This window comes from Prinia subflava, chromosome 3 (assembly GCF_021018805.1).
Source record: "Prinia subflava isolate CZ2003 ecotype Zambia chromosome 3, Cam_Psub_1.2, whole genome shotgun sequence".
In the NCBI taxonomy this organism is placed as follows: domain Eukaryota; kingdom Metazoa; phylum Chordata; class Aves; order Passeriformes; family Cisticolidae; genus Prinia; species Prinia subflava.
The window spans coordinates 34334412-34406326 of record NC_086249.1 but is presented as its reverse complement, the minus strand read 5'-3'; the positions used below and the strand labels follow the sequence as shown (position 1 = coordinate 34406326).

General features: G+C 39.5%; 2 protein-coding genes across 3 annotated transcripts in view; one reads left to right on the top strand and one right to left on the bottom strand.

The window, feature by feature from the left end:
• The window catches only part of FDX1 (ferredoxin 1), a 16076-nt gene extending 5167 nt beyond the window's left edge, over window positions 1-10909 (bottom strand). Inside the window, exons 1-3 of the mRNA XM_063394613.1 lie at window positions 10613-10909; window positions 5347-5471; window positions 2566-2695 (exon numbers count right to left, since the gene is read on the bottom strand). Of these exons, the coding sequence (XP_063250683.1) occupies window positions 2566-2695; window positions 5347-5471; window positions 10613-10785 (428 nt within the window). The 5' untranslated portion in view covers window positions 10786-10909. The remainder of the gene's footprint in view (window positions 1-2565; window positions 2696-5346; window positions 5472-10612) is intronic.
• Window positions 10910-30204: 19295 nt separating this feature from the next.
• RDX (radixin) lies at window positions 30205-67219 on the top strand. Of its 2 annotated transcripts, XM_063394611.1 has the most exons (14): window positions 30205-30469; window positions 38472-38543; window positions 47183-47266; window positions 52110-52205; window positions 54341-54615; window positions 55786-55869; window positions 56313-56459; window positions 57903-57999; window positions 58617-58780; window positions 59385-59515; window positions 61581-61741; window positions 62669-62761; window positions 63592-63834; window positions 64809-67219. In XM_063394611.1, the coding sequence occupies exons 2-14, from the start codon at window positions 38532-38534 to the stop codon at window positions 64971-64973; spliced, it is 1752 nt and encodes a 583-aa protein (XP_063250681.1). In that variant the 5' UTR covers window positions 30205-30469; window positions 38472-38531; the 3' UTR covers window positions 64974-67219. The 2 variants fall into 2 exon arrangements, with proteins under 2 accessions (XP_063250681.1, XP_063250682.1); XM_063394612.1 differs by lacking the exons at window positions 30205-30469; window positions 38472-38543; window positions 52110-52205; window positions 54341-54615 and having other exon boundaries at window positions 47208-47266.
• The last annotated feature ends 4696 nt before the right edge of the window (window positions 67220-71915 follow it).

The window sequence follows — 71915 nt, the reverse complement described above, 5'->3', positions numbered from 1 at the left end:
ACGAATTTACATTGGCACAGGAGTCCAGGTGACCTGCAGCAAATACCAGACACTTAATGCTACCTCTTTCAGAACAGTCATCCTCTCACTTAAATGGAAGGTCCCTGGCCATAGGAAGAACATATGATGCTAGGAAAACCTAACAGAAGAACCAAACACCCTCAGAGGGTATAAAGCTTAATTTGGTATGAAGAACTTATAGGGAAAACAGAAACATTTAAACAGAGAGATCTGGCTTGCTACTGTTTTCCAGTTCTTCAGTAAAATCTCCTTGCTTTAAACCTTTACATAAAAGGTAGCCAAAACAAAAAAAAAGGTTTTTATTAGATCATATGACTCCACAGCTATTCAGGAATTATTTTCACAGAATCACAGAATAATGAGGTTGGAAGAGACCTCTAAGATCATCAAGTCCAACCTATGCCTTAACACCTCAACTAGACTATAGCACTAAGTGCCATGTCTAGTCTTTTTTTAAACACATCCAGAGATGGTGACTCCACCACCTCCCTGGGAAGACAATTCCAGTGCTTTATTACTCTTTCAGTGAAAAATTTTTTCCTAATATCTAACCTGTACCTTCCCTTACATAGCTTGAGACTGTGTCCCCTTGTTCTGTCAGTTGCTGCCCGGTGGAAGAGACCAACCCCCACCTGTCTACAACCTCCCTTCAGGAAGTTGTAGAGAGCAATAAGGTCACCTCTAAGCCTCCTCTTCTCCAGGCTAAACAACCCCAGCTCCTTCAAGCATTCCTCATAGGGCTTGTGTTCCAAGCCCCTCACCAACCTTGTTGCCCTCCTCTGGACACGCTCAAGCATCTCAATATCCTTCCTAAACTGAGGGGGCCAGAACTGGACACAGTACTCAAGGTGTGGTCTCACCAGCGCCGAGTACAGGGGAAGAATGACCTCCCTGCTCCTGCTGGTCACACAATTCCTAATGCAGGCCAGGATGCCATTTGCCTTCTTGGTCACCAAGGCACGTTGCTGGCTCATATCCAACCGGTTGTCAACCAGCACCCCCAGGTCCCTTTCTGCCTGAACACTGTCCAGCCACACTGTCCCCAGCCTGTAATGCTGGGCCTGTAATTTTGGCCCTGACCCTAAAAGATACTCTTTATTATGGTAGGTGACATGCTTAATAGGCTAATGGGGTGGGGTATTTTTGTGTTGTTTGGGGTTTTCATTGTTGTTGTTGTTTTGGGGTTTTTTTTTTGGTTTTTGTTTGTTTGTTTGTTTTTGTGGGTTTTTTTTTTTTTTTTTCAAAACAGAAAATGGGTTTTTGTGAGACAGGAAAAATGATAAAACAATAGAAACTACAAATATCTTGTAGCTTGACTTCTCTGCCTTTCCAACCTCTCATAAATGTTAAGATTTGGCTGAAGTGAAAGTGTATTGTCATGTAGAAATTATGAGTACAGGACTCCTTTTGCTGATATAAGGAGACTGACAAGTTAATTCAGAGTACTTTGCAGAGACAAACTCTGTACTATACATTTATACACCAGGTATAAAGCCCCTGACAGAACTGGAAATATTATCAAAAAACTTCAAGTGGTTCCATTGAAACACGAGGGAAAGGGCTTATGCAACCTCATAAGGCACAGCTGCCTGCTGTTTGTGTGGGCATGTTGTGTGCCAAAGGCTGCTTGTGCACCAGCAGGTACAACAGCCCACCAGGAATGGGTCTGTGATGAGGGTTAACACCCTAACTGCAAGACGTGTGATGGGCGAGGGTGGGGGTGACGCAGAACAGAGGTTTACTTTAGACTACCACTAGTCTAATCCTAATGCCTATCAGCAATCAGAGCACACTTCAGGATCAGTTTCTCCCAGAGGGAATCTGGTTTATGTGCCCAAGGAGCACTGTGATCTAAGTCAAAGAACAACGAGTATGTACACTGACACATCTGTACACTGTTTGTCCTACAGAAGGCTTGGAGGAAGGATCTTAGCAATGCACATAAATACCAGGGAGGCTGGAGAAGGTGGAGTCTCAATCCTTGGGAATATTCAAAAGCTGTCTGGACATGGTGCTGGGCATTGGATCTAGGTGGTCCCGCTTGAGCAGGGAGTTGTACCAGTTGACCTCAAGAGGTCCCCTCCAACCACAACCCTTCTGTGACTCTGTGAAAAGAAGATCTGACCAAAACCTAAAATACTGACATAAACACATTCATAAAATACATGAACTAGCTACAGACTAACAAGGGAGTGAAAACAGAAGGGAAGAGAAACAAGAATAAGAAAATCCATACACAGGACAGCAGTGGCAGAGCTTTTGTGGAAGAAACTGGGTTTCCAGTCATACTTTAGTGTTAACATTTCTGCACCAGACCCCTCCGAAGACAAATCACCGGCAACTGACACTTTCCAGTCACAAAAACAATACCAACATCTTTTTAATACTAATTCACACATTCAAACTTGGCAGTCCTGTTTGTGTAACAGAATGCAGCTATTCATTAAAAGCTGATCAAGGTGCTCCATATTGGACTGCCCCATCTGCAAAACTTTCTTCCCATTCTTTGGGGAAGTAACACAGGGAAGTGTTAAGTTGCCTTACGTTTCTGTGAGGCCATATGCCAGGTCCAGCATGTCCATCTCTTCATCAGTAATTGCATCTAGTTTCTCAAATATGTGGTTTTCAAATATTAAATGACAAGTTGAACAGGCTAGCGTTCCTTCACATGCACCTAAAGAAAAATAAATGAAGATCATAGAAAATCCAAGTTTCAAATTGCATCTGAATTTCAGAAAAAATCCTACATGTGTTTGTTTCATACAAGAAGTCTTGGTTGATTAGCAAAATTAATGTTCTGTATATTCCCACCTTCAAATACCTACTCTGCATTCAACTGTCAATAGTATTTCTACAGTTACTATATCACTAAGATTTACTTAAATGCTAAGTAATCAGTTAAAAATGCTAAATAATCAGTTAAAACACTTAACTAATTCTCTTTCCACCATTTAAAGAAAGAACAGCTTTCTACTGTAAGAATACAAAAGCAGATAATGCTGTCGATCAACACTACTTTATTTATTTCCAATGCTGATCCTTCTTATCTCTCTCTTTGCCACGTTTTTGAGGTTTTCTCTAGAAGTTCAACAGCAGACACCTGCTACACAAAAACAATCCTTAGAAGTACAGGGAGGAGGGATTTTATACTTATTTCTTCTCCCTCAACAGAACACTAATTCACAGCAACAAAGGTAGTCAGGCTAGAGAGATGGCCTACATGGATTATGAGGTGTTCCAGTGTGAGTCAAGGACCTAACAAGTTGCTGGGGCAGAGCAGCACAAGCACCAACTCCACCTACCTGCTACAGAAATTAGGTCACCACAGCACAGTAAAAGTTTGAACTCTGACAAATTTGTCTCTGTCATTGTATTGGGCTGTGTCTTGGGCTGGCACCAAGTTCTCCACAGTGTTCAAACAGAAATATGCAACTTTAGGAAGAGGGGGAAAGCTAAATACTGTAGAGATTACAAATCTCAGGCTCTGATTTAAATTGATAGAAGAGAAACAGATAACATATTAGCCAATCTTCACTTATTTAGTTATTTCTAGGGAGAGCAGAACCAAAAATCCTGTGACCACATCACCTTTGTAACCATATGGAAATAAGGGAAGCAAGATTTTATGTAAAACCACTGCTATGAAATTAAATAGTGGAACTCATCATTAAACCATAAGGACCATGCAGAAAGCATCATGCTGCTATGGTACCAAAAGCATACATTCAAAGTGAGCACAACACTGTAATACAACATTTGATTTTTAAATTATATGTCTTCAAATACACATGAAAAAGCAGAGTTTAATTAAAGTGCCAAACAAAGTTTGTCACATCAGCAGCTTAAGGATTGTTAATGTTGGGGAAGTGAGGGAAGGGGTGAAGGGGGGAGGAAAGAACATTGACGAATCTCTTTGAACAGTGGAAGGTCTTTCCACAACCACAGAACTGGCAATAACAAACAAATTGAGTGCAGCTAGCTGAATCATTCAATAGATCTGTAACTCCGGATATAAAAAGGTATTTCTATTATTGTTAATGCACATGGGATGCCCCCTAGTGATAGAAGCAAATAAGCAGGATCTACATTTTACTTTTCCCTTATTACTTCTTTCTTAAACACAGAACATTCATTTTTACTACATTATTTCTCTGCCCTAGTACAATGTTTCATAAGCAAGTGGTTATTGAAATAGGACTAGCACATATTATAATTAAAGACTGCAACAGTATTCCAAATTTTCAGTTTGGCTTCCTTTTATTGACAGCATTGCTTTTTCCCACTTTACCACAATGCTTTAAAACAACAAACATTTTCTGTTCCTAGAATACATTTCCTATTTATTAGAATACAAGCAGATGAGCCATAAGCCTAAATGAGTCATTTAATAATGATACATAAAACTAGTTGCATTACAAATTTTTGAGACAATTTTTCTTCCCCAGATATATGCAACTCTAGACATAAAAGATGTCTCAGATATTAAGTATGAGATTTTAAATCTTATCAAAGATTTAAAAAGATACCTTCCCAAGGTATTTAATTGCAATTACCTAATACCTTTGAGCAATATAGTCTTGTGTTTTGAGCAATAAGGGCTGGTGGAAGATGCCCATGGCAGGGGGGTTTGGAACTGAACCATCTTCAAGGTCCCTTCCAACCCAAACCCTCCTATGATTCTAACTATGGAAAATGCAAAAGTTTGAAGAAATAGAGAGAAGTTGCAACTTTCTCCTGTTTTGATTTTAAATGGAACTCGTACTAAGTTAGAATTTCACAAGGTCTCCTTTACCCCATTTCTTTAATAAGAACTAAACTCCTTGCTCTTCCCTGCTAACTGACACGGATTTGGTTGTTCCTTGCATTTTGCACTCCTCTGCTGTAGATATGGTGCTACAAAAAGCCTGGTAATAAATCGAGACGGCCTGGCAATACAGAAGCAACCAGACACTGCTAGAAACACACCAGTTCTGTGTTGCCTCCAGAACAGAACCTTTCAGCTAAGAAGAGGTCTGCAGGCAGAATGTCTCAGGCTCCACTTTGACAGCACTCTGTGTGTATTCCCCTCTTTAATACTCAACTTGATAAACACACCAAGTATTTTTTTTAAAACTTGCACCAAAATATTCTACACACCTGCAGGAGGAAAAAAGGGGAAAAAATCCAAGCAAAGTACAGCTAGGTTTTATATATAAAATATTCATTTACAGTTGGACTCAATGATCTTAAGGGTCTTTTCCAATCTAAATGATACTATAAATATTTATGCATACAGAGGAACATAAGTTCTAGACACTGAATAAAATATTCAGTGAATCTACTTACCAAAACCATCTATGTCTAGATTATTGTCAACAACAACATCCAGCAGTGAATCTCCAGGTTTTCCCTTGGCTGTTAGTTTGTCACCGTCGCGGTTTATGAAATGAACAGTTATTTTATCATCTGAGCTGAAAAAGAAAATTATATAATATAATTAAAGGATTCTAGAATTTTTTTAGCATTTTAGAGTGGATTGAATACTACTAAAATAATTGATACGACTACTGTCAACTCCAAGAAAAGAGAAACTTCAGTTATTGGCTTTTAAAAGCTGGAACAGGTACAAGCTTTTACTGCTGCACACTGAGAAAAGACCATGAAAAATAAGGAAAAAACACCCTGGTGTCTGTTTTGTCACTACAAGCTATATGGCATCCAGATGTTTTGCCTTTCACCAAAGACAGTCAGTTTATTTTAGGCACAACGTTTGTATTTTTAACAAATAAAGGAGCTTATTTTAAATGTTTCTCTCCCCACCTTTCTGTGAACTCTTGTTCTGGATTTAGGAATTTTTTGCTGTTCTCATAATTACTATTTAGGATAAATTCTAAATTTTCCCATTTCTGCTTAGAGGTTTAGGTATTACTTTATTAGTTCCGAAATTTAATTCTTCTCTTCTCCCACAAATGGAAATGCTCCAACAGCATTCTACTGTCTTTAGGCACAGATTCTCTGAGGAGATCATCTTGTAAATATTAATTCTAGTGAAGTACAAAGTTTTTACACTGGTTTCAAGGAAAGAGGGTGTTTTTTTTTTCCAGACAATTGTTTATTTAAGAAAAAACTCACTTGCAGTCTGCACAAAAATGTCTTAAGACTGAAGCTTTTAACATGAAAAATTTTTTGCATTCTATACTATTTTCACATGCAAATTAAAGGAAAACATTAAATATACTAATAAAATACAGCATGTTCAATTTTAAACAGACTATTTTCTTTCCTACAGTAAGAGAGCAAAACAAAAATTTGTTGGATGGACAGTGAAGAAATCTGCCAAGAGATGACAGATAAAAAAAGAACAACTAAAAAGCTAATTCAAAAAGTTATGTTTCCATACGAAATCCATGTTTGAAAACCACATGGTTCATATTATCCATACTCTTCTTAGTAACTGTGGGCCTTGAGTGATTTATGTCATATGAAAAACATGCACATTTGAAAATCAAGTCACCTCCTGGAACTCTTGTACAGCTGAATATTAAAGAAAAAACTTGGAAGTGGCCATGCTGAAAAATCATTGAACAAATCATTTTTGTAACTGGCTGTTAGCAATCTGAGTCCTGGCTTGTTATGAAACAACAACAAATGTTTTTTGCTCAAGACTTCATACACTGGCCACAAGTCAAGCTCCTCTGGCACCAGTATGCTCCATGATGATTCATTATGATGCCATGTTCAATTCTTTTCCTATCATCCCTCAGACCACTTTCCAGAAGGCAGCCACAAGCCACAATTAACTATAAATTCATTCCAAAACAATAATTGTTAAGGATGGGCTGACCTTGCTGACCTGCAGAATGCAACTGAAGCGCATTCCATTAAAAAAAAAAAAAAAAGCAAAACAGAAATCTTAAAGACGTATCTTTACAAAATCTGATTTATGTTGCACAGTCACCTGTGATATCCAAGGACTGCCAGCAAACCATTCTGTGGGGGTTTAAGAAACCACTCTGCTTTTCATTTTGCTCCTCGGCTATGTTAACACCTCCCACAGCAGAACCAAGGAAACAAGCACCCACTTAGATAAACTAGTACAGAATTCACCACCTCCTCTGGGAGTTTCAGACTGATGGTTTAGACTGCACCTGGAAAGGTACAGATTCCCATTCTGAGAGCCTAAGTTAATGTCTGACAGAGAAATTTTAAATGGCCTCAAAAAGCCCTTCTCGAGCTCAGTGTACACTCTCCTGTGCTGAAATATTTCTGTCAATGTGACAAAAACAACGCTGATAGGTTGTGCAATATGTACTTGCATTTCTGGGTATGCTCTGCCAAAGGTATAGACATGGCAAGTACTAAATACTTATTCCACTATCCTAAACATACTCTTTATTATAGGATTAGGCACTCAGAGTACCATGGAGCAAACAATAAGATGTCTGGGCATCCGTTAGATGCCTGGAACTTTTGTAAATGACAAGTCAACTCCCTCCAGGTTTTCAAAACACACTTGAAACTCTCTTCACCCGTGCTTACACTTGAATCTGATCGAACACCACAGCGCCACATAAGGAACGGTGCTGCCCCCGCCCCTTTGCTCCTCCTCTCTCCAGCGCTCCCGCTGTCCCGCAGTAACCCCGGTCTCGGCGTGCACCGGCTGAAAGCCAAGGTAAATCACCCCACAGATGTCAGAGCAGCAGAGTCAGATCTGACCCTCAGATGAAATTCACAGTTTAGAACGGCTGTGTTACTGCAACTTTATGCTGCAATGACACAATCTGGATTTCATGATCAGATTAGACCAATCTCTTTACGGTATAAAAATGTGGGTTCGGGTAAGCCCCACTCCAAATCACCCTGCCATCATCCTAACACCAGTATTACCACAAGTCAACCCCTTTTGCTAATGTGGATGAACATCAAGCACAAAAACAACCGGACCCAGAAAGCAAAACTGACAAAAGTGCCACTGCCCACAACAAAACCAAGGAAACAGCCGTGGGATGTCCTTGTCAGCAGGGGCAATCTGACATTTGCCTCAGCCAGTTAAGGACCTGCACTGTGGCTGCGTGTGCCTCATGCAGCAAGGGACAGATGGAGGTCCACCAGGTCACTGACTTTTGTTAAAAACTGACACAGTAATCAATCTTTTGATAGGACCTAATCCACCCTGACTTATAATTGAAACTAAAATTTATTTATGTGTGTAAAGTTAGATACAGCCTTCTTTAAGTATTTCAGTAGATCTGGTTTTTTGCTATTGCCACCTTTTATCTCTCTTCACTTAGCCAAAATATTTAAAAGAAGAAATCTCCGGTGCTCTACTCGGTGAAAATACTTCCAGAAGTGTGTTTGTAATAATCAGACTAGTCAGACATTCCAAACGCATTGAGCCAATCTTCTCAATGACTGGGAGATACCATCAAAAAAATCTCACCTACATGAAACAATATTTAGGCTTCATAAATTTCAAATAACACCGGTTTTGTCCACCCAGACATTGTTTGCATCGAGAAAAACAACTATCCAAATACCCACATGCTGTGAACCAGTCACAGAAACAGCAAATCCAACAGCCCTAACTGCCCGAGGAGTTCCAGGAATTAAACCATTACACAGGCCTCAATCAACAGAAGTTATAAATCTGAACTTATCTTTGAAGCATGGAGTTATTATGCTGCGCACCAAAAACATTGTACAGATAACCAGACTGGGATAAAGGAATTCTGAAATAACTAGTGTTCACCATGAAATCAAAAGAAAGTATAAGGGATAAAAAAGGAACAAGAGAAAGGAGGAAATGGAAATGAAAACAATGTCTGATGTGCCACTGAAACCCTTGGAAACCTCAGCTCACAGGAATCACCTCAGGTAATGTTTTGTATAGTGAGGTCTTCATTCCCCAGACACAAACACAGCTAATTTTACATACATAAATAATGATAAATCTTTTTATTGAAATAACACTGGCTGATTATATAAAGGTCAGGAACTGGGTCTCAAATATGATTCCCAGAGAAAGTAACTTATGCATAAATGGAGAGAACAGTATTATACAAGAGTTTTCCTTTCCTCCCAACTCCCTCAGCCAGGTTATGACATTGAGTATATAAACAATATTGGAAACACTTGTTTGCATAAGCTTTTTTGCTGGTGTGCTTCCAAAATGAATGTAAATAAATTCCATTCTGTGTTCACCCTGTTTGTGAAAGACACAAGGGGATTACAGGTCTTACATTACTATTAGGTAAGGAAATGCCTTCCCTTTATAGGATTCTTTTTTCAATTATTTTAATACCTTTTAAAAAACTTGTCAATACATCACACCTTTATTTTTTAAGTTAAAAACTGCAAATCAGGAACCTTAAAATCAACTGATGACCAGCAGGATGCTTCAGAGAAGAGATCTGAAGAAGAGATCTGACTAGCAACTTACTCATCTCATATGGGAGTCCTAGGCTAGAAAAGTTAAGTCTCTCTCTCCATATTAAAAGTATCTGCTGGAACAAAGTCAAAGATCACCTACAGGAGAGTTTAAAAGCAAACTATTTGAGACAGCTTTGATGCTGAAGGCACTGACCCAATCTTCTGGAAACAGGCCAGGGACTGGGCCCCGATGCTGGGCTGCTGATCTTGGGTCCTGTTCCAAGTCTAGGAAACTTCTCTGGCAACCAAGTACATCAGGTTTTAAAACTTCTGCGTTTTAAATACTGAAAGTTAGCTGTAGACTCTGACCTATCTTTTAATATACAAACTACCAGCCAGAGGGCTGTACATAAACAGTCGGTGACTACCTGTAGTGAGCATCAAAACTACAGCTGTTGACTGTGTGACATTAAATGCCCACAGATGTAATGCATTCTGAAATAACTACTCATACATACTGGTGGGGAGAGGAGGAGCTCTGCACATTTAGATCGGACCACAGAATCAATTAGGTCGGAAAAGATCTCTGAGATCATCAAGTCCAAGCTATTACCAAACATGACCATATCAACTAAATCATGGCACTAAGTGTCACGTCCAGTCTTTGCATGAAGAAAGATGGAAAAGTGCTCTTCAGTGCAGAAAAACTATACCAAAGGCAGAAAACACTTTCATTATTAGGATCTCTCTGATATGTGCTGTATTTCTACCACAAGCCCAGCTAGACTTTCACGGGAAGAACAAAACAACAGAAAAAAAACCCAAGCGCAACTTTAGCTAAGGTCATAACCTCTTAGAAAACCAGTCAGACACCAGGAAGGTTGCTTTGGCGTTCCACAACGTTACAGGCCATATCAACAGGGTTCCAGGTCACACCGCCCCTGAGCCTCACCCGCGCCGGGGGCCGGTGCGGGGCCTCGCCGGAGCCAACCCGCAGCGCCGGCACAGCCCTGCGGGGCACAGCTCGGCGGAGGTCCCCCCAGAGCGCCTCGGTGCCACCGCCAAGCGCCGGTGAGGGGCGGAGGGGGCCGGGCCCGTCAGAGCCACCGCGGGAAGGTCATCCCGTGCCACAGGCAGCCGCTGGCCCCGGCTGCCCGCAGCGCCGAGACCCGGCCCCGTCCGGCTCCTGCGGGCGGCCGCCCCGGGGAGCCCGCCCGGCGCCTCACGGCTGCGACCCCCTTACCTGAGCACCGCCCGGGCAGAGAGGCTGAACGGGCGCGCTGCCCTCCCGGCAGCGCTGCCGCAGCCCGGCCTCGGCCCGGCTGCCGGCAAGGTGGAGGAGAAGAGCCAGCGGCGGGAGGAAGCGGCGGCGGCCCGGAGGAGCCGCGCCGGCCCCGGGGCGGCCATGGCGGCCATGGCGGCGGGACGGGAGCGCTGAGGCTCGGCGGGGCGGGGGCAAAGTCCCGCCGCTTACGCCGGGAGCGCGCGCGGCGGCGATTCTCGCAGCCGTTTACGCAGCGCGCGGCCCGCCCCGCCGGCGTGACCGCGGGGTTACGCAAAGTGCGCGGAGCGCGCGGGGGGCGGGGCCGGCGCGAGGGCCGCCCCCGGGTGCCCTCAGGTGCCCTCATGTTCTCTCATGTTCCCTCATGGTCCCCCCGTGCCCCGCTCTGTCCCGCACCGCCCCCAGATCCAAGCGCTGCTTCTCCCTTCCAGGAGAGCGGAGTCAGGAGCCCAGCATGTGCTGACCCTCTGCTCGGCAGGGTCCACGAGGGATTTCTTGTCACAGCAAGGACTCGGCGCTGACCCGCGGTGGAGGAGTCCCCCAAAGGGTCGTCACTCCTTCCCAAATGGCCCTTTGGGATGCTTGGCCCGTGGGGGAGTGGGCTCCAGTTCCAGGCTGGGCAAGTGGCTGATGCTACTTGGAGCTCTATTGAAATAGCTTATATTAATGTGCAGCTCCAGGGGAAGTGGGGAGTCTGAGCCTTCCGCCTATGCTGTCCAGGCAGGACCATGAAGAAATTCCCAGTTCCTCATTACTGTTTCCAACGCCAGAGGATCCAACCTCTAAAATGCTGGCATCAGCAAATGGACTGCAGTGCTGCTGTCAGAGGGTCTAGCACGGAGCGAACATTTGTGATGCATGGCTCAAGTATCAGTATGTGCCACAGGAAATTTTGAAACTTCCTGAGCAATCACAGACTGCACATGCAGGCTTAACTTGTCTCTGGTAGTTTTGGTCACATGGTTATGTAGATACCCTTCATTCTACCACACCCTAACTGGGGAGTTCTGAGTAAATAAAGGAAAAAAAGTAACAATTACCTTGAAATAATTCTTTCGAATGGGAATGGAAACGAATGGGGGAAAAGAGGTGGGAATGATACCTCTGATACCCTTGGGGCTGCAAAGATTATTCTTGATGCCTTATAATTTTGTTGCAGCAGAATAAGATTGAAGAGGGAGGCAATACACTATATGACTTCTGTATTTTCTTTAAGAAGAGTAGGTTCTGGTGGAAATGTTCTGGTGGAATTGTCGAGAGCCTCCCAACTGTCTGTCCATAAACCAGGTGATCCATAAATCACACTGAGCTCACTTTGATTTGGTTTCACTCTTTTGCACCACAAGAGAATGTGGCCGTGAATAATGCAGTTTATTTCAATGCTGCCACTATAGCATGGGGTTTATATGCATAATCTTAAGGCAGTATACAGCTAAATACATGTGGTTCCAGCTGGATGTCTAATATTTAAAGCCAAAAGACCACATTACACAATCTTGTTTTACTTCAACCAGATGGCTGCTCATTGTAAATTAATGGTTAATGCAGGAAATAAGCCTGAAAGAAACCCTCTGTACCTTCTAATGTAAACCTTTGCTGTCACATTCAGCTCAAGCAACTAAATAAAGAAGTATTTATCCGTTTCTTAAAGTTTTCTTGCTCGTATTAATTGCACTGAAAAACAGTCCCAAAATTCCATTTCTTGGAAGTGGAAAAAGCCTAATTATATAGCAGTTTTCAAATAATTTCTTTTATTAGTTTAATTCTGAGTATAGAAATATTTATGTCAATTTTCTACAGCCAGGGCTGCTCACAAATTGAAATGGTTTCTGTTCTTTGTGACATTCACCCATCATTTGTTGTACCTCCTCCAGCCCTTTTATTTTAGCCACTGTTGTTACTAGTCTCCTTCCATAATACGGGAGACTCTCACTGTTCTCCTGGTTATCCCACTGAGCCATTTGTGCATATATTAGTTTGAATTCCCCAAATCATGTGAGACTAGTTAGTACATTCACTTCAGGTTTCATAGAATGTCCCTAATAGATGATGAGTCTGAGCTTCCCTAATAGTATGAGCCTGATACATCCTAGGATTGTGTTTGATCTTTTTTTAATGTACAAATTAAATCAGTAGCCTCAAACCAGTGAGCTTCAAGTCAGTGTGATTAGTTAATAATCCAGATGTCCTTTGCTGTTTCTCATTAATGAAGCCATCATTAACAGCAAGAGTCCTTGGCTTGCCCAAACTGAACAGGGTAAGGTCTTTGAACTTTGCTTTGGTCTGCTTTCATGTGGGGTTTTCACTCATGTGCCATTTTAACAAAAAAGGCCAATTCTATGAACCTGCTTGCCCTGTGCTGGATGTGTTCCACAGCTCTGTTCTAGCCCTCTGACTGCCGTGGCCCTGAGCACGTCACCCCTTTGCAGAAGTTTAGTTGGCAGAGTCCAAGGTCGATTTCTTCACTGATAAGAGCAGCTGTGAAAAAAGCCAGCAGCAAGGGCCTGACTGTCCCTCGAGAGCCACTTTAGCCTGTGGCTTTGTGCCAGCCCTCCCCTGTGCCACGGGGCAGCTGTGCAGCAGCCCTGTTCACACCATCTCCCACCTCCACGAGTCTGGCCCTCATCCAGCCTTCCTGACTTGGCATCCTAGCTTGGCCTCTGACCTGCCTTGCCACTGCAGCCCTGCTGGGTGACTGTATGGGCTGTGCCTGACCCTGACCACTGTCTCTCAGCCTAATCTTGGCTCTAGGCTGCTGCTCCAAATCCTGGCTCCTTATTGATGAAGTGACTGCTTTCACCCGCCTTGGTATTGTGCTTAGTTTCTGGCATACCTTCTGTTGCAAAGCAGCCAAATCTTGCTGCTCCCTGATATCCACCACCCCTAAACACAGAGACCCTCTTATTCCCTTGTAATTTCTATATAATTTACAGTTTTGGGTGGGCAAGCTTGAAGAAAATGGTGGAGTAATTTAGGTCAGGACTTCTCAATGAAATAAGAGTAGCAGAGTGAAATAAAAGAGAAAAATTACAAACCATGTGTACCTATTATCTCTCTGAATCTCACTTTGGTTCTGTGCAAGTTTCTGTTCCTTGTCTCTGTGGGATATTAATTCTAATGGTAAACACTTGGCAAGAGGCACTTCATCATTTCTTGTATATTTGGTGGGGTTTTTTTGTGTAGGTTCTTACACATTCAGGAGATTTTTTAATTTTTGTAATTATATCCTTCAAGTCTTCACTATTTTTAAGATTGTATTTATAGGAGGCCAACAAACCACTAGATGGCAAACAGTTTCAGCAAGAGAATTAACGCCATGGGTACTGATACAACCTTCTGTCCTTTTCTTGTCCATCTTCATGAGTTGGACCAGGGAAATCTGGGTTGAAGCTGACATGGTCCTTCTCCCTGCCTCTCTTTTGCTGTACTAGTCCCTCTCTTTTGCGAGTCAGGTGTGGGGTGGATTTATACAGGTGATTTTTGCAAAAACTAACAAGAAAAAACCTAACCAACCAAACAAACAAAAAACCAGAATGGGGAAAATAAGAAAATAAGCAGTTTCCAGCACTTCACTTCCATCAACCAGCCTGGAGACCTACTGTGCAGAACAAGATGTATCCTGGGAGAAGAGCACTCCCATCTTTGGTCATTTTCTGCTGCTAAGCAAAGGTACCCCATATTCTTTTTTTAACATAGAATTCCAAGATTTAGGATGATACAAACATTAAATATGTGTATCATTATCACCAGATAATTTGTATAAATTACTACAGAGGGTCTCTCTGAATCCTGTTTTTCTATCTAAAAGAAACATGGCATGAATGCGTATTTACAAAATAGAAATATAACTCTTTTTTTTTTTTTTTTTTTTTTTTTTTTTTTTTTTTTTTTTTTTTTGAGATTTTCAAAATAAAAAAATTGACCAAGTCATCAGACTTCTATATACCATTACCTTTTCTGGTCACTCTCAAGTTCTCTGTGAACATGTGTTTTAACCAGGACCTCTTGGAAGGAAAATTGTGTCAAATCATCCCTTTCAGTTAAAATATTCAGGGAGATCCAGAAAAAGGAAAGAATCCATCCAGCCCTAAACCCATGGAGTTATTCCATCTGTAGCTGAGTGAGAGGGACACAGGCTCTGTCACCCTCAGCCCAGGTGAACAGGACTTAAGAGCAGTGAGATCTGAAGTAACCCATGCTTGAGAAAAGGCAGGAATGTGAAGGACAGGTCATCAACCAATGAGAGATCAGTGGACAGGCAAAATGCTCACAGAGTGGTTGTATTTATGTTCAGAATTATTGTGGTTTGTAAGCCTTTCTGTAAAGGGCAGGTAATACAAGTACCATGAAAGTGTCTGTAACTGCCAAGTGATTCTGTAGCTAAAGGGAGATCTGGGAATTTTGGCACTTTGTTGATGAGCATCTGGTAACTGTGGTGCAGGAGGATGGGAGCATGCTCAGTTTCCAATTGTTTTGTCTTTGTTGGTTTCTCTATAGCACCTGAAATACAGTTGGAAACAGATAGAAATGTTTGGAGTTTTGTCGTTCAAAGTGGTGGCACTCTAGGAATAAGCCTGAGAGCCTGGTGTTTGTTATCCACTCAGAGAAAAAAGAAAATTTCCAAGGAGGCGTGTCTATCTTATGACAGGAAGGTGAATTACTGCCAAGAATTCTGCTAAACTGTAAATAATCCATTGCTTCAAAGCTATGGTCCTGTCATACATAATAGACTGTGAAATCTAGACATAATAGACTGTGTGAGTATTTGCATCTCTCAGTAGGGAATTTTAAAGTTAGTTGCCTGAAATTTTTGATAGTCTTTAATAGAAAGAAGTGTGAGTTTTTCCAAGGAAAACTTTTCTTACTTTTTGAATTTCTGAAATTCTTCAACTTCATGTTATGCATAACATTTCATAGCAACAGTTCCTTTCTATGATAACTGAAAAAGTCCATGGACAGTGTAATGTGACATTTTCAAAGCAAACCAGAATTCATCAGCAGTTAGCTGGAGCCACATTTCCATTGTGATTGTCTCCATCACTAGGGGACCTTGAAGTGTATTCAAAATGCAACCATACAGTGTCAAGGAAGGGAAAGCCACTATGAAATACAAAAGCACCATATCCAGCTCATGTCTGAAATCCTTCACCTGCATGTTGTGGGTAGATGGGAAGGTATTCTGCGGAAGCCAATGCTTGCTTCATTCTTAGTTTCTCTCCCAGGTGGGAACTCTCACAGTTGCTGCAGACAAAATACAGGGCTTGAGGGAACTTTGGTCTAAAAAACAAGACTGTTCCTTTATTCTGATGCTTTCCTGATTTTCATATCTATAATAGCACCCTGAAGCTGAACTACGTCTTACTGGAGGACAGGACTTGAGGACCAAAATCCATGACAATTTCCCAAGTAAATTTGAGCCAGGCCAATCTTTTTCACTACTACCAGTGGCACAAATCGTGATCAGGACAGTAATTGGAGTCTCCAATTAAGTACACAAGCATTTCCAACTGCCCAGAATTGGTGCTGACAATGAATTACAGCCTGACATGCAGTCCTCTTGTCTGCTGGTACCCACTTCTCTGGATAATGCTGTTATGAGTTCGTAGTAACACATTTCCACTCTCTTCCCAGAAGTCCATACAGTTGTTTCGTAAGAACATGTGCAGCAAAGTGTAAGTGAAATCTCCCATCAAGCAAGGATGTGAATTGCTCTAGATGCTGCAAGTCCTGGTGTGCTGTCAGTAGCAAGTGAATGAGTGATGTATAAGTCCTGCATGCTGATCTTTCCTACCTTTGAAAAATACCTCTTCCTATAAACCTCTGTGAACGAATTCACTTCCTCTTAGTGGCAGTCGATTGGTTTGTAAAGGGCAGCAGCTCAATTACACATGAGAAAGGCTTTCGTATAAGATTCCTAGAGAAAGAGTGATGCTCAAAGGTAGTGAATGCACTGAGGCAGGGGGTTGTGTGTCCACCAGGAGGCACAGCGAGCTCGGGCTGTCTCGTTTACAGTCCTGGACATGCGGCATGTACCAGCCGTAAAGGGGAGAAAAAGTGTTCATCAGATTTTTACAGCCAGAGCTAGAAAATGTGGAGAGCTGGCAAGAGGCTGAATGAAATGCATATATATCAAAATATTGTCTGGTCAGAGGCTATAATTTCAAATCAACTTTGTTGCTGTTGTTCACTGACATTGGAAGACATAAGCGATATGACAAAAAAAAAAAAAAAAAAAAAAAAAAAAAAAAAAAAAAAAAAAGCTGATCAGTGTATGAAGCAATACTGGGCTCAGCTTCTTAAAGGTTACACCAGCAGTTGTGTGAGAGGCCAAATTAGATGTATCTAATGTACATGTGGAGAAGGACAAGGTTAGAATTATTGAATCACAGAGTATCCTAAGTTAGAAGGGACCCACAAGCATCATTGATCCTGATCTCCATAGGACTGGCCCAAGAACCACACCATGTGATGCTGCAAACATTTATGGATGTGAATGCTCATATCTGTTACATCTTAACAATACAAAAGAGGTTGCAAGACCTGCTGGAAGCTTACCAGTAGATACTTGCACATTTGGGACTTAGTGGGAACACAGGCTGTAATAAGCTTATGGGAGTTACAAACAAGGATCCTTCTCTCTGATCCTAGAAGCATGTTTAGCACGTCAGGAATATGATCAGTAGTGTTTTCAAAGTGGCTCAATTTTGTCATTTTTAAAATACTGTAATAAAGGTCTTCTTTTATGTCATGTCAAAATCTGGTAATTAGCTAGGAATTGAAAATCTAAAGCTAAACAAGTAAGTTCTCTTCCCAGGCTTTAGGAAAAACCTGAAAATAAGAACATGAAAAAGAAATAAAGAGAACCCCAAACTATTATTAAGTCTGTGTGAGTTTTGGTTTTTAATGCCAGCCTCATGACTTTCTGGGTAGGAATTTATTGAAAGCCTTGGTTTGACAATTCTGTGCTTGGCTAGCTTAGGCTTGACCCAAGTCCCCTTTTTTTCTTGGCAGCACTTAAAACAGTTGAGATGTAACCTATGCCCCTTTGTAATCCAAGATTGCTGCATGCAGTCAAGAACCTTTAAGCATGGGAAATGAATAAAGTGATCCAAAGCCATGGGGCCTGGCTGGTGGTGTGGGCCAGCAGGGCTGGCATGAGGAGCCAAGGGCCCCCTCTGCTTCCCTGAGACCAGCTTCTGTGTGGGTTTAGTCCAGCTGACACACTCTGGCTGGCATAGGAATTCTGTTTGAATTTTAAATTGTGCTAGTTTGGCTGGCACTAATCCAGCTGCTGGAAACTCAGTTGCATAGAGAGAACTCTGCTGATATTTCCAGTTCTTCAGCATTCGCAAGAGCTGCTGCTGCTGCACTCCAAAGAGACGCAGTGTGCAGCCATCTCCTGCAGCAGGTCATGTCCTCCTGGAACAGTGCAGCAGCAGCGCCAGGCGTTTTTGTGACCATTCAGCAATCTCAGCAGTAAAGCAGCAATAAAACAATGCTTCCAATGTTCTCCACTGGCCTTGCCTGTCGGCTCTTATTTCAAGGCAGAGCGCTGTGCTGGTGTATACGTAGCATGTGGCCGGTTTCTCCCGCGCCGCTCCGAGTGCTCCTCGCCAAAGTGCGGGCACAAGGCTGGAGGTAGCAACCCACAGTGGTACCGCTGTGCTTCCAAACTGCTGAGTAGCACCCTGCCCTGTTACTCCTTCATGCGCTTCTGTTTTCTGCCTGGAAACAAGGGTAACAGAGTCACGCAGCTCTCAAGTCTTAAACCAGGCCAAATTCTGTGATTTAAACAGGCACAGCTGTGAAGTTAGCAGAGTCCTGCACCAGCTCAGAGCTAGGCTTACAGTCCCGAGGCAGAGGCCTGTGCAAAGACAAGTAAATGAACATCTAGCTCCGGCTTTTATGCCCTCTGGAATTAATCGTGATACTTTTTAAAGTAACCTTAAAAGCAAAAGTCTGTCAAAGTTTCCTTGTAACATCTTGGTCTCACTGAGTTACTTGCAATTGTGATTTCAGGACGGGTGTTTTTTGCACTTGTCAGCTTTTATCTGGAGACTGCTGTCTTGCTAAGGTGGGAGAAATTTGAACTATGCTGTTATATAATGCAGAAGCAAATGCTTTTCCAGAAATCACTGTTTGTTTATTGAGGGAGGGTAGGAGTGTGTGGGCTGTTTCCTGGGGCACCATTGTTGCAGTCATTTGCAGGCCTGCTTGTGTCTCTACCATTTTCTAGCTGGGACATCCAATTAATTGGACTGAATTTGTTTCTTTTTGTATCTACCTGTTCTAGGTTAATAGTTTAGGGGTGTGAAAGATTGAAGTTCCTGGCACTGTGAACATTGAACTGTTGTGTTCCAAAGACTAGGCTCACTGCACGAAAGGCCAGGTTGTCACACAACAGCTGCAGGAAAAATACTTGTATTTTTACATCTGTTTTATTACACTCAAGTTTTACTGAAACTAAAATACTTCAAACACAAAGGCACAGAGCTTTTATTTGAGAGTATCATATTTTAGTGGAAGTAAACAGAAGTTAAGAGCACTCACCCTCCAGCACCACAGTGGAACACAACCTGTGTCAAGATGCACCTGTACCTCGTGGAGATGTCAGCCCCATGTGACACCTGCAGAAATGCTCACAGGCAGCCCATGGGCATCCTGTCTCTCTACTGATGCAGTGGTGGCCAAGGCTGAGCTGTACTTATTGAGAACCAGCCTCTGAGGTTCTCTGAGGCTCTCAGCCTGCATGGCCAGGCTTATGCATGACAGAGTATAATTCTTCTACAGGACAAGTGTGGAGCATCCCTCAAAAGGCAGTTGAGATACAGCCAGACAGACAAATACGAAACTAGAATTACTCACATCCTTTCCTGCAGGATTGATGTCTTAGGTTTATCTGCCTCCTCTTCACAAGGAAAAAAATCTAGGGAAATCCTGTGTTCTTTTCCCAGATTTTGCTATAGCTCTGACATCTTGTGTAAGGAAATATAACAGTCACAGCTAAATTTAGGATAAAGAGTGTCTTTTATTTAGTCTTTCCTTGATTTGCTGAATTATCTTTTTTTTTTTCCCCACAGATTTCTTTCTGGATTTGCCTATTTTGTAGGAAAAACACCAGTCCAGTGGCTTAGATTTCACTGAATCTGGAAAAATTTAGATCACTGGTTCTGCAAAGCAAAATGCATATGAGCAGTTCTTTGACTAAAATGATCAGTACTACTAATGAGACTCGTAGCTCTTTTGAGACTAACTACTCTGTATTTTATCTTACTGCAATAGAATGTAGTGAGCTTTTAAGTAATAGATAGCATTAGGTATTACACAAATATTTTTGTAACTGATATATCTGAATATATTAAGATGCAGATGAGCACACTGAGTATCTTAAACTGATGAACAAAAGTGTTGGCAATTAAAAATCTCTTCCAGGGATTTTGAAAATGTAATGCAAAGCAAATGACATCACATTATACTAACATCTTGAAGAAGCCCTGAACCTTCTCTAAAGCATTGCTCCAAAGGCTTTAGTTTTGATGAAGAAATTTCAGCAGCTGTTCAGCAGAAGCGAAGAAGTGGGCAGAGAATGTGCCTACATGTGCATGTGACAGTACTGCTGCTGGTTTTACTCACAGTATCTGGATTAAAAGCCCCTATGTAGACTTCAGGCATATCTTGATTTTGCTTGTAAAACCACCTTAACAATACAGCCTTCCTTGCTATATTTTGTAGGATGTGGTGTTTCAGTTTTAGCATACAACTACTAATGGAAAAGACACGTAAGCGAAAATGTTGTGTTCTGCTCTTCTACCATTGGCAGTAATATCACGACTAGGCTGCTAATAGAAAGATAAGCAGGGTACAGTGAGAGCTGGACTCTCTTCTTCCATTTTACATTTCATGTAAATCTTACTTTACATTTACATAAAGCTGGACTACTGCCATCAGATTTTGGATATGTGGGAGAATGAATATCAAAATGAGCTTTTGCAAATACAGTGAATTAAAAAGAATCTTGGGTAGAAGCACAACAAATCCTTCCACAAGGAATGCTAGCACTTTTGAGGATCTTCATAGTTAGCCATTGCAGTTTAACTTAAAAGTTTAGATTTATTAGAAAAGCTAAAACCAGAAATGCATCTCAGCAGTTTCATGGTCTGTTGTATTTGTGAACAAGGCTTTCCAAGCCCCAACAGTTGTATAGTAACATCTGAAATGGATCTCTGCATAAATGAATTTCCCAAAAGCCTAAGTAGCCTAGAAGAACTAACTTCCTAGAGTAATGAAGGATTTTTCTGAACAGTTGTGTAACATGTATTTCTTACATTTCCCTAAAGGGTACATGCTCCTAAAGGGAACTAACAGATGACCTTTCAGAAAAAAGAGAGTTTGGAGCAATTACTTGCTCTTCAGCAGTCTCTTTGAAACTTTGCTTTACAGAATTAAACCGTAGAGATTCCTTCCTCTCTTTTTCCCTGAGGCATGTATAGTTTGATCACTGACATGCTCTCTCTGTGGGCTAAACCTAGTTTTATATCCAAGAAAATGTTGAGCTCACTGAAGCATATAACTTGCCATACAGCAATATGTTCATTTAGCCCAGCTGTGTATCTGGTAACTGTTGTTGATTCCCAGTGCTTTTGAGAAGATGCAAAACCAAAGCAAACTCAAACATATTTTTGACAGAATTGGGGTGATAGAGATTTCATCCTAATTACTAACTTTTTTAAACTTTATGTTTCAAGCTGCTTTTTTCTTTTAGTATCTCTCATGTAAATAACAAGAATATCCAAAAATTCAGTAATCCAGGACAAGAGCATATTGTCCTCCCTCTTGGACTCCTGCTGTGTGTTTTGACTTTAATAACATCCTGGAGCAGAGAGTTTTGCAGTCTATTTTGTTATTTGATGAAAAAACAACACTCAGAGTTGTCAGCTACACAGCCTGCCTCCTCTTGGACTACAAGTTTGAGAAAATGGAAGCTCTCAAACCACCTTCTCTATATTATTTCTGTGTTTGCAATCCATTTGCTAGACCTTGAAGAAGAATCTATAAAGGAATATTTACAAAAAAGTGACCTTAAAATACTGTATTTCCTATTCACAAACAGCTTAATAAAACAGAATGTAGAAAGAGGAAAGTAAAGGAAGGGAAATGGGATAGCAATTACACTTTCCCTAAAAGACAGTAGTAATGACTTCAAGTGGTTCCCTGATTTCTTATGGCAGGTGGCAGCTATTTACCCCCTAAGGTGACATTTTGTTCATTGACACTATAGCTCAAGTCCAGTGTATCGACCACCAGTCTCAATCCAGGCTATTGTGTGTTGAAGCAACACGATGTAATTTGGGTTGGTTGATCCCAGTCCTCTCCTGTCCTTTCCTGCTCACCATCCTGATGGCTGTTGCTTTTTGTTAGTCACTTGTTAGTGATTCTGTGCTTTTTTGTAGGAGATAACACGTAAAGACACAAATAATCCTTGTTTCCCCAGGAAGATTTTTTTTTACAGTCTTCCCTTCTAGGAGCTGCTGCAATCCCAGGCTTAAAGGGAGGTTTTAGATTCGGATGACTGCTAGCCTTGAGCACATTTATGCTGAGTTAGTTTGCCCAGGCTTTTCACACATTACTGCAATTACATCATGGTTCCAAATTTACACCATTTTTTTTTCACAGTGTCTGAATTGTTAACAGAAATGCAACAAAGCATATCCTTCCAAAAGAAGGTTTCAAGCCTGCTCCTTTCTGCTCAGCTCCTTTTGTATCCACAGGATGCAAATAGAGCACTCACCCCCTCTTGGTTTTCCATTCCTCTACAGTGTTCAGAGAAGGGTTAGCTTTGTTTTTTCAAGGTGTTTTTTTTGTTTCTTTTGTCCTCTCCTAAGTCTCAGGCCTGCATATTTGAATCTCTTCTTATTTATTTAATTTCTTAGGCAAACTGTTCTAATTCAGTTACAGGCCTTTTTCCATACCAATTCTGTACAAAAATGTCTCCTAATTCTGTAGCCTTCGAGACTGCAACAACCAGAGCTGTCCAGATTTCAGCCGAGATTGTATCATTTGTACATACACGAAGCTTAAACATTTTCTTGGTCATAGCAATATACTGTACTCTCTACATTGATAGCTCTGTCTTTTTCTGGAAACAATATTTTTAACATGTTATTTAGTTAGATTTTATCTTCTCCACCTTGTGCAAACTTAACTCGACATTGTGTTCCCTCTACACAAACACTGAGGAAACTTCCCCATGTTTGTATAGATTGACAACAGAAGTGAAGTTTGCAGGCACTGCTGAAACAATGAAGGAAGAAGAATCTCAGCTGTACTTAAATCATAGGAAATTATGTAAAAAAACAAAAAAGCGCAGATCTTCAAGGTACTAAACCTTTATTTTCATGCAAAGCCTCGATGATTTTGACTGTATCCATGTAGAAGAAACTCAATATAGAAGATGTTGAGCAACCAGCAGGGCAAACAGAGTAATTCTGCTCTTGATCAGTTAAGTGGTTTCAAGGAACATATTTTGTTTTAAAAGAAACAAAAAGTGAGCAAACTAGACATCTTTGCAGGAGGAATGTTCCATCTCATCTAATTAAACTCAACAGATGAACAGTTGGGCTATAGAGATGCAGGCAGCAGACAGATGTTCAACCTATTCTCCAAATTCAAGTTTGGGAGGTAACAAAATTTTAAATTTTTAGATGGAAAAGGCTGTAGCCAAATCTGCTGGTTTCAATATAGGCTGCAAGCAGCATTTAATGTCAAATATCAAATTTAATAATGTGTTATCTACAGTCTAATCTGAATATTAGTTCAGGATATAGGAAAAAACCCTGTTCATTGTTTATCAAGGTAAATAGCTGGGATTGGTATTTCTTCTGCCTTCATAGGGGATCTCAGTTTTATAACTTTATTTTCAGCCCAGCTTTTGTCATCAAAGTGGGTTCCTCTGCAACTTTACTTGATAACTTAAAAACCTGTTAGCCAAATACAACCAAATGGAACACAGGTAGAAGCCCCCCCAAAAATTGATATCCTAGAAATTTAATGTAAATGTCCATCAGGAATGAAGAAAAACACAACTGAGGTGTTGCCTGCTGGGAAGGATTGCAGTAGTAGCTTCTTGGTCCGCAGGGAATCCACACCAGGCAGAGCTCTCAAGTTTGCCTCAGCCACAGGACAGAATGACAGCTACTCCAAGTCAGTCACAGGACTCTGTCCAAGCATGCACAACCTAAGTGGCCTGTGCATGCAGTCTAGTTTCATGCAGCAACTTTAATATTTTGTAATTCCAACTTCAGCGGCATCTTCAGTATCAAGTCTGCCCTTATGTACCATCCTTCCTTTCAATCTCTGTTCACCAGGTAACAGAGACTCATCAGCAGAATTTAAATTCTTAAGGGGACTAGTTTCCTGGTTTAGTTTAATCATGTGTTTTGGTTCTTGTTATATTGTAGCCCACCTGGTTCTTCAACTGCCTTTGAGGTATCCTTAGGGGAAGTCAAAGACTGCATCTTTTAGGGGGTTTTTTTCCCTAAGGTAAATAAATACTCTTTAATCTTTCAGATCTTCTTCATACACAGTGACATGAAAAAGAAGCAGCCTTTAAAAATACACCGGGAGACACAGCACATTGTAGATCTTAGCACCCTAGCATTATCTTACCTTTCTCCTTTTCCTGCCTTGTTTCTCTTTGATGAACTTCAGTGAAGGGTGATTTGATCTGATAAGTATAAGCAACATAGCTGCTGCAAAAGCTTGTGCCCTCTTAAGGCTAAATTACCTTCATGTCTCCAGATTACATCTTTGTAGTTGTGCTGATGATAAAGCTTTGTGGTATTCTGGTTCAGCAAGGGAAGTGCCTGGATACATTCCTTGCTTTTTATGCTTGTGAGGAAAAAATTAATCTGTGGGGATATCTGCTTCAGCAATAGAGCTATAGCTGGTTTTAATGACACATGCTTTTGCTAATATCAGCTCAGCCTTCTTGTTCCTAAATTCCTTCAGAAGTTTAGAATATCTGTGGACTTAAAACCTTGTACTCAGTACTGGCAGATTAACTCTGAAATAAGCCAGTGATTTCAGTGGAGGCATAGAACTTTTAAAATGAGAGCAATTGTATTCACTCTCTTGCTACCTCTTTACATAATGTTAATGCTGAGACTTTTTGGGGGTTTCTTTGCTATTCTTAAAAGCAGTTTTATGATTAAGGTTTAGCTGAAAACAACTTTAGCAAAAATGGATTAAGGAGACTGCTGTGGAACATCCCCTTTTAAAGAGGTGATGGAGTGTTTCCTTTAGGTATTTTTTCATCTTTTGTGATCAAAAATGCCCCATATCCGGAAAACACAAACTATTTCAATTTTCACTCTTCCCCCCACCCCAATACATACAAGAATTCCAGAAGATTCCCATATTTTAAAAAGCTGGATTTGTGAATAAATACAGGCTTCTATACTGAGGTTTTGATATCTATATTTTTGTAAAACTGGGAGATGAAAAAACTATTGTGAATATATTTTGCCTGAAAAGTTGTAACATTCCTTCTACGGTTTTGCTTTTTTCTGCTTGTTAATAAAGAAGCAAGTAAATGCAGTAAAATTAGAAGGGACCAGGACCTAAAAATACTCCAATGATGGATTCCTAGTAAAAAGCTCTACCTTTTATTATGATTTTATTTATTTACAGAATGTATGGCTGTCTCTCAGAACAGTGTACATCTACCTTAGGAGAAACAAACAAAACCCCCCAACCACAAACCAAACAATAACACAACCCCCAAAAGCATTTGCTTTGGCTCTAACTGGTGTATACATTTTTCAAGTTTTCAAGCACTTGTAGCCAATTCCCTGGAAATCTTATCAATTTTTTTTTTTTTTTTTTTTTTTTTTTTTTTTTTTTTTTTTTTTTTTTTTTGCCTGCAGAAATAAATTCTTCACAAAGATGTCTGGATTAGAGCTTTTAACTGCTTAGTATCTTACATACTATTTTATTTTGTTATAATGTTATTTTGCTGAAGTGAATATTGTTATCAATGACTGATTTCCAGTGCTATGGACATGACACAGCTACTACCACATTCTAACTAAATAAACACTGTCATGAAAAAAATAGTGCTGTCACTGCAGAACAACTTGTACTTGTCACAATAATTATAACTATGAATGAGATAAAAATATTAAGTGGACGCAAGCAGAAACTGCAGCTAAGTGTCAGCTGTTAGACGACAACCTTATGTGTCAGTGAAGGCAGGATTGAAATAATAGATGGAATGTAAGTGCTGCATAATACACACTTTGTGTACAAAAGTTAAATGAGCAAATTATTACCAAGAGATGTGAATACTGATTCACTTAGAATGAATTGCTGAGATCCATATTTGGCACTTAAATAAACACACTCCCTGCAAGTGATTCTGCTACTCCCTCTCTTGAGTAGAAAAAATATTAAGATTTGACTCTGAGAGAGGTGGACACTACTATGGTATCTTTGCTGTAGTACCAGAGACTAAATACCACGAAAAAGCCAAAAATCTGTCACTGGAAGAAGTCACCACGTGTGGCACCATCAGTGATAAAGCCTTTGGGCTTCTTACTCACCCGGTCTTAGGCTTCTGGTGAGCACAGTCAGCAAGAGAAACAATGTTCTTACATCGGCAGGAATTGATTGGGCTGCGGGACAAAGCTTTTGCAAACGTTTGGATTTTCCATGGGAAAGGTGTGTGCTGGCCAGCCAGGCTTCACAGTGAATGCTGGAGGCTAAGCCCCCTCAGCTGGGTGATTAGATCAGTGGGTGGAAGGACGGAGCTGCAACACTGCAGCTCAGTAGTAGATGACCCTGCCCACTGTTCAGGGGTTGATTTGCCCTTTCTGTTCACTGTGTGTCTCTGAAGAGGGAGGATCCCCCCTCCATACAACTTTTGGCACACTAGGTCTGTCCTCCCCCCTTACAACGCTCGTGCAGGGGATTATCCTGGACGTGGACTCCCGGACTTCTTCCCTGGAGCTGAGGATTCTATAGGTGCTGCCCAAGTGCAAGATCTTGGCCCTGCAGGACACCTAATAAGCTTCACACACCTATGGTATTCCAGAGAGGGAAAACACAAGTTCCCCAGGATCATACTATATTTTGCATTTTGAACCTGATCAAAGCTAGGACCGTACATATGCATGCAATGAAGGCGACTTGGAATTCTCAGTGTTGCTACTGGAATACTTTTATTTTTATTGAAACCTGGTATGTTAATACCATGCGTGAAAAATAATTTTTGGAATCGGATACATTTAATTTTAAATGACAGACAAATCTAACAAGACATAAAACCTATTACTTTAGACATTGTAATTTCACCAAATATTTAAAATATCTGTGAATTGGATTCATCTGATGACCACAGAATACTTCAAATTCCATTTGTTTCTAGCAAAGATTTTTAAGGGCAATCTAACACTTTTTGGAAAATACTATTAATGTCCATTAAGACAATGTATCCTTTTATTGTTATTCAAAAACTAACTAAAAGCAATTCAGTTTTAGACTATGCAATTAGTAAAATTCCCCTGCAATAATTTTAGACAATGTCAGGTCTGCTTCTGTAAACATATTAATAGCCGAGTATGTGTGTTGAGTCATACATATAATTATTCCCAGAATGGCTGCCTTCCAGGCATGTAGGCTGAGTACAGCTCATGTGTAACTCTTCACATTAGGGGCATGGTACGGGCAGCACTACACTTCTGTCCAGGGTGGTGGCACAAATCATAATTGAATTCGGTAATGTCAGGGTGTTTTGCGTACCATTTGAAAATAAAAAATCAGAAATTTCTCATGGTGTTTTTTTTTTCTTAGTTCTCCTTTCCAAAATGCCTTGTCTAGTAAATGCCCCTTGAACTGTACATTTGGCTTTAAGAAAAGTAGATTCTAACACACAACTCAGTCTCCACTGACTGATGCTTTATACTTTTGCAGGTGCACTCAAGAAGAGAAACCTTGGCTCAAAAATCTTTACTTTCTAAAATGATTCTAGGCTTGATTTCTCAGATCAGGCAATAGAAGTTTAAAATCAGTTTTCTAATGAAGAACTGGGATTTGGCATTACTGCTGGAAGATAAACTTTTATGCCTCGCAGTTACAGCATTCTTATCATTAGCTTTATCTTTATAACCTACCTCTTAAAGGACTGTGTAATTTAAGTCGATAGGGGTATCTGAAAGCTCTCTTTATTGCCTGTAGTTCTTTCTGTAGTTTCAGTTTCATGGCTACAAAGAATATGATCTCTAACTACACTTCTGTTTTTACTGCCCTGTTTTATCAGACAAACTGCAATTTTACACCTTGTTAAGGAAGCAAGGTGAGAAGAAACCCACATTATACTGTTGACAAGGAAGATAAGACTATTATTTACCTTGACATTTCTGAGCAATAATATTCTTCATGTAACAGGATAAGAGATAAAGCATATCCTCCACTGATAATGCACAAACTGAAAGGAACTGGCTTTCACATGCTATCAACACCAGTAATGAAACCAAGCCCTAGTGCAATAATCTTATATTTGAGCCAGTCCAGAATGGACTATTTGAGAAGAAAGCAAGCCTTTAATTCGGTCAACTAAAGTAAACACATTTTATCTGTGCGCTGCAGTAAATCATACTCAATTTATTTAAGTGACTGAATGAAACAGTGTTTGTTTTTCTGCATCTTGTTTGTTTGTTTCATTTCCCTTGCTCTGGCCTGCAGGTAAAGGCCATCTGAACAAGGAACAACAATACAATGCATAGTAATCGTGGCTGGTCCATGAAACTGTGTATCTGCAGACGTTGCAAGATGCCTTAGAAGTTTAATGTACTGCAAAATACTATTGCACACGAGGGTGATCTTCACAATGAATTAGCGCTGTCACTTCTTCCTTGGGGAAAAACGGCACAAAGAAAGCTGGAAGTGAAATTTTAGCCCATGTGAGGAAATTGAACATACCATTAAAAGACTGAGACGTTCAGTTTCTGTGATGATGACTCTTAAGATAAATGCTTGTTTGAAGTATACCACAAAATGCATAAAATATCACAAATTAAACTAAATTTCTCCAAAAAAGTAATTATGTTCAAGCTTCTATCAATAATTAAATTTAATTTTACAATAGTTTGTATTATGTGGTCATTTACCTATCAGAATGTTCTTTAAATTTTGTCAAAAAAATGAAAAACATTTAGTCAGTGAGGCTCCCACAAATTCTCTGGGAGATCATTCCTTGTCTGCCAGGCTGCTTTCCTCTCCTCTTTTCCTTCTCCCCACTCCAATTCACCCTAGAATGTTCTTTTTATCCTTTTTGAAGCAGCTTTTAATTGAAAATTCCTCATAGTTCTGCCCCCAGCCTCTCTTTATCAGACAGCCAGAGGGCGAGGTGTATTAATAGCAGCTGCATGACTCAGAGGTGGCAGCTCGAGTGGATCCCTTTGCACTGAGCTCTGCTGTTTGGCCTCCCTGCTTGGGTTGCCACTGAGCTCAGGGAGCACCTTCACTTCCTTGCAAACAAAAATAAACTGAGAAAGCACAGTGGGGGCTGGGATTGCCTCAACCTCTCTGTCCTTCGGGAGGATTCTCCTTACTGCTGTTTTCTTCTACATTCCCATTGGGTCTATATTAAAAAAAAAAAAAAAGAGAGAGAGAGAAGAAAATCAAAAAAAGGTGTGATCCTATTCACCAGCGTGACTGTTTCACACGACTGAGTGATGAAAAAAGAGAGAACACCCATCACTGCGATGATATGGAGGAGAGGAAGAGAGTCAGTGCTCTCCACTCAGGCTGCATTCCATGCTCTTTCCCTGAAGGCATCCCTGTTCTCATGAGCCATCACAGCTCGACCCTTCCCAGCCCGTGGCTCACCACGCACGCCGGGGCTGGTGGCATCGCCAGCTCCGAGCCACCCTATCTGGCGAGACACCCGGCCTCCCACCGCGCCCGGAGCACACGCCTGCCAAAAAGGCGGCACGTATGCCTGGCGGGGCTTTAGACGGAAAACAAAACAAAACAACCCGCCCCCCCAAAAAAACCCAACAAAAAGCCCCACGCCGCTAACTCCCCCTCCGCGACTCAAGCCTTTTTGGATGTTTTCCTTTCCCGCCCGCCCACCCGCGCTAACAGGAGAGCTGCTTCTCCTCATCCCCTCCCCATTTAAGCGAGCAGGGGGCTCCTGGAGGGCAGCTCTGCCGCTGGAGCCGTCACCACAGGCTCGCACAACGCGAGCAGGGCTGCGCTCGGCTGGGCTGCGCGGGGTCCCCGAGCAACGGCTCCACCGGAGCGCGCAGAGGGGCGCGGAACTCCCTACGGTGGGGCGGCCGCCTCAGAAGGACAGCGCTCGCCGCCGTCCCCTCACGGGAGCCCCGTCCCCCTCCGCCGCCAGCAGCCGCGCTCCCCGAGCCGTCCCCGCCCCTCGCGGGAGCCCCTCGCGGGAGCCCCTCGCGGCCTCCGCCCCCGCGCCCCTCCGGGCAACGGCTTCGCGCCGCGCGCCGCGCATGCCCGCCCGCCCGCGCCGCGCGTGCGCAGTGCGTGCGCAGGAGCCACATCTGATAGGGGGGAAAATCCGAACGGCGGCGGCGGCCGCCATATTGCGGAGCTGTCACAGCGCACGCCGCGCTCCGCGCCGCATCCCCGGCGAGCAGCGCGGGGCGGCCCCGCAGCGCCTTCTGCCCCGCTGCGAGGGGCCGGCGCGGGGGACACACCGCCCCGCCAGGAGCGGAGAGCGCCGCGCCCCGAGCACCCTACCCCGGGGGCTCGTCCCCCCCTCCGCTCGGCGCCGCGGAGGGAGCGGAGTCCCAGGTGAGGCGGGGGCGCTGAGGCGAGGGGTGCGCGGGCGGCCGCCGGCGGGGCCGCGGCGGGGCAGCGCGGGGGCGGCACCCCGAGCGTGAGCCCGCCCGAAGCCCTCGGTGGGCGGGGGGCACCGGCGACTTGTTGCGGCGGCGGGAGCGCGGCACAGCGCCGCTCGTGTGCGGGGCACCGCCTCCGCCCGGGACCGAGACCGGGACCCGGCTCGCCCGTTCCGCGGGGCCCCGGGAGCGCGTCCCCGGCGTGCCCGCGCAGCCTGCGCTGCATTATTCATGTCCCCGAGCGGCGCGGCGCGGGAGGTTACACCGTGGTAGACATGTGGCAGTCGGGTCGGGCCAGCTGAGTGCGGCGGTGTGGGAGAATAATAAGGAATTACTTCATAAACAAGTGCTGTGGAGCATCTGTTGCTGTCTATTGTTTTCGACAAATGCGCGTTTTTAAGAGTCCTTAAGTACTGACCGACGTAATGGGCGCAGCGGCCCTGAATGAGCCTTTGTGCATTGTTTTTTTGAATGGATTAATGTTTTGTACAAGTCGTGGGCATTTGTAATTAACCTCGTCGCTTAAAGTTTAGCGCAGATAAGGGGTTTTAGTTTCAACTTTGTGGAATTCACTTGTCTTTTGTCAGTTTCTTAACCTGAACGCGAAAAAAACCCCAACTCTTTGGACTCCATGCCAACACAACTAATCACTTTAGTTGTAAGGTGCTATTAAGCTGTCTTTTCCAGTCTGTGTAACACCCTAGACAAGTATTTCGTGTTCCTCTTTCTGGTACAGGCTTTTCAAAAGATTCCATTTTTTAAGCTGACTTACGGGAGTGGCATTTTTGAGTTTTAAGTAGTTCAGTCTCCGTGGCTGATTCGCGTCAGGCTTCAGATGTATGCCTGTTGTGTGTCCCTCCGGTTTCCATCGGAGGTGCCTGTCACCGTGTCTGTGCCCCGGGAGCGTTTTTGGGGATGCTGTGCCTGCACAGCGCCTCGCACATGGAGCGGAGGGTGGGGATGTGGTTGTGCTGTCAGCTCTCGGTGCCTTGGCACAGCGCTGCTGGGCAACGAGAGTTCCCAGGGAAGATGTGGAATTGGTGTACAGTAACATTATGGCCACGGCGATGAAGCTGTTTTTTAATCATTAACGATGGGACAAGTTGTAACTGTTTATTGGGTTGTAAGACTTACCTCTGTTGATCTATTGATTTAGCATAAGAGGGACTGTGAGAAAAATAAACTGCGAGTCAGAGCAGTGTTCCCAGATAAGCAGCCTCCCAGCAAATGGCAATTGCAAGGCAGTGGCGTACTTCCAAGCTTTGTACTGGAGTGACACTGTTGTTCTATTAGGTTGGAAAACTGGAGAGCAAATCCGAAACATCTTTAGAAAATGCATGAAAAAATGACACGGTGTGACCTGTCTGGAGCTGTCCAGAGATTTTTTTCTTGAGTGCTGACTCAAAGAAAAGGAGTAAAAGTGTGTGTGGAGATGACAAAAAGAGTTCTGCTCAGACTGTTTCTGCCATTGCAGTAAGAGAGCATTGCAGGGCTATGGTAATAGTATTGCCAGGAAAAGGTTGTTTCACAGAAAATTGGGTAAAGCCGTAAAGAGAGTGAGGATTTAGATCCACCTACGAGCTGCAAAACCAGGAGGGTAAGATGTGTAGATGTTATGATGTGAGAAAGCAGTTCCTGGCAAAGTTCCTTTAGCCTTTGGCAAGATAGGTGAAGGGCCTTTCTTCTTCAGCTGCCTCGCTCCTCTTTTTGAGAAGGGGTGCCTCTGTTGGCAGAGGTGAGGAGGAAAGTTGTTGAGAGCTTTACGTCTTTCTGTTGGATGTGTTAAATACATCAAAGCCATCCTATCGCTTTCTGTTGCATTAGAAGTCTGTGGGAGTAGAGGAAAGGGAGGATTTTCAAGTTTGTAAATGTAAACAAAGCTTTATACAAACTTCGGGAGAAAGAACTGATTGTGGAGAGATACTGATCCATTAAAGCAGCACCCAGTGTAATCTGCGTGCTCAGCAAGTTGACTCCAGAGCTGAAGGAGCCTAGAAACTCTTTCCTTTCAATACTGAGGAACTGCATTTGTTGGCTAACTTTACCAATAGGTTAATACTTAGCTGTACTTTGGATTCAAGATTTTTTTCCTTTCTACTTTAGATATTTATTAATCACTCTGTGAAGTGAAACCTTCCAGTCATGTAGTACAAAGGAAAAGAAATACAACGTTGTCCCAAAAAGGCAGTTAATAATCTTTACCCTTGGACATTGCAATTTAAGAACTCTGGCTAGTTTATATGGAGAATGATATGGGTTCATAAGTTCATAAGTTTCCTTTATTTTATGGAACTGGTTGTAAGAGACTTAACAGCGTCATTCAGAAAATACAGAAAATAGACTTTTGGATGAGATATACCCAAAATTCTGGGTACATGTCCTATTTCTTTGCTAACTGTATGTTTAGAGAAAGGATTATTGCACTTGGAAGCAACAGTACTTCCATCAGTTTATACTTGTGGTTTCCATTTTTGATGGTGCATCCAATGTACATGGTGAGGTTGGCCATTCTATTGTAGGACTCTTCAGAATCTGTGAATTTCCCGTAGTGCATTTGTGGGGACTTGAAGGCTACTAAACTTAAGAAATATTAAGTGTAGGTAAATTGTTAATTGAAGGTAAAACATGCCAGTTTATTAAGTGGCGAAACTGCAAGTAACGCACAAATGTTCTTTGACTAGTATGAAGTTGCTTTCAGTTGAATACTGTGTTGGCAACTGCAACAGAAGTTCGCAGGAAGTCCAGTTTAGAAGAAGTACTTCGCTCTTCAAAATTATTTTCCTATAGATACATTGAATACATAAGTTGTACTAATTCTATTGCAGTTATTTTTCAGAGACAGCAAGCCTATTTTGGGCGTTTCAGAGGAGGGAGGATTGGGGGAATGGTGGTTTTAAGAAGGGAGATACAACACATAAAAAAAAAGGCGGCATGTAAAACTTTGCATGTGTTGTCTAGCCCTGGTCAGATCTCAGTTTTTGTGTATTAGGTGTACAATTCAGGGTTTTTTTTTCTTTTTTTTTTCTTTTTCCTGTGAGATAAATGGCTTGTTTTAGTTCGTGCCGTGGTTTGCTTATGTTGCAGACAGCTGTGTAGGCGGTCGCTCTGTCCGTCTGAAAAAGATGTATGCAGAAGTGAAGTCTGTGGCAAATGAACTTCTTTATTGGATTGCAGCAAGTGTGTCATTAGGGAGCTGTTAGTGTGAAAGATGATTGCCCTGCAGACATTCACAGACTGCTCTGGAGTAGAGACACGTTTTTGTAGAAATCTGAGACCAGTTAATCAGGCCCAATGACCTGTGAGTAACCTATTGCTTCCGCCACAAAGATCTGAAACTTTTAGGTACCACAAAAAAATGGAATGGGATAAGACTTCAAAAAGAAAATGTATATTAATTTTAAATAAGTTTCTGTTAATAAACAAGTGAGTTATGTTGCTGTAAGTAAAGCTCTGTGGTCCCTGGCATCTGTCTGTATTTAGGGAAAGAGATGGTAAACCTCTTGCTCAAGCTGAGGAGGGATGCTGCTGGAGGGACTCCTCCTGAGAGAGGGCCCCTAAGCTGTCGGATGGGGATCCTGCTTTTGAGTGTTGCTTCTCTACTAGCCAAGCATCCTGCTTGAGCTTTCTGCGTGCTATAGCCCATCCTCACCTGACCTCAGACCTATGGCTGTGTCTATGAATGTTTCTTTTGAAAACAGCTGCTGCATAAATTATTTGACAGAATTTTGGCATCAGGCATTTTATGCACCATCATTTTCTGAAGAAAGCTTTCATTGTCATCTTTCAACAGTTGCTTTATTTGTTGCTTTCTGTGGCATAACTAGAAACGTGGATGATACTGATTTAAAAATCTCAACTGCCTTGCAGTGAAATTAGTTGAAATCACAGCTTTTCGTTTCAAGAGAGTTCTGGATGACTTTTATATCTGTTTGTGATGCAGAGCCTGCTGATACTTTTGTTGTTTTGGTCCAGAGTCCAGATTACTGCATACGCTCATGAAGGTCCTGAGTGTTGTAGCAGTAGGAAGTCTACAGAGTCACAACCCTGTTAATCTTGACTTGGAAGAGGGACCTTTAGGATTGTAAATGCTGAAATGATGAGCCTTTATGCCTAGTAGGTCACACTCTGGTTTCAGAATGCAGGAATCAAAAGGACTGTCATTCCCAATCCCAGCTGACTGGGGCATTTTTTTGCTGTTCGATTTTTTTTTTTTCCCCCCCCCCACTATTGGCAATGCCATTTCCTATGAGTGTTAAGATAAAAGTAAGTATAAGTAATTAGTTGCTTCAAAAAAAATCTTTAAAAAATCTTAAAAATCTTGCATCTATTAAATATAAATTTATCTGAACTGGCATTAGTAGCAAAAGTGAACTGCCACTCCAGTAATAACACTGGAGATACATAATATTTTGCCTGGCTGCAATTTTTGATTTCTTTTGGCCTAACGTTTCCCTCATGTTTGTTTTTTTTGATGTTAGCTAGTGCAAATAATTGGGAAAAGAGGGTGTTTTTTGGTTTTTATTCAGTGCTTATTTAATGTCAATGTTTGCAGTTTTAAGATCTGTGAACTTCTTGATTTTTATATACATATAATAGTTACAATGTGTTTGTGTGAATGTACTGTTTCAAAATTGCACAAGGTTTTGAATATGAAAGCATATTCAGGCTGACACAGGCTGTTTTTTGTATTATATATAATAATGCTGACATAAGCTTTTTTGTTTTATTTTTAAAATGAAAACAGTGGAAATGAGTTCAGCATAGTTGGATATAAATTTATATTTGTCAAGATTTTTTAAAAGAAATTATAGAGGTTTTTTTTACTTTAGTAAAAGATATGAGCAGACACTTTGTCAAAAAATACATGGGGTGCTGTTTGTTTTACAGAGATTTTTTTTTCTGTTGCCCATATACTGTGATAATTTCTCAGGCCCATGACATCTGTAGGACCAACAGTAAGACTTGTTTTTAATGGGTTTTATACGTAAAAGGATTCTTGCATTTTGCTGATAACTTTGTTCTCTTGCATGCAAAAATATGTCTCCCAATTGGGATTTGATGACAAAGGATTAACCTGTAGTCACATTTTTTATTTTTAAAGTTACCTTAAAGTTTTAAAGTAAGTTTTCAAATAAATAATTTACGGTTTGTTGATAATATTATAACAAAATGCTTGAGTAAATCCCAAAGCGAAAATCTGGGATATGCTTATTAATGATTTTGTAGTGATCAAATGTATAAGGGTATGGCAGTCATTGTCGGAATTGCTAGACGTGTTGTCTTTTAGAAAGACTTCAAAAAGGAATCATTTGATAACGCAGCTCTTGGTCCTGTGCCATGTGCTGTCTCTGCTCTCCTGGAGACTGCACTCCCTTATCAGGCATCTTACCATAGCCCTTCTTTTCAGTGCTGTGTAACTAAAGGCACAGGAAGGTAGCTGTGCTACTTTCTGTTCCTTTGGGTACTGTTGACTGGGCGTGCTTACAAAATGGTGGATGAGAATCTAATTTAGCTTTTGCATCGTTAATTAACTGCGTGTAACTCTAGGGCTTCAATCTGCCTTCAGTTTTTCAAGCATTGAGCCTCTGCTGTCAGAGGTGAGCACGGGGATTACTACAGCTTGGAATCCTGCTAATTGTTAACTGATATTACAGCCAGGCTTGTTTTGGTTTCTGTAATTCCCTTGGATTTTTCTAAGGCATTAGGGAAAGAAGGGAGAAGAGGTGGCAGTTTCTTCTCTGAAAGGAAAACATGCTGTTGAATTTTTATCAAAAGCCAATTTTTTTTTCCTCCTCAGGAAGCTTTTCTAGTTAAAAGCAGGGGAGAGGAATAGAGGAAAAGTGTATTCATAGTGTTCAAGAATATATTTAACAGTATCTTAGAACAGTAGTCTTACTGCTGATGTGCAGGTGTTAGAAAGATAAATGACTTGTCAGTACAATTGTCTTGTTAAGGTTTAGGGCTTGGCACTCTTCAACCATCTCAGACTCATGGGAAAGTTAGCAAAGTTTGGGAAGAAGGATGTTCCATTGATAGTGGGCACAGGGAATGCAGAATTCACGAGCCGCAAGGACGTTTGGCAGAACTCCCAAGATAAGGAAGAAACAAACAAAGCCAACTCGGCAACTGGGTTGAATCAGCTCCAAGTGGAGAAGAGGTAGTTCTGGCAGGGGGAGACTGTGACCACAACTTGGGGCCCACAGGCTCCCTAAGCCAGAGGGGAAGGGCTGAGCATGTGGTGTGACTGGCAGGAGAAGGGAGGGAATCATTGGATTGCTAGAAGGTAGAATGTTGATCAAGAAGAGAACTTTGTAACCTGTAGCAAGTAAACTGTGATTTCTTGGTTTGCTGAAATGTATGAAAGGTGTAAAGTTCGGATGTTGGGGGTGCTGGCCTTTGGTGGGTTCCCACCCAGCTCCCTACTCTGTGCAGATCAGAATAAAGAAATGGGAATGCCTTGGCTCAGTGCATAAACTGGCACTGCACATCAGGCAGCGAGCCTGCATTTGAGACATGACTGTCATACTGTCCAGTTCTCAAGAGTATCTTCTGTAATTAAAAAAATCAGCTGCAGTGTAATTGTCTGTGTGCTAGGCGTAGAGTATCCTAGAGTTAGGCTAGGTTAGTTCTATCGTAATGAATGTAACTTCAAGATAGCGTTCTAACATTTTCAGGGTGATTTTCTGTTAAACAGTTTTTCTCCATATGTCAATTATGCCATTAGATCTCTCTTTCTGTAATCTTTAGTTACAATATTTGTTTTCTTTACCAGCCAAATTTTTTAAATTGTGTTCGTCCTTTATCTGTTTTTTACTCCCTTTTCAAACATATCTCTACATATTAGGACAAGAAATAAAAAATAAAATGCTAGTGCACCTTAAATGGCTGTGCATATGTTTCTAATATTTACTGTGTTTTTATTGCCAAGAAGCAAGGAAAATTTTCTTCTGTAAGTTTTATATAAAAATACTTTATTTTTTCAATTTTCTTTATGAATGGAAGATCAGTTATACAGAAGCTTGTTTTTGATAACTGGGTTGCTCTCAAGTATTCTGTTTTTCTCTTTCTTTTAAGCACTTCAGAAGATTTTATTCATCTGTTGCAGCTGTGGAGTTATAATGCTGAAATGTCAGATTATTCTAACATGCCACACTTATACTAAGTGTAATTCCATTTAATATTGTTTTTGAAGGCAGTGCAGTCTTTGCTCCTTGCAAACCAGCAACAGTCTGATTTGTGGAAGTCATTACTGTAAATGTGTGCAGGAGGGTGAGTAGCTGCTTGCTCTGATTCAAAAGGAATTGAAAAGGAGGTAGGATGATATCTACCAATAACTTTGCAAGCAGATTTTTTCAGGGCGTGAAAACTTTTTTGGAACAGAAAACAATAGTGAATACTTTCATCACCGTGTAGACATAACTTAAACCCTTCTGCTTAAAAAGAAAAAAATCTGTTATTTTAAGCACAGCAGAATTTCTTTTTTTTACTGTGTTGATGTCCTTGCATTTCTTTTCATTTGGGAAAAGTTACTGTCATTTTTTTGCTGAGAGAATCAAATGATTTTATAGCTACGATATAAAAGTTTTGATGTTTTAAAATTATTAGAGCAGGTGTTTTGTCTTCACGATATTTCTTGTAAATAACGGTAGAGGTTTTTAATAGTAGATGATGTATGATAACAAGACCTTTAAAAGAATTTGTAGCACTTGGGAACTGTCGTCTCTGTATTGTAACATTACTACATAAATGTTCTACAGAAACTTGGAAGGATGTTATTGCCTAGAGACCTGTAGATTCTGGCACTGGCTAAATTAGTTGATTTTTCTGTGTGTCATCTACTGAGAAGTGTATTTTGTACATGTAGAATTTGCTTACTTGTTTTGGTATTTGTACTATTTACTATGATTAAGTTTTGATTAATTTTAAAACAACCCTTTTAATTTTGTTTTTGGCAGAAGGGGACAAGCAGTTTTTGGAAGATTTAAGTGGACAGGAGACGACAGAAAACAAGAAAAATGCCGAAACCAGTAAGTAGCAGGTTTATGTTAATCTAAAATCTAGGAAGGTTTTTACATTTTAGAGGGATAATCGTACAACTGTTCTAATTATTTTGACTCTGCCCTTTCTAGATTTCATAAGATTAGATCATGTACAATTGAAGTTGAGACAGTATAGTACCAACATGTTGGAAAAATGGCCAAGAGAGCTTGGTACCGCAAGGTGCATGTGGGATGATTGGAAATGGGAGCAGTACTTGGAGCCCATTTGGCTGACAGGAGGAATAACTTTTCAGGAATTGTTGACTTTGAGATGAGCTGATGTACAGTAGTTAATGGAGGCATAATTTGAGCCTGACTCAGTGTCTGTGAGAATGAGTGGAAGGGTTTGCTGCAGGATTTGGCAGGGGAAGACCAAACATGTGTAAAGTGTCTGCACTAGGTTAGGTAGTAGTTTTACCATGGTAGACGGTATCACACAGAAAGTAAGTTTTGAAGGGAGGAAATAAGCAATGTTTGTGATCTCCTGTTCCTCTCACTTCAGCTAAGATAAGGGTTCATCCACTTTCTACCCAGGGGGAAAAAAGATCTCCAACTTCTCATTTGATGACAATTCTAGAAGTCTTTGAGGAGATAATTATTCAGTAGGTTGATTCTTTTTCTGTTGATGTTATATTGCTGGCTTAGGATTTAATCTGCCACGTGTTAAATGACTTTTGCTTGTCTGTTCCACTTGTATCCAGTGAGCAAAGCATTCAAAAAGGGAACTGAATTGTCAGATTATTTCTACTCTGCTCTCTTGGTTTATGTAATAGCCTTCAGGCTTTCTTTGTTTACTGATGTTTCATTTTGGTAGCAGATTAGGAGCAGGGCAGGTCTATAGCTAAGAAAAAATGTGTCATGTGCATGCATATACACATATACATCCCTATACGTAGCTAAATAAAAGGGTGTTGCTATTAATGAGAAATTACCCCTGTAAATAATCTGTGTTGTGTGCTGGTATTTGGTACATCTTGATGAGTAATGTGAGCATGGGACTAAGGGCTTGAAGTTCTGTTCTGAGCTTTGCAGTTGGTCTGATGAGCAGCTGGCCATACCTTGTTTCTGTAATTTATTCTTTTCCTGCCAGTGGATTAGGGGCACTATCTTGGCACTTTCTCCAGCTGGAAGTAGCTGTCTGTATCCTGATCATTGGTGACACAAAGCTGCACTATAAAGGGCAGGAAAATGGATTAGCAACATAATGTTTTCTGACCTGTTTGAGTGCTGGCTAGGAGAATTGAATACTGCCTTTGATTGAGCTTCTCAACTGGAAAGCTCTGTTTTAAGAATGAGGCAGAAGTCACTGTGAGCTCATGTGGTTTCTGAGGCCTTCAGCTCCATGCAGCTGGTGAGCCATGGAGCCACGGAGTTGGTGACTAGAAAAAAAAAAGCCTGATGAGGTAACTTCTTTTTAAATTCTGGGATTGGAACCATGAAATTTAGGCAGGCAGGGTTCTCTCTATTTTAAGGACCAGAGAAAATTGAAGGAAATAAGAATTTTAGGGTTGTTCACAAGGAAAGCAATATCCTTAGAACTGAGATAGCAGTGGTGTTGAAAGAGCGCATAATCCACCCTAATAATGGATATTAGCTACCAGATCTTGGCAAAGAAGCTGGCCTTGTGCCAAAGATATTCTGTTTTTCTTTTATAAGGGACTTTTTATAAAGAGTTCATGTGTCTCTTGATGATGTAGGTGCACGTGAAATCCTAGAAGGAAGCCAAGTGAAAGGAGCCATTATAAATGAAATTAAATTGATTACATTTCTCAGCATCTTCCTGTAAACTGCAGGTTGCTGTAATTATAGTTGGTAATCAGTGAATAAAGAAGTAACACGCTTGCCAAAGGTTAAGTAGTATTACCTATAAAAATCAGACCTCAGATTTTGTTCTGGAGCTCTCTTCTTTCCCCTTCCCCTCTTTTTCTTTTTTTTTCCCTTTTTTCTTCTTTGGAGCCTGTAAGAGCTTGGCTGTGGTTATGTTTAATGAATCCGCCGCTGTTCTTTGAAGGGCCTTGCTGTTCTGCCCAGATTTGATAGTACTGGACAGTAGGAGGTCTCTTGCTGTGGATATTTACTGCAGATCTTGGGAGTTGTCTTTATGGACAATCCACAATAACCAAATGTGCTTCTAGTCCAGAATCTATTTATGCTTTAGCTCCTTGTTGCTTATTTTTGACAGATGTTGCAATAAGACAGCCAGTGTTCTGTAGCTTCATTGCTGGAAATCATTTAACCTGAAAACTAAGGAAATAATCATGGGTAAGAGCTAAAAAACCCAGTTAACATAAGTGGTGAGATTTTTGACCACTGATTGATTTTTGGTGTTATTTTATCTCTCTGTATTGCTGTGACCTATTTAGGTTTTCTTTTTTCAGATTCTGCTGTAATGATCCAATTGATAGTTTTCAGAAAAGTGTGGTAGGCTTGTAAATGTGTAAACCTGTGCAGTACAGCTATAAATTCTTCATGTGTTTCTGGGATGATTTTTTTGTTGTTGTTGTTGAGAAAATAACAAATAAATAAGGCATAGATCAATTTAAATGAAATCAGTACCCACTGAACCACAGAAAAGGCAATTAAATAGATTTTAGTTTGACTCTTTTTGGTTTCATGTTGAAAAGTTAAGTGATATTCCAAACAAAATCAAGTAAATGAAGACTAGTAGAAAGTGGCATACTGGAATTTTATAGCAAACATCTTTCATTTTTCCTGGAAGTCTCAGCCTGAAATAAGTTTCATGCCACTGTGAACGATTCTTTTTCATGGTAATAAAAGGTCATGTGTTTGGGATTTTTTTTCTTAGAGGCTAGTAGGTTAAATGGCTTGGGTGAACAGGCTGTTTTAAAAGGGTAAAAGCAACTTTAATATGTTGTCCTGAGATAGTAAGGTAATGTGTGACTGAAAAATATACATAATTGAAACATTTTCTCTTGTGATTGCTTCAGTAGAAAGTCTGTTCCTTCACTTTGGCTGGGTTTGTGACAAAGTGGCTTTCCAGTTTTTCAAGCTGTTACTCAGCATCTACTCTACTTTTAAAACCAAATAATTTGTTTTTAAAAGAGACTTAGTATTCTCAGTTCATCTCTCTAGCAGTGTGAATTTTAGCTTCAGTTAGCATGTTGTGATCCATCTGAATGAAATGCATGACTTTTTTTTAATCACATCTTTGCTGCTGTATGAGCTGGTGCAAGTGCTGTTCTCAGTATGTTTAATTCTCAGCTTGCTGAAGAACAGAATATTTGTTGACTCTTATTTTCAGTGCTTTCTTCCTAAAAGAATAGATAGAGAATGTTTCTCAGCTGTATGGCATTCTCACAGATCTGCACTGAAAATAGAAACATAGAAGCTAAAATTAGACATCATGGGTTACATAACTGTTACTCATTTCATACGCTAAGAAGATTAGATTTAATTGACTGAAATATTGCATTTAGAGGGTGTAGAAGGAGTTAAATTATCATCTGATTTTAGTGATAATTTGCAGCACTTTTGTACAAGATTGCAAGGCATGAAATAAAACAAGCATTACACTGGGGAATAACAGAGATAGATGTCAAAGTTAGTAAGACTACAAAGGATTTATTTTTTTAGGTCTCTTCAACATTTTATGATACTGTGTATTCAGAAGTAGTAAATAAATTCTGGTTTAATATGGTGGTTTAAAATTCTAATATTTGCATGATCAAACTAATTCCTGTAAGGTGGTTGAATTGAAATAGTGTATAATTTTTTTTTACTACAGTGGTGTTGTTACACAGGAAAATCTTTGAGTCTGTTTAATGCAGTATTTGAATTATGGCTTGAATGTATGATTTATTTCTGAAGTATAAATAAATAACTGATGTCAGCTTGGAGGACTGATTTCTTTTGACTCATCTATTAGTAAAATCTGGTTTTGAATTATTCTGTAGCCTTCAGTTCCTACTGCTATTTAATACTTACCCTTTTACCTTATCTTCTTTATCAAGTTTTTTTCTTTCATCTCTTCCTGTAACTGCTTTGATGTTATGGAGAGAGTGCTGTGTGTGTAAGTGCAGTCTGTAAAGCAGTGGGACTAATACACTGCTACTCTTGACACAATTTAGTATGCAAACTTGAGATAATAAATGGCTGAACCAGTGTGAGGAAGCTCTTTGAAGAAACTGCTTTTGCCATATGCAATTTTCTTATGAATCAGACTGGGGTTTGTGGCTTTCACAAATGACTAATTTGGATTGCATTTATTAAACCAAAGCAAACCTTTGGAAACCATTTCCATGTTATTTTAAGTGGCTTTTCTTCTCAGTATTGGTACCTACTCACTTTTGGAGTTCATGATGAAAGCTGAAGCGCCATAACTAATATCTGCAAAGGATGACTGAAGTACAGTAATAGAAAGTTTTAGATTATTAAGATTACAGCCAGGTTTTGGGCATGTTTCATTTTGAGGAGAGGTTCAAAGGTTTGTGTGGTGACGGTGTAATATTCCCATAAATAGTGGAGGATTGAAGTTAGGTACTACAAAAAAAGGCAGGAATACTTTTGCAAGTCCCTAAAGGTGAACAAATGCAGTAAAAATACAATTCCCATATGAAGTGCATGCTTTTAAGTACACATTGTTGTTTGTTGTTCCAGATATGTTCATTGATTGTACTCTTCATTGGTTATGATAAATTATTTGATAGATAATTTGCTGTAGAATATTTTTCTATAGGTAGTATTTTGTGAGCTGTGGCAAATAGCCTCATAACCCATTAGCAACATTTGTTATCAAAGCATCAGTTGCACCTTTGGCAAAGAATAGTCAATGCCTAGTTCTTTAGTGTGTGCTCTTCCCTTTCCTTTGGCCATGTTTAATCATTCTGAGGCAAGTCTGGTAAAATACAGATAAACTCAGCCTGCTGCTATGCCAAGGACCTGGACGAGCTCAAGAAGTTGGACAGTGTGAACCTTCTGAGGTTCAACAAGACCAAGTACAAAGTGCTGCACCTTGTTTGGGGCATCCCCCGGTGTGCACACAGGGGATGGGCAGATGCAGAGCAGCCCTGCTGACAGGGACTTGGTGGTGCTGGTGGGTGAGAGGCTGGCCATGAGCTGTCAGTGTGCACTCACAGCCCAGAAAGCCAAACCAGTGTGGGCAGCAGGGCAGGGAGGGGATTCTGCCCCTCTGCCCTGTGAGACCCCACCTGCAGGGCTGCATCCAGCTCTGGGCTCCCAGCACAGGGAGGACAGGGTGTTGTTGAAACAGATCTAGAGAAGGATTACAGAAATGGTTTTCAGAATGCAGCATCCCTTCATATGAGGAGAGGCTGAGACAGTTTGGGTTGTTCTGCCTGGGGGAGAGAGGGGGAGACCTTATTGTGATCTTTCATTACTTAAAGGGAGCTTATGAGAGGTGGGACAAACATTTTGTCAGGGCCTGTTGCAATAGGACAAGGGTAATAGTTTTAAACGAAAAGGGTATAGATTCAAACTACATATAAGTAAGAAAATTTTTCTGATGCAAGTGGTGAAACTCTAACAGTTGCTCAGAGTGATGGTAGATGCCCAATCCTTGGAAATGTTCAAGGTCAGGTTGGATGGGTCTCTGGGCAACCTGATGTAGGGGAAGGTGTCCATGATCATTGCAGGGGAAGTTGAGTAGATGACCTTTAAAGGTCTTCTAAGCCAAACTATTCTGTGATTCTGTTTAATATGCAAACTTGAGATAATAATTGGCTGAACTAATGGGAAGAAGAGAGCTGTCAGATTCTGTTACAGAGATGTGCGATCCTGGTGAGAGCAAGTTTGAAAAGCAGGTGCTGAATGGACCTTGTGGGATGTGAAGTGGTAGCCTTCCAGTACTTGCTACAGGAAACCTTTATGCATTTCTCTTGTCACCAAGGAGCAAGAACTCCTTCCTGTTTCTGTTTTTGTATGGTAAAGTTGGTTCAGAGTAGTGCCTGTCCTCGTAATGTGTGGTTCAGATAATTTCCCCCCTTGCCAGTGGCACGTAAACAGAATTGCTTCAAAGTAGCAGGATACCCAGCAGAGGTTACATGAGTGACAGACCATTGCTGAGGTTCCTGGACCTTCTATCTCTGCCTCTGTTTTCTCAATTCCCTGCCCTGTTTGAGATATGGAAACTTCCCCTATGACCCCTAATGTAGTTTGCTAGCTATATTTTACAGACAATGCAACTGATACCAGAGGTTTGATTTTTGTTGAGAGGGTGCCCTGTGATCAAGGTTTGCATTAGATAAGTTGACCTTTGGGGCTCTTCATGTTTTGATAAAAGTAACTTTATGTTCCATGCCCAGATGTAATTGAAGGTGTGAAACAATGTTACAAGTTTTTAAAAGCCTGGTATTTGTCTGCCAAAAATCAAAGTCAGTCCAAATTCTTTTGGAAAGAAAATGAACTGTAGTGTTAACTTTGTCTGTTCTTAAATTTTTCATATCACAAAAGGAAACATTTTAACATTGTTGTCATGTAATTTGCAACTTTCTTATTAGAACTGAATGTGTAAATATCGATTAGCAGCTGAGTGAGCTGCTAATTGGAAGTTCAAAGATAAACAGAAATGCTACAGGCTTAAGCAGTTTCTGTAATGTGTATAAGTGGCCAGGTACTCTTAGTACTTGCAGCAGCTCTGTATGCTTAGAGCACTCAGATTTTTTAGAGCAGTAGCATCCAGAAGCAGGCAGAATTTAGAGCTGTATTGAGTTGTATTACAGCTATTGCCTTACTGTTTGGGTATTCTAGTTCTTGTGAAGGATAAACTCTCAGGTAGTATTTCTTGCATTTGTAGATAACATCTGTTATAAGGATATTTATATAAGAAATTTCTGCTGCCTGCTGCTGTGATTACTTTTGAACTTGCTGTGCTTTGTAGATCTTCTGTGACGCTGCTTGTTTTGGCAATGGTGGTGTTGTATAACAGAACACTTCGGCATTTAATAAAACTTTTTTTGGCCTTCTTCTTTGTAACTTGCTTTCTTGTGACTACCCTAAAGAAGGCTTCATTTTTTAAATAGAAAAATTGTTGAAAAATTAAATTTTTGTAATTAAGGGGCAATCTGTCATGCTTAAACTAGTGCAACTGGCAGTGAGTTAGACCTACCACTTAAAATTAGTTATTTTGTTAGAGGAATTATGTTCTTTAAGGTTTGTTTTTTTTTTTCTTCTTTTGGAATGGACAGACTGAGAGAATCTGAAGAAAACATATTTTCCCTTCTTCCTGACACACACCCTGTATTTTTAAAATTTTTTTTTGCAATAAAATTAAACTATCTTTTACTGCAAAGTCTTCAACTCTTGTTCTTTATCAGTTTGCACACACAGTAAAGTTGGCTAAGCCCCCTCTATCATTCTTGTTTGCAGGTCTATAACCTAGAGGTCGTCAGGCTCCTGCTATTCTTGTTTTGTGTATCCCCCTCATGTTTTCTTTGCCACTGAAGGGAGCAGTGATTGAGCTTCATCTGTTGCATGAGGAGAAGCTGCTGTGCAGTTTTCTTTTCCCCACCTTAGATCTTGCTCCCATGTTTTGTCTTGTCGTCTTTTCCAGACAATCACTTCTCAAAGTATTCCACCTGGTGGCAAAATTAGGGAAATAGTTAATGGAAATGGTTCAAGTGTGCATAGATCAAGAACATGTAATACAAGTCATAATTTATTCCTGTTCCCTTTTCTACACTAGGGAGAAATTGGAATATACCTGTGTGAATTTGGGAGTTTTTGCATTTATAGGAAGGTATATTTGACCTTTACACTTTATATTCCTATGCACTAAAGATGAATAAAATGTGATACCCTGGCAGTAGGAGTTAAGGACTGTTCTAACACTGAAAAGACAGTGCTGTGTGTGTAATAATTTGTTTTGTTTCATGAAAATACTTCTGTATGTACCAGCTGAAGAGAAATTGGAAAAGACTGTTGTACTTCCAAGTAAGGCTTCCCGTTATCTCCTGCAGTATTTGACTTCTTGTTTTATGCCAAATGAACCCAGTGATTGTCAGGAGTCATCTGGAGAATGGTCCTCCCTTTCAGGAGAAGGAGGCTCACTGAATGATGGCGATTTTTTAGTCTTGTGGTAAGGGAGTTGAAGGAGGTTGGCACTAAGGAGAGCTAACTTCAGTAGTTTTTCTTTCCATTGATGAAAACCTGCTTCTAGTCTGTCCTGAGATGTACAGATTCTAGTCCTAAATAGTTTGACCACCAAACTGCTTGATTTTAGAAATGGCAAGCAGAAGGCTGCTTGTCTTTTGATATTGCTGGGCATAAATATCTTAAAAACGATATATATGTGACCAAGAACTTTTGCATGCATTTGGAAAGCCCTCTGAAAGGTAGTGCCCAGCAGCTGAATGCCCCAGTGTTCTTCAGCTGTTCAGTAGTGATGTCAGCTTCCCATTAAATTAATTTTGTGCTTTAATCTCTAATTAACCTTTCAACCTACTGGTAAATACTTTCCTGATTGTGCTTTTACACTAAATATATATGAGAAATTTTTCAGATTCAAATTTTCTGGTTTTCTTACTGCTATATTCTGTGTGTACACAAGACCATTACACTTGTTCAACTTACTGTTTCTTACAGGCTAATCACAGGATATAGAAGTTTTACACTGTTACAGTATGATTTAACTGTTTCCTTATGTTCTCTAGATCAATGTCAGAGTAACCACAATGGATGCAGAGTTGGAATTTGCCATCCAGCCCAATACAACAGGCAAGCAGCTCTTTGATCAGGTAACTTACATGTCTCTATGTATATGTGAGTACAAGCACAAGAGTGTTGTGATTATTAAGGCATAGTCTGAAAAAGTGGTAGTGTTCTCATATACAGATTGTTTTTCCATATGTTATCTAAGCTATACTCTGAGTTAGTTGAATTTCCTTTCGATGGAACATATTGAATTCAAAGACAACTCTCTAAAAATGTTACCAGTGAGGCTTCAGATAAATTGTGTATGGAACTGCTTTGAAATTAGTTGTGCTTTTAATGTCTAATACGATTATAGTTGCTACTGCAATATAGTTTTTACAACTGCGCATTTTAGAAACATGTATGTAACAGTTCATCAATGAAAGATAACACAATTGCTTTCCAGCAATAGATGCTGTAAGATGGTTTTTCACTTCCCAAATGTTAGAACTAAATAATGTTGTATTATGAACCAGTTTGGAATCTTATGTTAAAAAAAAAAGGACAGGAAAAAGGAACAGTTGAAAATTATGACCTTAATGTGCTTATGGATTGCAGACCTATCAGAACTGCACACTCAGTTGATGGTGTGTGTTGTACATCAGTCAAATGGACCAAGGGAATGATTTCCTAAACAGGGTTGTTCTTGCACTCATGTGATGTTAGTCATCTGAATCTTGAAACAAGTTTTTGATCTGTGTTGTGGGGTGTTACAGGAAGCCTTAAGAATGGAATCATGTCAATGTGTTTGCCAACACAGATATAAGATACCAATAAATACATTTTATTATCTAGATCCAAGATGTATGCCTTTGATTAGGAAATGTGGAAATAGCTGAAATTACTCTTCAAAAGTAGTTAAGGTAGATCAGCAATTATGTCTAGAAGTTGTTTATGTCCATTCTACTATAGATGCTTGAAGTATGTAATGATGAGTACTAAGAGAAAGTAATACATCAAAAAAGTTCTTTAAACTTATAGTTGACCCGTTAGAGTCAATTAAATGTCTTATTATATAAATTGAAAAGAAGACAATGTTTATTGTTTTAATACTGAACTTTTAGATAAGTGAAATCACCTTTGCAGTTTTTGTTTGAAATGACTGACTCTTAACACTTACTGCCTGCCCTCCTCTCTAACGTCAGTAGCATATATCTTCAGCCCCTACAAAAGAATAAACTTCATGACTCTTAAAGACTTCTTGAAAAAAAGGGGCTGTTTTGCTTTTTGTCTAACCAGCATCATCATCATCACCATATAAAAGTATGGCATTCTGTGGCATGGAAGGCTCAAGCTGTTACTTGTCTTCTGCCAGCCTTTGCTATCTTCTGCCATGCACTGTTGGGTGGGGTGACATTCTGCTGTGTAATGTCTTGTGCCCAATTAATCAGGCTCATCCAAATTGGGGCATTTGCAAGCAGGGACAAAGATACAGTTCTGAATTTTCCTCATGCTCTCTTCTTTGTTCTTCAGTTCTCTGTGTGGTGTTTGACATCTCACCAACTCTTACCTCTGGAGCTTTAAATTGAAAAAAAAAAAATTAGGTCAAGAAAAATCAACCAGAATAGTTGTGTGTGAGAAACGTTCCTAGCCTGATCTTAAATTCAGGTGTGAGTTCCACGTATAACATCTAGAGCTGAACTGTATTGTTAAACCAGCATGAAATTTTCAGACAAAAAGTTATCCTGTTTCTCTATGGAAAGGGAATTGAATAGCACTGGTAGTGGAAGGATTAACCTTCAGGGTTTATGTAGAAGCAGTGAACATGACATGCAGGTTGGTTATTGTTTGTAGAAAAGGACCTCTCCATGAATTCAGCTGTTATCTAGTGCTTATCTACATTTTTGGTGAACAGCCTTTCAACCTTTTACCAGCCAGTGTTCTTTTAAACTTTTAACTGGCATTTTCTCGAGTTGTTGATTTGTTTACCATTCCATATGTGTGTTCTCATCTTTATTTGCTAGCAGACAAGAATTCAGCATTTGAAATCTGTGGCTTCTTTTCTCTTCCATTGTCAAACTCAGTAAACAACTTATTTATTGCACAAGCTTTTTTTTTTTTTTACTTGCATTTCAGGTGTTCTAACATACTTATCATTGGCCCCTGTGTCTATCCTGTCAGTGGTCAGAGTAGGCAAGAGGGAATCTGTCCTCCTGTAGTCAACCAGTTAAGCATCTACAGCTTTCCTGGGAGAGGAGGAACCCTGTGGGGGATGTATTTCCACACACTGGTGGTAGTCATGGAGGATTTGTTCTGTTTTGTTAGCACTGTGCATTAGTAGCTTTTGGCTCACTGTAGCTGCCATTCAGAAGGAATGTGAGGGTTATCTCCTTTATTTCATGTTGTACCCCACTGTCCTTTCCAGATGTCTCCAAAGCCCTCTCTACAATCTTGTGGAAGGTGACTGTATGAAATCCTTGTTAGGTTGTCTTTATGTGTATGTTGTGATTTGCCCAAACATACCTTGTTCAGGTTGCTTTTCTTCTCCAAGAAGTTCTTGTTGTCTATTAATAGTCAAGTTGTAGGATATGATGGTGGATAAATCTGTTTTACAGATGTGATGAATGCTTGCCTGAAGCTACTAAATAGAAATTTTGAGCCAGAGTCAAACTCCTAAGTTTTTAATTTTCTACTTGCTTTTCATATGATGCTACTGCAGTGTGTAAGTGTATTCTCTTGGTACAAAGTTTCAGAAAGGTTGTTTCTCTTTCCTTTGAGCTGAGAGGCAGTGTAGGCAATGCTTTTTCTTTATTTGTGGAGTCTGCTGCTTTTAGTGTTGATTTTGCAAACTTGTGTAGCTCTGCATTGCCGCACCCAGGTTGTCTGTATTTAAATCACGTGCATCTCAAGGGCCGGAGTTAGTGGGCTGAGAGCAAAATGCTTTGACATGGGCACGAGCACTTGTCTCCTTGTGCCTTGCGGGCAGAGCTGTTGAGCATCTGCAGTTCTTTGCAGCTCAGAGAGCTGATGAGGTACAAGGGCTCAGTTTGGACAGCTGCTAAGTAAAGAGCATTCTCAGTCATCTGATAAAGCTATAAGAAGTTTGATCAGCATTATATAGGAGATCTGTGCCAAAAAACACAGCAGATCTGAAATGCCTGAGTTGGGGCACCAAATTTAATGCTGCTTGGACCATACTAGTAACATACACCTGTTCTTAGTATTTCTTATGATGTAAAGTAAATAATGTGGGAATTCTAGAGGAAATAACCATGCTTACTCAAGGCATCAATCAGGTTGGATCCACAAACACTGTCCATTTTGTGCTTTGGAATTTGAAGGTGACATGATAAAGGAAGAAAAAAGGTGCACACTGGAATGGTTGTTAAGTGATTATGCAAATATGCAAGGCAGCAGAAGTAAATTTGCATAGTTATCTTATGACATTTTCTAATTTTCAAAATCTTAATTTTGCAACCCGATAGTACTACTTTAAAGTGGAGGAGGATCTTTGTGTAAAATTCTATTTACTTCACATGCATCTGAATGCTTCCATAAAACAGCCTTCAGTAAAGCAGCTTGGCACCATGGTCCAACCTGAGGACATATGTAAGTACTACCATATGTGATATGTGGAGCCAGAGTTTACAGTCATTTAATAATCTTTGCTGGACCTTTGTGATTAATTGCTTATTAAATCCACATATGCTTTTGCTGGGCAAAAGACTTGTAAAGTAATTCCACAGTTTCATTACACTCTGTAGTAAAGTGCTTCTTTTTGTTTGCTTTGAGCCTGCTATGTCATGATTTCTGTTGATTCTCTTAATTTTTACATTATAAGAAATAATGAACAATCATTCCCTACTTTCCTTCTACATGCCATGCAAGTTTTATAGAGCTGTATCATATCTTTCCTTATTTCTCTGTCAGTAGCCCTAGTTCTTGTCTTAGCTTTGCAAAAAATGTTCCAAGTCACTGATCGTTCTTTTCAAGATTTCTGAAACATTTCCAGTGCTGCAGCATCCTTTTTTATAAGTCGATGTGACCAGCTCTTATGTAGAATTAGAGATTTGTGAATACCATACATGTGTATACTAATGTTATAGCTTTCTTGCCTTTTTGCTTTACAATCGGAACTCTGTTCACATAAATAGTTGTCTTTTATGTACAGTGTTTTGCTTTTATTAAATATGATCTTTTATTGCAGTTCATCTTTTTACTGTTATTTACACATCTTTATGGATGATTTTTTACAGCAGATTTTTGTCACATGGATTTCATCCTGTTTTGAAGTCCTGGGGGACTTCCCTAGTGGTTACACTACAATTCTATGATGAAAACAGCCTGTGGTTTTTGTCTGTCGTTTGAAGCAGTGCATCCATAAAACAACCTTCCCTCTGTTCAAGGACGATTTTGCTTCTTTAGTAGCTTTTGGTGATAGACCTGATCTGAAGTATTACAGGAAGGTCATGTATGTTTAATTAAGTAGATCATCCTTACTCCTTTTATCATTAGCACTTAGAAGATGGCAGAACTATTTGGAGGAGTCAGTTCATCCTTGTTACATCATACTTGTCCACAAATATTACTCTTTATTATTGTTCCACCAGTTGTCTTCTGCTGGAGTGTACTCACCTCTCCGTAGGGCTGCAGGTCATGTCCCAGATGTGCTTTGTAACCTCAGGGTCCTGTTACTCCCTTCTGTTCCTCAGGTGCTGATGTGCACGGTGAGCTGCACGCTCCCATTGGTAGCTTGGACTGTTTGAGTTCATTTAGAACTCTGGGGTTCCCTGACCTGATGCTTTGCTACCACTTTATCTCCTTGATAAAGAAGACTTGATTTCATTTCATCTTGAAATTGTTTACATAGCTTTATTAAGCTACACAATACCAGTTTAAAAAATGTACTGTAGTGATTACTGATGATTATGGGTCATTTTTCTTTAGGTGGTGAAAACTGTTGGTCTTCGTGAAGTCTGGTTTTTTGGGCTGCAGTATGTGGACAGCAAAGGCTACTCAACTTGGCTGAAGCTAAATAAAAAGGTAACAATTCCTTCATATTTAGCCAAGTGTACAGTTAGAATATATTTTATAAGCTTTGCTGATTTAATACCTTAAGTGAGGTATGGCTGGCTTCAAATTTAGTTGAAAATTTGCTTTTCATGTGCTTTAAATGACAAAATAGTGTTGTTACATTAGTTATAAAGAATATGCAAAGCTGCATCAATATTTAATTTGAGGAGATAGTTTCCAGTACTGTGGAAAGCATGCATGCATTAGGAAAACTTGAATTCATATGATTGTCCCATTTTCATGTAGCAAAACATAATAAAATTTTTGTTTAAGAGTTTGAGTGTGTGTATGGGAAGTATTTGAGCTTCAGGAATTTGTATGCATACAGCTGTGAATCTTTAAACAAGGCAAAATAATCAGCTTCTATACTTAAGGTATCTAATAGGTAGATAGTAGGATATTTTTTTTTCCAAATGGCATTGATTACTTTGTATCTCGCAGCTACTGGGAACTGGGTTGTTTTACTTTAAATTGCATTTATGAATTTGAGTGGTCAGTTCTTATTTTAATACTGGCTGTCAGATTGTTTATTGCCACTGTTTAGAATGGAGATATTTATTTTCTTGTTCAACCTAATCAGGAATATCTTTAACTTCAATATTAGAAGGCAAATTGGGAGGGTTTTAGCAGCAAGCCCCACTGCACTTGTATAATCTTTGCTTCTCCTCTGTGGTAAATCCAGTGAGTTAAGCCTGCTAACCACCAGAGCTGGTTCCTAGAATTTCATATGTGTCTTGTTTCATACACAATAAACATTGTAGTGCTACAGATACTTCTTGAACTGTAATGGCTTGTCTCAAGTGGTTGGAGACTGGGATTTATTGCATCAGTTGTGAAAAATACAGAAGACATTGCTCTATGAAAACCTTTAGCAAATTAAGTTTCTTGTACAGTTCAGAGGCAGCTGAGGGCATGCTCATTTTTTAAACTTTGACTAAGACACTTATCTTTTCTTTAAATAAACTTGTAACATTTGATTCTGATATGTATCAAATTAACTGTCTCTCACTTACAAATTCTATTTACATATTTTCAGTAAATACAGATAAAATCTGATAAAGAATGGATGTGCAAGTAAGATTTTATTATCATGAGCACAACTAATTTTTCACTGGTGAGATGAAATGCTATGTCTGTAAATAATGCATGTCAATAATGAAGTGAGCAAAACTTTTAAAACTGACATTTCAAATCTTGAATATATATGTACTTATGCTGTCCTAGGTGTTTAAAAGGTTGTATTTATTATATTCACACTTCTTAAGACTTCCTAAAGTCGAGCAAACAGATACATCATTTCATGCGTGACAACGAGGTTTTAGTGGGACTAATAGTACACATAAAACTAAATGTGTAATAAAGTGCTTAAATTGGGATGTATGAGAATCACTTTACAATGAATGTAAATTTTTACAATTACTATTTTATGTTAAAATTAATTTAGTTTTGAATGTTTTTGTTTTGGCCATAATTGGTGCTGCAAGCTGAGCACAAAGGAAATCAAATTCTACTTAAAAACTAGTATTTGTTGAAATATGAAGTAGAGGAAGTCTTAAAACCATATCTGATTTCTTTGCAGAAATGACAGTTTTAAAGCTTATCCATTCTAGAAAAATAACGTGATTAAAGGAATTAAGGTTTTTGCACAGGAACAAAGCACATATATTTATTTCAATAGTTGAAAGACTTTAAAAAGAATCCCAACTTCACACTCACATTGAAGAAATGTGCTATAGTTCTTGCTGAAGAACCATTGTTAGACCCTAATTTATTACTTCTGCAAGTCATCCTTGGATATAGTTTCGATCTTTTAATGTCTATTGTGACTTCTTAGTTTCCAGGTCTTTATTGTGATAAATAAAAACTCACACAAACCCACAAAAAAAAAATCTCTTAATGACCCTTTAAATAGTATTTCAAAATTGTCTGGTTCATTCAAATTGACCTTTTTTTTGCTGTGTGAACCTTTCAGTGAGTTCCACAGTGGGCTTGTCAGGAAGCTCTGGGTTTCAGTGTAGAGGAGCTAAAGAGTTAAGTACTATTAAATCACATTTGATTTACCATTTAGTGCTTTTTTTATTTTTCTCTTTATTCCTCTCCCTCAGGTAACACAACAAGATGTACGGAAAGAAAACCCTTTGCAGTTTAAGTTCAGGGCCAAGTTTTTTCCAGAGGATGTATCTGAAGAATTAATTCAGGAAATAACTCAGAGACTTTTCTTTCTGCAAGTCAAAGAGTCGATCTTAAATGATGAAATTTATTGCCCACCAGAAACTGCAGTTCTTCTGGCTTCTTATGCTGTCCAGTCCAAGTATGGAGATTACAGTAAGGAGATCCATAAGCTGGGCTACCTAGCCAATGACAGGCTTCTCCCCCAGCGGTGAGTGAGAGGGGTTTGGCACCAAATGCTGCACATAAACTCAACTACAGCACATTTTTATTAATAAAATATTAAGCAATAACATGCATTTAATGGTGGCTTTCTTAGAGTTCCTCTTTTTGCTAGTAAAATTCAGAAATCCTGATTTAGACTTTAAATAACAAAGAAGCGTCACAGCCACAGGTTTCTTGAGATGTATTTCCTGTCCTGTCCACAAACACCTGCACAGGTTTAGTTGAACACATTTCCAAAGTGCTCCAAAATCATGTAATGTTACTGGAGGCCTGCTTCTGCTAAGTTAAAATCAAAATACTCCAATGTAGAAGTAACTAAAATTTATTTGATACTCTCTCCTTTTCTTCAGTTTTCATGTTTTTGTTCACTAAAATAATAATTTCCTGAAAGTAAGTGTACTGCAAATAAAATATATAGCAATAAAAATAAAATTGTTGCTTGAGTACAACACAAATTCATATACCTAAGGTGTTCCTTTTCAGTAGACAATGCTCAGATGATTTTTTAATTGTCCTTTAAAACAGTTTCTTCAGAAAAGCCTGAAATGCTGGGATATGGAATGAAAGAGTTATAAGGTTATCATGTGCATTTGATTTCTTACTGCAGTACTACACTGAAGGTCCTATTAGGCCAGAATACAGTTCCATCATTGCAGCCTCTTGTAGATTAAACATCAAATGGCTTTCTGTAGCTGCTTCCCTATTGATTTTATTCATAAAGGAAAAAAAAAAACCACAAAAAACCTCTCAACAAGGTTGTCTGCTAACTGCTTGTAATATCTTACCTTTTCTTTCAAATGACAGCAGAATGAAAGCTTGAGTGTATCTTTGCACACCTAGAGATTAATTTGCAGCATTGTTGCCAGAGGATTCTGTAGGTGTGCATTTTCAGCTGTTGTAAACATAACTATTGAGGTATGCACTGGTGTGACTTTTTTAGTACAAAGAATATAGAATACCAAGAAAAAAGTGATATTCACACTATTTTAGAAGGGAAATTGTTGAAATACAAAGTTCCTGTTTCTGTGCTGAAAATATGAGCTGTATATAGGAAGTAATTTTTAAATTTATTCAGTTGAAGCATATGTTGTGTTGTGCAACAAAGAGGTTAAATTTATTGTCAGTGTCATTTAATAGCAACAATTTCTATTCACAGCGTGTTAGAACAGCACAAACTGACAAAAGAACAGTGGGAAGAAAGAATACAGAACTGGCATGAAGAGCATAGGGGAATGTTAAGGTAATTATATAAAAAATGTTCACGACACTTTTCATTATTATTAGGATGTATTGTGGGAGGTGTTTGTTTGAAGAGTGGCTTGCTTTTATTCTGACCACGGTAGGTAGTTATGAAAGACTTCCATGAGAGTTGCGTTCCCAGTTAGGCTGTTGGTTTACCTACAGGATTTCTGGTAAGGCTGTCAACTGCCGTAGTCCACAGTTACCTGCCTCTAAAACACATTTAGTATTTCCTGAGCTCGTGGGGCAGAAAGAAAAAGGACAATGATTGGACCCTACTTGGATATTAGGGTGTAGAGCTCTTAAAAGTATCTGAGTCAAACTATTTTAGAGAGAGATTTAATTCATAACTAAATTTTACACCAACTGTTTATTCTGCAGTTCCCTTCTTCTTACAATGTACTTATGATTTGTTATCTAAACTAAATTTTTCTTCTTCATCAGGGAAGATTCTATGATGGAATACCTTAAGATAGCACAAGACTTGGAAATGTATGGAGTCAACTATTTTGAAATAAAGAATAAAAAAGGAACTGAATTGTGGCTAGGAGTTGATGCTTTGGGTCTGAATATTTATGAGCACGATGATAAGTAAGTGGGAAATACTCATTCTGCAGTTCTGTCCTAGGAGTTGCTATCTGAGATCATACAGCCCCCACCTTTCTGCATGTTCAGTAAATCTGGCAAAACAGGTTCTCCTTCTAATCTGTGTAAGAGATAGAAAAAGAGAGAGAGATGTTAACCGCCAGAATGTTTGAATTTTAGAGATGAGGAATGCAAAAGAAGGGAAAGGAAGAGCAGTTCTACAGAAGTTTAAATTTATGTGGCTTTATATGGATTACTGCATCTTTATATGGTTTCTTCCTGTACCTTTCACTCAAAACATTCCCTTTGCTCATGATGAAAAGGACATTTTAAAACTGAGCAATATATTTAATGAGAAACATTTGTAAGAGCCATGACAAGGATTATAGATATTGGAACATGAAAAACTTAGATATTTCAAAGTGAAACCTTTTGGACACCAAAGAAAATAGATCATTCATGCGTTCTGATAAAGAGATCAAATAATCTGTTTTTCCTGAAAAGGGAAAAGCTGAAATATAGCAAATACAAAGAATTTGGAAATAGCACAACAGACTTACTCTTTGCTTTCTTTACAAGCACTTCTTAGTAGTACCTGATGTCAACAGACTGTTCAAGTGATTTGAAGCTGACCTGATATGAAACTCCAGAGGGAAGCAGTCAACTTTAGATGTATATAGACTGTAACAAAGTTCTGTAAGCCTTAATTGCCATTAGATGGCAATATAACTCCTGAGAGCTGGAAATATTCAAAATATTCAAATCAAATTGAGCTATGAGGCAATTTTTGATATTTCCTGTCTCCTGATAGTTAGCAATCAAATACTTAAATATTTTCTGATATTTATAATTAAGATAATATGAATTGAAAAAACTTCTGTGCTGACAGAATAATATTTACTGTTATGGAGTTGATGAATAACATTGCAACAATTTCTGAATTTAATTTATTTTGCTTGAGATGCAAGGGAAGTAAATTTAACTTGAAATCTAAAAGTGTAAGAACACAAATCTGAGCTAAACAGAAGTAAAAGGTAGCTGAAAGTTACTTTGATTTCAGTATTTGAAATGTCAATTTCTCACATTTAAATAGTTACTCCTTCAAGTGAAAATGCAGTTACCAATGCCATATAAAGAATGTGATTGTGATGTTTAGCATCTAGGTAATAGTATTAGAATAAGTCATAAATCAAAATTCCTCGTGTTACAATGTCGTGTAATTTATTAAAATGTGATTAATTTGATGGAATATTTGTAAAAAGAAAAATCTACCAAAATATGCTTGAACTGTTGCTAAAGTTTACATTAAAACATAATGTTGTAAGTGTAATATTCTAAATATAGCTAAGTGCAGTAGTGAGAATAGTAAAGACACAAGCTTTACAAAATTCATGTATATATAAAATGCACATCCTTGCTGCTTCTAATGAGAACTTTTTCTCTTTGAAGGCTGACACCCAAGATTGGTTTTCCTTGGAGTGAAATAAGAAACATTTCTTTTAACGACAAAAAATTTGTCATAAAGCCAATTGACAAAAAGGCCCCTGTAAGTAGTGTGTACAATAGTATCACTTCCTATATGAAGGGATTTAAATCTGCAGGGACTTGCTCTGGCATAAGGCATGAGTAAATATCAGATTCATTACTTTTACTGATAGAATAGTCAGTAATCAAAAGAAAATGTTCTTTTTGAAATATGGTATGTTTATTTTCTTCTGTTTGATACCCCTAAATTGATTGGGGATTTTAGGTCAATTAGTACTTTGTGATGTGTTGAAAAGATAGCATAAGGTGCTAAATTTGCTACCTCTTTCCTCTTCTGTTTTTCTTTTTTCTTCCTTTTTTTATTGCAATAGCACATTTCATGAGACTTTCTAGGTCAAATGACTTCAGAATAGAGTAGAGAATCGTCTCATCGTTTTAAAATTTTAAATAGTTTTATATAAACCAGCTGATTTCTGGAATATTCAAGGGACAATTTTGAATTTGTTGTACAAGTTTCTGACAGTAACTAGGTCTATATATTATGGTGTTTGCTTGCTCAAAATATCAAAAGACTTGTAAGTTTTCATTCAGCCAATGCAAGAGTGCAGTAATCCTTTGAATCTTGTCATAAGTGTATTTTTTAGGTTAATGGATATACTGGAATTACTTTTTTCCTAGGATTTTGTTTTTTATGCACCCCGTCTGAGAATTAACAAGCGAATTTTGGCACTGTGTATGGGAAATCATGAATTGTACATGAGGCGGAGGAAACCTGATACAATTGAAGTGCAACAGATGAAGGCCCAAGCTAGAGAAGAGAAACATCAGAAACAATTGGAAAGGTAATTAACAAATGTCCATGAAACAGAAAAAAATTTTACCTTTTTAAGAAGTCATAGAATATCGTATATCTTAGAATTCTAGAAAAGAGAGAACTGCTTTTCTTTCTGCACTATGTAGGCAGGTTTGTGAATTAGCATGGCTTCCCTGACTTAGTATGAAAAGGTATCTTTTTTGAGCTTTCAGCACAGTAATAGTAGCTGTACTGTTGTTTCCCATTATGTATTTTGTCCAAGTCTTACCTCTCTATTGCTTGATTCTTAGGGAATTTTATACTCCACAGATGAACCCTTAATGCAAGAATGTCCTGGCTTACCTTTTGTGTAGTTAAAAAATACTGTTGCCATTTCTAGTCCAGATGAAACATTGTGCTTAAAATGCAGATATAATTGTGGATTTGCCTGGCTGAACCATAACCAAGGTTGATTATCAGTTCTGTTTATAAATTCTTTTTCTCTACAGTATTTTGAAGCAGAAACTGAATTAGAAGCATTTACAATTGTCTTTCCCTGCTAGCTGAGTAAACTGAAAAATTGGCTCCCTGCATCCAAAGAGTAGCATTTAATATGTTGGAGAGTAAAAAAACCTTTTTACTTTTTTTTTCAGGGCACAATTAGAAAATGAGAAGAAAAAAAGGGAGATAGCAGAAAAGGAAAAGGAAAGAATAGAGCGTGAAAAGGAGGAATTAATGGAGCGCTTAAGACAAATCGAGGAGCAAACAATGAAAGCTCAGAAAGGTGAGGTCATAGATATGTCAAATCTAGTGACAGTGTTTAATTTAGCTGGGTAGCTCAGTTCCACAGTTCTTTTTGTATGTCAGTGTGTTTTGTTACTTTGTGAGAGGGGTCTAAGTTTAATTTACTTACACTGGCAAGAATTTCGTGGTGTTTTACTTGATATGGGAGGTATTATTTTCCTGTATTTAAACGATGGTGTGCATGCTTTTGTCTGTATCTTTTTAATATAAAACCAATTTGTAATATAGCAAAAGTTCTGATTTAATAAAAAAAAATCTATGCATATGCACAGTTCAATTAGAATTATGAAATGCCTAAAGTGCTGAACACCTGAAGTCAAAGGGAGCAGGGAAATTAGAGGGAAAAATTCAAAGTACTTTCTCTGGGATTTTGTTGGATTTAGCTTTTAATTTGGAAATTCATTGTTCCTTCCTCCTTTTCTATTCCCTTGTAAGATTTGAGAAAATTAAAGTCTTGTCAGACATTAGTGACAAAACACATAGTTTCACCAATCACAATTCTTTGTGTTTAATCATCCTGTAGAGTCCCTGCCTCCATGACTTCCCAGTCTTTCCTCTCCATGTTCTTTTTTGTCCTGCTTCAAGTTTGGTTCACATTCATAAAAGTTTTGTTGCTCGTTTCTTTTCCTAACTCTTGGCTTCAAGCGTCATAGAGAGAATCACTGATTAACTCGAGGCAAATAAATTACGTATGCCTGGCACTGCTCTCCAGCTCTACCTTGCATTTTTCAGTCTTTCAATGCAGAACAAGTTGGACACATCCAGACAGGTGACACACTAACATTGCTATGGAATTGTTTAGGGAGAGCTATTTGGCCCTAGACAAAACAGTGTCAGGGTGATTCTGGAGGTTTATCAATACACATTTTCTCATAACTTTGTGAGCAATATAGCCTGATTTCTGATGCAATACAAAATGTTCATGAGTCTTATTAGCCTTCTGTTCACACATGGAAAAGTCTTTATATAAATGGTATCTGTGTTAGTTTTGTGTTCTCAGGAGGATTTCTTTGAGTAGTGTTTTTAAATAGCTTAGTGTTCTATTTAATTTCTAGATAGTGCATTTGTAGAACCCCACATACTTGTGATGCTGTTAGTTTAATTTTATAACTGAAGTAGTAGTAGGCCTGGGAAACCAGCTGAAGAATAATGAACATGAGACCTACTTAAAAGTAGAAATGCAAAGATAAAGCATGTGTTAGCATAGCTGGGGAGGTGCTTTTATAGTATTGAAGCTTACGGTGAAAGCAAATGGATTGTTGGAAAAAATGAGTAGTTGTTTAAGTTTTCTGGTGAAGGAGTCTGATTGCTGTGTCTAGCAAAGAACATAGTGGAAGTTGTATCATTAGAACCAGCAAAGAGCTTTAGAAAGACTTTTTTCATAGTCACTTATTTTTTTAATTGGGGAGGAGTATATTTTGTCTGTGTAAACGTCAGCTTAAGATTAGTACTCTTAAGATTATTTCTTCTTGCTATTTCACTAAGAGTTCTGCCCCTTAGATTTCAATATTTTGCTATGCAGGCAGCGAGATAGCTATTATCTTGATTTAAAATTTTCCTCCTAAGATGTGCAAAGATTTTTTTCTGATCCTTCCAGTGAGTCTTAAGTAATTTTGCTGGAGGCATGTGCCTAAATTTTCAGCTGCGATTAAGGAGCATGTCAGGCGTTTCAGTAAAGAAGAAGAAATCTTTGCTTTCTTTAAGAGTGATTTAATGTACATAAATATCTGCATAGCAAGAGCATGTGCATGTTCATGTATTTGGGTGTTTAGTTTTCTCAGTGACATGTGACACTTTTTGAAACACTAGGCTGTCAGAAATGTCAGGTGAGAGGAAGTATCTCCAAAGTATATCTTAGAGTATGGGGGGGAACCAGACTTGGAACAGAGGTGATGTGCTCAACAGCTTTTAGCTTGAGGTGGTCATGTAAATCTTGGTTAATGTTCCAGGTTACTTTATTTTGGGTATATTACAGCTGGTATCGGTGATACATATGAGGAAGAGCTAGGTAGTGATACCCTGTCTGCAAACTTTCCTCTTGGCAGAGCTAGAGGAACAGACTCGAAGAGCTCTAGAACTGGATCAAGAACGGAAGCGTGCAAAAGAGGAAGCAGAACGCCTGGAGAAAGAGCGTCGAGCAGCTGAAGTAGCCAAAGCTGCTCTAGCCAAGCAGGCAGCTGATCAAATGAAGAATCAGGAGCAGCTAGTAAGAAACCTTTTTTCCTCAAAATAGGATTGAAATTGGAAAAGGCAGTTGAAAATTTAGCCTTTACTCTTGTTTATGTCAAATGAAGAAGTACATTGAAACACAAAAGTACTTGAGATACTGTTACAGAGTGTGGTGAGAGCAGTTTAGAAAACTGCATTAGACTTGCTACTACTTTGCAAGATAAAAATAAAACTCTGGATCTGTGGGAGATTGAAAGAGGACCACCACCTTTCAGACTGACAACACTCATTACATTCTCTTTCTAACCATCTCAGGCTTATCTAGCTGAGAACGAGTGTAGCTTCCTTCTGCAGCCCACTGGGAAGCCTGTTCTCTGAGACAGGTCTGTTCTGAAGTTTCGTGGTGGGGGGGAGATGGTGACATTGGGGTTTGTTGGGGTATTTTTGTTGCTTTTCCTCTCCCATTGCCAGTATTTGCGGTGTCTTCTCACATTCTGTGTTAGACTACTTCTAGTTCAAGAAAGGCATGAAAATAGAAGAAATGATTTCTCAGCTATAAATGAGCTTCAGATCTTCTGTAAACTTAGCACATAGTTCTGATGGCAATATTTAGCTTACTGCTACTGAGATTATGATCCAGAGTCATAACGGTGGGACCATTAAAGTTGTATTAGACTGAAACAGCCTGAAAAGCTAGTTTATAATGACAGCTTGTTGTTTCCCAGCAAGCTTTGGAAATGCGGAAGAGAAATATTTTTTTCCCGGACTTATTTCCGTTAGGCAAGAGTACTCTGATTCATTCCCTCTGTCACCTATGCTTAAAATTTCTATTTTTCACAGAGCAGTGATGGATGGTAACTAACTCTTTTCAAGCCCGATCACAGCAAAGGTTGTGTTTTTTTCCACTGCAAAGCCAGACTGATACCAAATAAAAACTTCTGCTTTGTTCTTTTGTTTGTTTCAGGCAGCAGAAATTGCTGAATTCACAGCCAAGATTGCACTTCTGGAGGAGGCCAAGAAAAAGAAAGAAGAGGAAGCTTCAGAGTGGCAGCACAAAGTAATAAGCCCATGCTGTGTGAAGTCAGAACTTCAAAGAGAATAAGGGAAATAAGTGCGGAAACCTCGGTAGAAGTCCATGGGGTCAAATCTCTCCCTTAGGCTTCAGAAAAGTTTTTCTTAGAGGTTTTTGTCCTCCAGTCTACTGAAGCCAGCCTGTGCTTCTATTTAACTCATTTCTTGATATTACATAGCCATGAAGGGAGTGGGAAATTGTCATCCCAAAGGTATGGTCAAGGATTAGAAATGGCTTCCTTTTTTGTGATGATGAAATAGATTGTGTTAGAGAAGAAAACACCTCAGGATGGAGGTGTATAAAATCATGAGATTTTATGGAAAGATGAACCAAAACAGTTAACAAAGACATGCGAAATGCAACTGGGCAAAAATTTAGAGCAAAATAGTATTTCTTCATAAAATCTATAATTGGCTATGAAATGTGAATAGTTATGGTGCATGGGTTCCAAAAGGGTTTGAACAAATTTTCGGAAGTTCTGGTTAAGTATGAAATTTGAAGACATCACCTTTGATCTAGGGAATCCCTGAGCCTTAAACTTCAGGAGGCTAGGAAAGTTGGAAAGCTGTCAGTATGATTGCCCTGTTCATTCACTCTTCTCTTGTCTACTGCTGGAAATAGCTGGACCCTAGCACAGCTTATTTTGAGCCATATCTGGTTTTTACTCCATCTCTATTTGACAGTTTGCAGTGCATAAGCTAGTCATGTCAGTTATAAAGAACAGCTTCATGTGTCTGAGAACATCTCAAATATTTATTTTTCTGACTCTTAATAAATCATTTAAAAATATGCTAAGTACTGTTTACTGTATTTAGGCTTTTGCAGCCCAAGAGGACTTGGAAAAGACCAAAGAAGAACTGAAATCTGTGATGTCTGCTCCTCCTCCACCTCCACCCCCACCAGTTATTCCCCCAACAGAGAATGAACACGATGAACATGATGAGAACAATGCTGAGGCCAGTGCAGAACTGTCTTCTGATGGTGTCATGAATCACAGGAGTGAGGAAGAACGGGTAACAGAAACACAGAAAAATGAACGTGTTAAGAAACAGCTCCAGGTAATGAAGATTCATAGTTGTATCAACACAATTCAGGCTTTGGGTTTTCATCGTTCTTTTGTAAGAAATTTCACTGACGTTATGGTCTGCCAAGGAAACAGCTTCTTTGTAATCTATTAGGTTTATCACCAGTTTACCAACCAATATAATTCATAGTGTTTTAGAAGTGGAATATATAGAAAGATTGAATGTAAGATTGTGCTTTATAGCTTAAAAGTGTAAGTATGCTGTTGCATTGGCCAGTAAACGTTTCTGATAATGATATAGCTTCCAGAACTCCACATGTTAAAACATAATGCTTTCCTTTTTCAATACCAAAACTCATTAAGTGGTATGAATATGAACAAATGCTTGCTTGGTAGCATTTATGTTTGTAGTTGTGTAAATGCAAGAAATCAAATTACACCCATCCTGGATTACTCTTATTTTCCTGAAACTGAGCAATTCCTCCCAGGCTAAGCCTTACCTCTCGAAGCATAATTGTGGTAAAAGTGGTAGCCCTTTTCCTGTGTACAAAATATTTATTTGGGAAGAAAACAGAAGAAAAGGAAGGCTGCTCCTTTGTCTGGCAGCATTGTCTTAGTAGTGTGTATGTGTAGTATTCTTGCTTGGTCAGTCACTGATCAGATCAGGGAGATAAATCTCTAGTTAAAGAAAAGTTGAAAAATAAGCTGGTTTTCCTGCTTTGTCCTGCCCTTTCTTCTTGGATTTTATGGTGTGTGAGGTGCTTTTTTTTTAATATATAGTTTGATGCTTACATCCATGTAGAGAAAGAATTCTATCCTCTCCTTATCTTTCCTTCTGCATTTTTTCGGATAGCCCTCACAGCTTGAGTTACTGAGGAGCACAACAAGCATTCCATAGGTTTGCATTCAAGAAATTCTTATCCAGATTGCAGAATAGTTGTTATCAGAAACTCCAGAACTGTTAAAGGATTAGTCAAAGCACTTAAATTCAAATATTTTATTCAACAGGCTTTAAGTTCAGAGTTGGCTCAAGCCAGAGATGAAACCAAGAAAACACAAAATGATGTCCTTCATGCTGAGAATGTTAAAGCAGGCCGCGATAAGTACAAGACTCTCCGGCAAATCCGACAAGGCAATACAAAGCAGCGTATTGATGAGTTTGAAGCAATGTGAGAGCTGGTATTTTGCATATATGTTCCTCGTAAAGCTGAACCACCAACAGAGAAAAAAGCAGGCCTTTGCAGATTTGATGGATTGCACCCCACTTTGCCAAAGCACTTAATACCAGGTTGACTACAATGACTAGAGGACAAATTTAGGGGAAGCTATTCAACAGTAAGGCAGTCTGTTAACCCTAGGTTTTGGGTGGGGGGAGGGTGTGGAGGTTAATAGCAGGTTTTTCCCCATTGTGTTTTCTGTTGCATTGTTTGGTTCTTTTTCCCCCCTTTGGAAACAGATGTGAAATATATAATGACTGACAACTGTACATACTGCTTAAACATTAAGAAATAGAAAGAAGAACGGAACTGTACCTAAACTGGATAGGTACTATTTCAGTATGAAGTTTAAAATTAGTTTTCAATGTAGCTACTCCATTAAGAGTTTGATGTTGCTCACTTTCAGTTTTGGTTGTTTGTTTCTTGTTTTGTTTTGGGGGATTTTGTGTTTGTTTTTTTTTTTTTTTCTCCCAAGTGAAATTCTTTGGTGTTTCATGTCCTGTCATCATTGATGGTTTTCTTTGCCTACCTGTTCACAAAGGTCTGGATGGCAGGTGGTAGTTCCAGGAAATGTTTTTAAATGGAACACTACCTGTGGGCAGCACATGGCTGCTGATAGGCTTGAGTAAGTATTGCTTTTCCTAGCTGATTCTCGTAGATGTGCAAAATGTTCCAATGCAGCAAAGAGGGAAAAAAATAAACAAAGCTTAATGTGCTATTTGTTTGTAATTATTTTATTTGCAGTAGGGAGACCTGGACCTTTCTGGCAAGGGAGCATATGAAAACATCAGTCCCAGGGAGGGGACAGTATCCTACCTCACTACTTTGTACATGATGACTGGTCCTTCAAACACCAGGAAAGAAACTGTTTAAATACTGTCACTACACAGTAACATCAAAGATTGCTAGGAGCCCTTACTCCTAGGATTTTATTTTACTTTATGATGAATTTATAGTGCTAAATACTGTCTACTGCCTTCTGTTGAGTTTAAATTGTAAAAGCATCTGGTGTATTTTAAAGCTGTAACCTGTCACTGGTATACTATATTCTGGGAGGGGTGTAGAATGCGTGTGTCAGTCAGTTTGGGTTTCAAATACAAAATGAAACTTCCCAGAATTGGATTTAAAATGTTTGCAGCTTCAGTTTTCAGTGAAGCTAGTATTGTAATTGTCATATCTGATGTTAGATTATTTAGTCCTTTCCCACTTGAAAAGGAAACCTGCTCTTTTGAGAAATTTGCTTAGACATTGAACTTTAGTAATAACTTTACAGTTAATGTGGACTTCAGTTACTCCCTGTGTTAGAGTACCCTAGTAAATATCAATAGTGGAAGAACCTAGGTTTCTCTGAGGATGGTTCAGCTTTTTTTCTGTTTGATATTATGCACTCATAAATTTACACTTATCTATTAAAATTTGCCATTTTATTAAACATTTTTTTCATGCACAATAGATCTAAATTTCTTATGAACAGTCCGACTAAGTTTGTTTTTTTTATTTTGTGGAGTAGAAGTTTGGCTATGTGGGGTGACATCATGAAAATTAAATAAAGATACATTAATATATTTTTGGTTTGTGGGGCTAAACATATCTGCTTGACCTTGAAGACTGATGTGCAGATGCTGTGCACATGCTTCAAAATGCTGCTTGGTGGAAGTTGGTGTTTCAACTTGCAGTGCATTGTAAGACCAGTTTTTGTTTCACAGGCTTCATACACCGAAGCTTAAGCAAGTTTCTGAAGTATTTGAACAGTTTGCCATGGCAGGTGAAATACTGTGCTTCCAGTGAGTTTTCATTTTTCCCTGAAAAGTGTGCACTAACACTGATCCATCAGTTTCAGTGTTGGGAAAAAACACCAGTACAGATTGTTGTTCATAAATCTACAACATGTAGAGTAGGGCTAAATGGATTAGATCCATTTATAAAGCTGTGTGATTTTTTTTTTTAATTCAAACAAGCAGGAACAACCATTTGTAATACAGATTTTCACAATGAACAAAGTGGTAATAGCTGCTGTCACCAGCAGTTGGGAACACTTAACTGGTGCAGAAATACTAAGAATACATCTAATGATTACTTGGTGAAGTAATTTTTCACATGCTTTTTCCTTTAGCATCATGTTTTGTGTTGTACAATTAAGCTACAATTACATCTACTATTTTGGATAACATTCATTGGTTAACAATAAAGAGATACAGTTAATTTCTCTGAGGTCCATTGTTGTTATTTAATGCCCTTTTTTCTGACAGCTTTACTGAGCACACTCCAATAGCCTCTCTTTCCAGAGCAGTGTAGAAATTTTGATCATCTTTCTGTTTCACACTCTGGTCAGAATCAAATTTTAAAAAATCAAATTGTATCCCTAGAGAATGGTATTTTGCTTAAGAAATTATCACATACAGTTAGGAGGAAGCACTGGTGTTTGTCGATTCAAAACAGGATGTGAATCATTACAGCAAATTTGCTCTCTTGAAAACAGAGGGTAATTTGGCCATGTAAGAGATCTGTGGGTAATGTAAGAACTTTCAATCACTGCCTACATATTGCTTAGCCTCAGGTTAAGTGAAATTTAGTTTAATGGGTCAATGTCTTAATTATTGTGAAACCTTGATCTGTTTGTTGTTTGTTTGTTTGTTTTTTACACTGCACCTTATAGTGAACAGTGGTGTCAAACACATTCATGGCCATGTGTTTTAAACAATAGCAAGTTAATGAGTTTTTCTTCTCTCTAGTACACTTAAAAAAGACAGGAACAGTCCCACATAAATAGGTGTACAAATAACCTGCTAAAATGTTCTCCCATAAATTAGACCTCCTCTCAGGTGCCATTCCATTCATTCACTCTTGAAGTTGTTTGGCCTTGCTCTCAGTACAAGCACATGACCCTTTCTGTTGCTCCATAGGGCAGAATTGCCATGAGGCATTAAAATTTAATACTTGTAAATGTGCATATTTCTAGTTTGATACTTCCCTCTTGTTTGAGCCCCTCCTGCTGAAGCCTTAGCTCTGAGGTTTCTCACTTGTTAGAGAGTTTCTGCATAGGTATGTAGCTTCCCAATATTGTGCTTGAAAGGGGAGGTAAATGCTTTGAAAAACTTTTTTCAAAAATTGCTCTTGAGATGGAGAGAAAAAGATGCAAAATACTGCCACTATTTACAGACTATTACAATCAAACAGAATGCCTCATTGTGCAAGAAGATATTCAATCTTCTTGAAGTAGTTCATTCTACACATCAAAACCTACATTTTCTGTCACTTGTACGAGTTTGGAAAGCATTATTGTGCTTTTGCTTTTTTCTTAAAACATGTTCTTTAGAGTTTTTCAAATTACCTGCTTTGAGCACCCCTGAGGAAAAAAGGATTGTTCTAAACGAGGTATTTCAAACTTCTGAAGAAAAAGTACCACAAATATTTTCTCTAAATTTTTAAAGAAAATATAGAAGTTAAAATAATTAATTAAAACCTTTTGCTAAGTTGTTCTGCCCAACACATCAGGGATTTTAACAAAGATGATGTATCCAAGTGGGCTGAGGTAGTTGATCCTGGTGTTTGTAAATGTACTTGGAGAAAAAATAGCTATATAAAATTGAAAGCTTCTTTACAAAAGAGCAAAGTTCACTTTTTAATGGAAGTTGTCTCATAAGCATAATTTAATTTAACTTGGCTGGGAGAGAAGATTTTCCTGGAAAATGCAATATGTGTCCATGTATCAGCATACAAACTGTGGTGCTATCTTTGACTCCCTCAAGGCATATCCTGCTGTTTGTGCTTGTAGGTGGGGAGTCCCTGCTTCCCAGTGGGAATGCTGTGCTGCTGGGGGGGCTGAGGAGGTGCTTGTGGCTGCCAGCCGTGGGCACCTGCCAAGGGCCGTGTCCCACAGCTCTGTTCCCGAGCAGCACAGTCCAGTGCATTTCCTCCCCACAAAATTGATCTGCAGACAGGGGAGTTCTGCCTGGCTGCTCCTTTTCCCCATTTGGGGACCCAGTGAGCAGCGAGGGGCAACTTAAAGCTGAAGGGCTGATGTGATGGTAGAGGACTCAAAGAGGAGAGAAAACCCCAAATGCAAATGTGCACTAGATTCCCTTACTGGCTCATTTATTTACTTGTGTGGAGAACTCCTTTTCAGTGTACTCCTGTGGCGGGTGTGTGACCAATAATCTGTTTGGCAAATATAGCAGCCAATTTTCCAGAGCAAGTTGCGCTTTTCATTTCACTGAGCTGAGTCTAGATCTATAGGCGTAGGCCAGTTGTCTGATTTTGTTTTGATTCGTGGAGTTTGTCACTTGTGTTTGCTTTACTGTCTGAGTTGATAAGCTGTCACTTTGGAGTGCTATTAAAGAAGCTTTGCTTGGCTTTTTTTTCCTTCTTTCCATGCAAAGAGATTGCTGCCATATCAAATGTATATGTTTTGTTCAATGTGAATGAAGGGCTGACCACGACCAAAAGGCTTTCTCACCAAGCTATCAAATTTCTTCAGAAGGGACCACAATACTTGGAGCAGTGCCTCAGGAAGAGACAGATTATGCCCATATAGCTGATAGTTTAAGGAATGACAAAGTTAGCAGGAGGAAACAGCATTTTGGATTGCTGGTATTCCATGAGGTATTTATATTGGCTTTTGTAAATAATTATCAAGAGTGTTTCTGTTCACAGCAGTAGGCTTTAGGCAGCAGAAGAAATGAGGGGAGATGGAAATGCACATCAGAGGAGGCGGCCTGGTTGGTGCAAATGTTCCCAATGCACGTGTGCATAAGAGTTTATGTTTCCTGTGCTCTGGATAAGTGGATCAGGTGAAAAGAGATCAAGCTCAGAGGTAGGACAATTGCATTGCTTTTTCTGCTTATTTGTTTTTGGTTTTGTTTTTTGTTTGTTTGTTTGCTTGCTTTTAAGCTACCTTATTTTACAGAGAAGTTGCCATTATTTGAAGGCTTTTAGAAAGTCTGCTGCCCAGCACTAAAAGGTCCTGGAGTTCATAAGGCCAAGTGCTCCCAGCCTGGCCTCTGTGTTAAAAGTTCCTGTGCAGTGTGGTAATTTTGCCCTGGCACATTTCTGCAGGGCCAGGAGCCGTGCACATGCGGGGCTCTGCTGCCCCACTGCTTGTTCCAGCAACACGAAACCCTTGTGTGCCCCTGTGAAACAGGAATCGCTCCACAGCCCTGCAGCTGCCACACTCAGCTCAGCGGGATCTTGTATCCACACCTCCCTACAGCCTCAGCTTTCACGCCTCTTATTCACCCTCCGTTTCTTCTTTAAACTTGATACAGTATTTAACTTCGTAATCTACGGCTTCAGTAACGTTGTGCTAAACTGAGCTCACCGTGAATGGTTGACAACTGTGTCAAATGCTTTCTTAAAATGTATCAATGAGCCACACTTTTATTCAAATAGCACTTCTGATTAATTAATAATCTCTGTGAATATGGTAATTGCAGTTGTGTTGCCAGAAAGAGATTCATTTGCATTGAGACCGAGGCTCAAAACTTTTCTGCCAAGTGCATTTCAGTCTTCAGTGAAGTTGAGAAGTAACATCCAGAATACACAGATGAGTCGATCCTGCTGCTGCCTTTATTGCTGGGAACAAGTTCATTTACATCCAAGTGAGCAGATTCAGAAGAAACCTTGTTCACACATCAGAAAAAAAATCTAAAAATTCTAAGTAATCCTCACACCATTAATCAGCGCTCCACTGTTTGTTTCATGTCCATGATAGTGTTTCTTTAGTTTAATTCACCTTTTGAATTCTTGGATCTCTTCTCTTGTGAGCAGTGTTTCAGGCATCTGTCTCACTGCTCAGTGCCAGTTGTACTTTTCCATACCATTTGGAAACACAGCTCTTTCTTCTTTTGCATTTGAGATCTTAGTGTTGTTTTCAGCAAAGCCAGTGAAATCATCTTCAAATTTAGAACTATTACTGCTGCTTCTCAAAATAGTCTTTGGATTAATTTTGGGTGCACGTTCTCTTTTGAGACATGCATGGCATAAGCCACCTTATAGCATAAATAATTGTATTGACTAGTGTTAATAGTTGCTGGTAGCTTTCTGGAAGAAATGTCAGAAAACAAATATGTTAACGTAGACTCTGAATCACACTGTTTATACCCATGAGGTTCAGCTTTTAGCCTAGCTCTGATCATATGCACAAGGGAGCATGTGGGAGAGAGAGAAATTCTGAAATTCTGTGCTTTCACTGTGTAGCTCATCTGGCTGTCTGGACTAGACAGGAGAAAGCACTGGAGCAGGATGGTTATTTCTGCTCAAACAGCAGAGCTGTCAGGCACAACTGCATGGTGCTTGCAGCTTTGCTTTTCTGCACAATAGGTGTCCTGGATGTAAAAATTAAAAAAAAACCCAAAAAAACAGCCTTGAATTAGCTGGCTTTCCCTTTGGAGTTCTAAATAAGACTTATTTATTGTTATATTCCTGTCTGGCTTGAACCTTCTCTGCAGGTCACTCTTGTAAAAGCTGAACTCCTCTATAGCATAAGCACAGATACCTGAGAGCAGGAGTCAGGTATCCCATGGTTCTTCAGCCTGCCCTGTCTGTAAAAAACAGCAGCAGGTGTGGGGGGAAAATACGAGTCTCTGTTCATTTTAGTAGAGGGCCATGAAAATAAATTCTGGAATTCTGCTTCTTTCTAGCAGTGGCTTCTCTATGCTTTGGGATGGCCCCTTCATATGTGCTTCTCCAAGTCTTCTTTTCTTTTTTGAACTGTTTCTCACATCTCACTTCTCTTTGCTGCTTTACTGCTTGGTTTGCATTTGTCTTCATGTTGTTGTTTTTTTGTTGGTTTGTTTTGGTTTTTTTTTCCTCTTGCTAATGTGTCATGCCTTTTATTTCATCTGAAGAACAGATTTCAGTTATCACTGAGAGCTTCAATGCAATTAAATAACTTTGTTTC

What these genes read in the sequence shown, in the direction of transcription:
- RDX (XM_063394611.1), top strand. An exon ending in GAGCATAGGGGAATGTTAAG is followed by an intron (nt 55,870 to 56,312) that starts GTAATTATATAA and finishes CTTCTTCATCAG; the next exon opens with GGAAGATTCTATGATGGAAT. An exon ending in AACAATGAAAGCTCAGAAAG is followed by an intron (nt 59,516 to 61,580) that starts GTGAGGTCATAG and finishes TCCTCTTGGCAG; the next exon opens with AGCTAGAGGAACAGACTCGA.